Raw genomic sequence first — 72,089 nt, forward strand, 5'->3', positions numbered from 1 at the left:
CGAAACTGTTTTACTTTGTGCGCTAGACTGCTTGGGCAAACCATTCCAAGGGGCTAATAATGAACTTCTAAGTGTTAACCAGTGGTTCGCGTCAAATAAGCCAACTCTGAATACCAAGAAAACTAAATATATTCTCATTACTTCTTCGTGGAAAGCAACTCAAAGAGAATGTATTTCGCTTTGTTTAAACCACAGTATACTTTAGCGGGTTGGATCCATTGAATACATGGGTGTCACACTAGATGAGCATTTTCTTTGGAAGCATCACATTACATTGCTGTGTAAAAAGTTAAGCAAAGCTTGTTTTATGCTCTCCAAGTGCCGTTATTACTTCGACACTGCGACTCTGAGAGTAATATATTTTAGCATATTCCATAGCCATCTATCCTACGGTATTGCATCCTGGGGTAACACGTACGTTTCATATGCAGAACCTGTTGTACTTCTTCAGAAAAGGGCCTTACGATTTATGACTTTTTCGGATCACAATTCTAAATCAATGCAGTTTCAAAGTTTAAACTTATTGACTTTTCATTTACTACAGAATTTTAAAGCTACATTGAGTACTCAGAATAGCATAACCCCAACTGCCCTTCGAGTATATCAAATTTTTTATATTGCGGAAGCAATACACGCAGCGCACTTAAGGGAAATTATCACCTGCAAAAAATGCATATGGAAAGAGGAGGCCAAACAGCACTGGAGGACTCCTATCGAACACCTTGTCATCGGAAGTCAAACAAGGCAATTTTTTTTTCAATGTAATTGAAATCCCATCATCACTACTATTATCTGCATAAGGTTTTCATCTCGCTCGTGTACATATGTTCTTTTATTTTTCACTTGTAGTATGTACTTACTGAATACAATTTTTTTTCTGTAGGTTTCTCGTAGCTATTACACGTTCCCTTCCTTCTGTTTATAAATGAATATTTATGCATATATGGTTTACTTATGCTTTGTCGTATTTTTGTGATGATTGTCAGTAATAACTAGCATGGGTCCCAACTAGCATCAAGCTAGGAATTCAGATGTCCTGCACAATATTTCCTGTGTACTTTTTCCTATTTTGAATAAACTTCAACTTCAACTTCAAGTACTTCTCGTCGATGGGCCTGAAGTTTCGCAACTGGCAAATAGAAGTTGACGAGAGAGACCGCGAAAAGGCAGTCTTCATCACGCCAGGCGGGCTCTTTGAGTTCAAGGTTATGCCATTTCGATTGTGCTAGGCGTCTGCTCGTGATGAATCCGGTGTTCACAGGACTGATGCGGCAGACCTGTCTTCTTGACTTGGATAACGTGGGCGTCTTCGCCGGATATTTGCGACAGTACTAGAGGCCATCAAGTCAGCGGGGCTCACTCGAAGCCTTGGCCACGCCATCAGCAAATCTGCAGTCTGTCCCGATCCGAAGAAGACAGCTGCCATTGCAAAGTTCCCGCAGCCCATAGTCAAGACGGCAGTGCGTAGATTCCTTGGTATGTGTACGTACTACAGGCGCTTCGTCAAGGCCTTTTCACGCATCACTGAGCCGCTTACACAACGAACTAAATGTGATGTCGAGTTCCAGTGGGAAACACAGCACGCCGACGCATTTCAAGAACTCAAACAACGCATGTAGTCCCCACTGGTACTTACTGACTTCGACGAGGGCGCCGATACCGAAATCCGCACTGACGCCAGCACCCTAGGCATCGTTGCCATTCAAGTCCAGAGGAAAGACGGACTTGAACGGGTGATTGCTTACGCTAGCCGGTCGCTATCAAAAACAGCAGGCAATTTTTCTACCATCGAAAAGGAATGGCTCGCCATCACTTGGGCTACAGCACACCTCCGTCCTTAACTAATTGGCAGGCCGTTCAATGTCGTGAGCGATCATTAAGCGTAGTGTTGGCTGACAAATTTAAAGGAACCTTCAGGACACCTGGCGCGGTGAAGCCTCAGACTGCAAGATTGTGACATCACGGTAACCTACAACTCCAGACGAATTGACTCTGATTCCGACTGCCTATCACACGCCCCCATTGACCCTCCGCCACAAGACAACGAGGGCACGACACCTTCCTTGGAATAATCACCGCGGAAGGTTTCGCTGAACAGCAACCAGCATACGATGAGCTAACAAGCCTCGTCGAGTATTTCGAAGGGAACACCGGCGTTGTTCCTAGAGTATTTAAGCAGGTATTGTCATCGTTCGCGCTTCAAAACAACCTACTCGTAAAGAAGAACTTCTCGCCTGTGCGCACCAACTTCCTTCATCTTTTTCCCTCAGCGCTGCGTCCAGAAGTATACTGCACGCCTTACATGACGATCCGACCGCTGGCCATCTCGTATTCTCCCGGACACTTTCGAGGATACAACAAAGGTATTACTGCCAGCGCCTGACTGCCGACGTCACCCGTTACGTCAAGACATGCCGAGAGTGTCAGCGACGCAAGACGCCACCGACAAGGCCAGCAGCATTACTGCAGCCGATCAAGCCTCTGCCGACATTTTCTGCAGATCGGGATGGACTTGATGGGACCCTTTCTGACGTCAAATCTAGAAATATGTGGATCCTCGTGGTGACGGACTACCTCACCCGCTTCGCTGAAACGAAAGCTCTGCCGAAAGGTAGTGCAGCTGAAGTGGCGAAATTCATTGTCGAGGACCTCCTGCTGCGACATCGTGCCCCAAGAGTCCTCATCACCGACCGAGGAACGGCCTTTACAGCGGAGCTCACCCAAATCATTCTGCAATACTACCAGGCAAGCCACAGTAGGACAACTGCCAACCACCAACAGATGAATGGTCTTACGGAACGCCTGAATAAGACCCTCGCCAAGATGCTAGCAATGCACACGTAAATTCGATTTATATGGGTCGCACACAGCTGTCGTAAAGTTAAGAACAGTGTAAAAGCATTTGTCGAAGAAATTCAAGCACTATACATCAGAATAGGAAGTCAGTATAACACCGTATATACCTCTAAAAATTGCAAGAACTCTTTACCAAACCACCACTGCGATGTGTGCAAAAATAATAAAATATGGACGGAACAGTAGCACAAGCACCTATTATGTACATCGAAGGCAGTGTTTTTTTTCTCATCAGAGCTGGAAAATACGAATGAGCAAAGTACGACGTAATGACTAGTAAGACGAACAAAGAGGAATTACAATAATGATGAAGTGCGTGTATAGAAAAAGTAAGCCATTTTCGCAATTATTCACACGCACAATGTTTATGGAGAAGAAAATTGCTGCAGGAGTACCGTATGAAAACCGAGGAGTTATCATAATGACAACGGCAAAGGCAACCCTCACCGACCGTTGGTGAGCAATTGTCTTGCCATCTTCACTCTGGACAAGCAGTGTTTGTGCTATATTTGCAGAGCTTATCATTGTAACAATATAAAACGTTCTAGAAGTACCACGAAGCAATCGCAATGTCCCCTTAATACGTAGTTGCTTGTCAGAGAAAAAACAGAAAAAAGCATTGTGTAGAGCGCCATTTGATACTCCTTACACTAGGGCATTACGCAAATGGATTACATACAAAATCTACCATCCTTTCAATTTACTTCAACTACCACATGGACCATATAGAAATACAGAGCTGAAAAGCGGCAGAAATGTTCACCTGGCTGAAAATCTTTGCAGCACTCCACACTCTCTTCCAGGCCAAACTTGACATGAAGGAGATCTTGCAGTGTCTCATTCGACATTGGGTTTCTCAAATAATTCATTGTCAACGAAACCTGGCTGAACACGCGACGCGTTGGACGAGTGCATTCGAAACAGGCAGCGCAAGCAGGGATAAAGCCAGCTCAGACCCTATCTTTAAGGGGCCAAAAAAAACAACACGCAGCACACATGACAGGACAACCAGGACAGAGCACCACTCACAACTACATTATTTTTACAAAAGACACGCCAGTCAATCAGTCAGCGCCTGCTCAACAGTACGCAGTATATAGCATTGGTTGATTCCAGTTAGATAAGAGTTCGAGGAAATACCCACTCTTTCGCGTTAACGAACGGAGGAAGAAATCGCGCAAGAGGATACGAGTGATGTAGTCTCTATTGATTCTAGAGGGGTTACTGGTCGCTAGAACCTGCCAGTATTCATTGAAACAAATGACGAACAAAACTTTCCAATGGTTCTTCCCATATTCCAACATTTCAATAATATCTGTAAGCCATAAAAAATTATTAAATCGTGGCTGGGTAAGTCAGCCGTCGAATTTCGGAGAAGAGCCATCAAAGCTGTCAATGAGTAGTTTAGGCTGGTTTTAACAAACGAGTGGCAGTGTACAACAATTATAGCTGCACTGCCGGTACAATTTGACTAGTGAATCAGACGGATGGCACTTGTCAGTTTGTTCAAACACAATGAAATTCATTCAGCCTACACTGGTTTCTACAGCGGAGCTGCCTTAGACTGGTTTCCAGCGTTTCGTGATGTGGGTAAGACAAAAACTATGCCCATGTGCGCCGCTCCTGGCGATAGAGCAGAAGGTGTGCCCTCAAAGACCTGTAACTCATCCTTCAAATACCCTCGTCACACCTTGTAACCAAGGATGTCCCAAGGAAGACTTACGGTCGAAACGTGAGAGCCTCATCGCGGTATGTGCCGACGCCTGCGCCTTAGTCACTGAATACGCAATCATTGTCGCCACTGCATACATCCATCCCGTAACGTCAAAGAGCGGGCTTGGAGATTTTATGATCAACACTCCTGCGCGGACCCTCCCGGTGGACCCCATATCCCATCTTCTTTGTTGGTGACATCAGCGTCGATGTGTCTCGTCCAGACGGAAAGTGCTTCGCGGCGCCTCTATTGCAAAGGTTCGACTTTGAATGTCACAGCCGGACCAATGCCTCCCAGACGCATCATCTGTAATGCACATACCTAAGGTTCGCTAAGAACACCTCGGGAGTCATGAAATGGCCCATGGCCATCTATTAAAGCGATCATAAAGTCATAAGTGCGGCACTGACGAGTTAACATAAATACAAATGAATATCACAACGTGCATATTTGTGCGATATTCTTTTGTTTTATATTATTGATACGTATATGCAGCGGCACTGGAGATCCACCATCCCAGATTGGAATGGGAATGAAATTTATTAACATCACAAGGGGCATATCTGAGCTAAATTTTTGTTTTATTTTGTTTTATTTTTAGATATATGCAGCTGCGCTGGTATTCCGCCCATGCGGGATTTTAATGGCTCTCAATCTTTTTGGCGCTTGTTAAGTTAAGGTAGCTCAACAATAAATCCCAGAAAAGCAATATAATTCCATCACTTAATATCTAAATATTTGCCTAGAATGCAGCACTTGATAATTCCTGTTTGATGAGAGTAGGAAGAAAAGCCCGATCTTTCGCGCTAACAAACAGGAGCCTGAGATTGCGCATGCGAATACCACTCATGTTGACTTTTCTTTTTCATTCTCGAGAGCTGGTTGTTCCCTTGAACCTACAGATATTAAGTGAAACAAATGACACGCAAAACATTCCAGTTCTTTTTCATATATGTCAAGCTTCTGGGTGATTGAGCGGATTTGGCTAAACCTATAATTTGTAGGCACCAGGCACCAGCGTCTGTCTGGTTTCTCTTCACCCGGAAATTTGTGACTCCTGACTTCGCGTCATCGCTATAAGCTCCGAGTGCCTTAGCCCCTTCGCTGGGTCGACCACCGCGAGGAAGACGAACCCCGCTGCCTTTGCAATCAGCCTTCTATCCAGTCAGTCATGACCTCCGCCTCTCGCGATCAAGTACTGCCGTCAATGCCACAACCCCGCGATGCCGAGGTCTCCGCTCTCAAACTACCGAAGTTCGTGTCGTCGGACTGGGAACTTTGGTTTGTTACCATGGGATCCTTGTTCCGTCGCCACCGCTTCTGTTCGCAATTGACCACGTTCGGCCACGTGGTTGGAACACTTTCACCCGTTACTGCTAAGATTGTTCGCCACGTTATATGCTCAACGCCCATCGACTGCACCTATGAAGCCCATAAAGCGACGCTCATCCAGCACACCACTTAAACGGAGCAGCATCGATTACAGCAACTTCTCTTAATGGAGGGATTTGGCGACTTCAAACCTACCGACCTATTGGTTCCCATGCAAGCCTTAGTTGGAGACCTGACACCGTCAACTAACAGCGTACTTCTCTGCCAACATTTCCTGCAGCACCGTTTTACGTAGATGCGCATGCTCCTAACAGTGTCCTCATTCTCGACGTCGGAATTTATGACAAGATTGTGAATGTCGGTTTTTGTTCCGTTGCCATAGTTCATAGCTCCCGACCCACACACATCACACGGCGTAGCCGCTGGCAAAAGTTATGCGTGTCTCCTCAACGCTAACGAGGAGCTCACACGCCAAGTAGCCCGATTGACAGCTGAGGTAGCTGCCATCCGAACACACCGCTCGCGTTCTTCATCGTGACTTCGTCGCCTAAGCACCGCTCTCACTGAATGCCGTTCTTCTCCTGTTACGCTTTGCTGGTACCACCGTCGCCATGGCACTCTCACAAACCAGTGCCGCTAGCCCTGCGCCTTACACGGGAAACGATTGGGCTGAATTCTGACAGCAACCGTAATGACTGGCGGCAGATATAGTCACCTTTTCCATGACGCCGACCGCGTCACCAAAATGGGCTATCTCTTCGAGACTGATACCGCGATTTGCGTCCTTCCTCCTATGTAGGCTGAGCGCCGCCATTTTCCCGATTCGAATCCTATCACCGCGGTCAACAGACCGACAATCCGGATATATGGCCTAAAGTCGGTGGCTCCTGACATCGGCCTTAGAGGTACATCGTTGCCGTGCGCCAGGCCATCATCGGAGCCGACATTCTTTGGGTTTACAAGCTCGTCGTCGACGAGCGGCCCAATCGAATCGCGAACTCCAAGACCAGTTTAACCGTCCAAGGCGTTTCCAGTCACGCTCCGCCACCCCATTCTTCAGGCGCACAAAGCCGTTCCGGACCCTTGATCAGCCGTCCTTGCCGAGATTCCGGACGTCTTCTGACCCCACTCCTTTGAGTCATCTGCCACTCACAGCGTGATGCATCATATTGTCACGACTGGCCCTTCCGTGTTTGCTCGGGCTCGTCGCCTAGCGCAAAATCGTTTTTGCTGTCGAGAAAGAGTTTTTGCACATGCTTGACCTTTACTGGCTTCATTCGTCCCTTCTCAAGTCCTTGAGCTTCACCACTTCATATGGTGCCGAAGAAGACCGGTGACTAGAGCCGCTGCAGCGATTGCCGCACCCTCAACAAGGATTGTGTCCCGGACTGGTGCCCGATACCTCATAACCAGAACTTTACGTCGGCCATACACAGCTGCACAATTTTAAGCAAGGTCGACCTAGCGAAAGCCTACCATCAGATTCTTGGGGAACCCTCAGATAGTCGAAACACCGCCGCTATAGAGCGCTTCGGTCTATTAAAATATCTGCGCATGCCTTTGGTTTCGTAATACGGCCCAGACCATTCAGCGCTTCGCTGACCGCGTGTTATGTGGCAGGACGTGCTGCTTTGCCTATTTTGACAACCTGCTCATCTACAGCACCACCCACGATGCTCATAAGCTCTATCCATCTACGTCAAGTGCTCGCAAGACTGCGGTCTTGTCGTTAATGGTCCGAAGAGCGAGCTCGGCGTTACGGAGCTGGATTTTCTCGGTCATTGCGCCAGCGCAAACGGCATTCGTCCACTCCCGTTCCGATCACAGTCATTTGTGATTATCCCCAACCATCCTCCACCAAGCAAATGCGCCAATTTATCTTCCTCGCCAACTATTACTTTCACTTCATTCATCGCTGCGCCAATACACTGCAGCCTCTGCACGACCTTCTCTCGTGCCTCAAGACACCGAATACTTCCGTGGCCTGGAACTACAGCATTGACGGCGCGTTTAGAGACAATAAAGAAGTCAGTGCTGGCGCGACGCTTCTGGTTCATAATAATGGCTGACGTATCGGACACCGCTGCAGGTACAGTCTTGCAGCAGTTCGTTGCTGTTGCTTGGCTGCCCATCACATTATTTTCAAAGCAGCTTGCAACTCCTCAGCGCCGCTAGAGCACGTTCAGCCGAGAGCTGCTAGCCATCTATTGGGTTGTGAAGCACTTGCGAAATTTTCTCGAAGGATGCTCTTTCCGTGTCCTCACCGACAACAAACCACTCACTTCCGTCCTAGCGTCCACGAGCACCGCCTACGTGCCCCCGAAAATCAGACAACTGGCCTACATTTCTGAACTCACTAGCGAAATTCGACACGACAGCAGAAAATCCGACGTCGTTGCCGACGCACTTTATCGCGCCGCGATTCATCCAATGGACCACGGCCGATTGGTCATCGACTGCACGGCCAGGGCTACCACCCAGAGTGCTGACACCGAGCACCAGCTGCTTCGCACGATTGCAATATTTCCGGTATTTTAAAATATCTTGCTTGCTCGCTGCGACGTGCCCATCGTTTGTGATTCGTCAACAACACTTCCTCGCCCTTAGCGGCCTCGCCCATACAGCCAGGCTGCCTGTGAAGCTCTACATTCTTTTGCGCATGCTGGCCTTCGCATAACACAGCGACTCGTCACTTCTCTTTATGTTGGACCCAGTATCAAGGTAGACACTCGTCGCTGGTCATGCGCCTGGCTCAATTACGAGCAGTCTAAATTGCATCATCACACTGCAAATCCTCTGGCACATTCCCGTCCCCGGACGCCCGCTTCAGCCATCAATACGTCGATTTCTTTTACCTGCTTAACCTCCGTGCGGTGACCATGGCTACCTGTTAACCTTCATCGACAGGTTCATTAGATGGCCGAGGTGGCCACCAGAGGAAGGGTTCACCAGACAGCGCGCCCTGTAATTGTGCCTTCATACACAAAACATTCACACAATCCACGTAATGTTAAGGTACTGGACAAGAGTAAAAGATCGATACACATAATCAAAACGGAAATAAAGTGGAGTAAAGTGCAAACGGAATAAAATGCAAACGAGCAGGGTGCCTGAAATGTTGAAAAGCGCGTGGCGACACCACTGGTGAAGTTAACATACAGATTTTCATCACGTCAGAACGGTCATATTTGCGTCCATTCCTTTCGTCCACATTTGCACGTATCCATTCAGGGTATTTCGCTTTGTGTTCCCAGGAAATGTATTGCGAGCGCGGCGGAAAGAAGGTCGTCAGTTGCTTCCACGCCCGAAGTGCACAAGTCATGTCTGACTCATCGCAAATGACATTTCTGTAGCTCAAAGGGTGCATAGCATTCCTGGCTTCCTAGCGTATGGGTCTGAAGCGCTTCCGGTAAGCTAAGGGGCCCGTTCCTCCATTTAATCTCATTAGCTCTGGTATAAGATATATGCAAACATGTGGAAAGGTCGATGACACCTTTACGCTGTCGACGTAGTCCGCTCTACGCGCGGCTCAGAACCATATTGCTCTGGCGGCCCGTCTAGCCACTCTGAGTATTTGCTCGGGAGCGAAAGTTTCCGTACATATGCAGACGACGGCCAGCGGCAAGCACACCCGACATTAAGAGGACGGGTGCAACTCCGCGTATGCGCGACTAGGGGCTCCTCGGTAAGTGCTGAAACATTTTTCCTTTTTAGTGATGTTCAAATTCGCCGAAAATATATCGTGTACTTAGGCGCGTTCATGGCCGTATGCGTGCCTGAGATTCCGGGACCACGATATTGGGACAACTGAGAATTGACACTATATTGACATTGTATGGCGGATAAATTGAGGGGTTTCTTAGGCATGTAAGACCCTCTGAGCTGAACTTCGCGATGAGGTAGCCTCGCCACCTACAGAATTGTCTGACTGAGCTATGTCGGATGCTCCGTTGCCATAGTCGGGAGTTTGAATCCTCGTATGGACAGTGTTTTTTTAAATAATCTGAACACGGTTATCTCGGATTTCACTACCTCCAGTGCACTACATGTCTAGGCTTGTAATGGCGCCTGACAACCGCATAACATGCCGAGAGCGAGTGGAGCTGTACTAAACCAGGTACGACCAAATTAGGAAGGCCCACTCAGCTTCAACAAAGGCACTCCCTCACCAGAACAGGAATTAGCTTCCGTGGTGCAGCATTCAACCACTGCCTCCCTCATGATTCCTACAATTAACCCATGGCCCTCAGTCCCTAGCAGCTGCGGAGCCCATGACCACGATGGTGGTCAGACCTGTAACGCAGCAGAGGGTGCTAAGAATCTAGGTATCCGGAGGCGCCGCCAATGGAAACTGACCTTGTCAACCTTTAACACCCGAACTCTGTCGAGTGAGGCTAGATTAGCAGGACTCTGTGAGGAACTATAAGAAATTGGTTTGGGATATCATCGGCCTTTGTAAGATTAGAAGAACTGGAGAGGCCTATACCGTGGCGTGCTGATGGCCATGTCCTATGCTATAGAGGACTCCTAGATAAGAAGCAATACAGGGTTGGTTTCTTTATCCATACGGACATAAGGGGGAAAATTAGAGAATTCTACAGAATTAGTGGGAGGGTAGCAGTAGTCGTAATCAACCTTAATAATAGATGCAGATTAAAGGTAGTGCGAGGTTACGATCCAAAATCCAGTCAAGATGATGATGAAGTAGATCAGTATTATGAAGATGTCGAATTAGCGATAAGAAAAGTGTATGCATTGTGTAAGATGCATTTGAGGTGGGAAGTAAGGCTGAACTGCTCCATTCTACGAGAACTTGGTAGCCTGGAACTCAATGACACATTTTATTTTACCCGTCATAAAGAGATATGTCGGGTGTTCACACCAAGAACAAATTATTTAAGGGAAAAGCTGTCATACACAATGTCAATGCTTCTACATAAATATAATAATCTATGCGTTGATGTCACGCAAATAACGCCCCAACAACTGAGAGACTTGTATGTGCAGGATTTCTAAATTACTGCTTAAGTGTACATCCTCTCGGTTAGTGTGTATATAAAGTTTATATATGTGCTTCACCCGTATATGTATATACGGGTGAATGAATGCATGTATATATATATATATATATATATATATATATATATATATATATATATATATATATATATATATATATATATATATATATATATATATATATATATATATATATACAATATCCAGCGGCGTTTCCTTTTTCATTTGTATTCTCCAGGAGAACCACACAAGCTACCCTAAATATTTTTGATCTGGTCACCAGTGGTTCTTTGTGTATATACATGTATAATGCGTATGTGTTTGCATGTATGTTGTTGCCGAATATTTTTTAGGGGGGGCTGCGGGCCTCGTCAAGCGGCCTCTACTAGAGCAGCTTTTACTTGCAGCCTACTCCACCAAGTTCTCGAAATAAAGTTATTCTTTTCTAAACTCAGTTTACTGTAGTAATGAGCGACTTCAATGCCCAAATGGGCAAAATGCAGGCTGATGCACAAGCAATTCACAAATACGGCGTCGATGCTACCAACTCTAGAGGAGAGATGCTGGTAGACTTCACAGAAAGGAATAAGCCGGGAATAATCAACATTTTATTCAGGAACTGTAGCGAGATAAAGGGGAATTGCAAAAGCCCTAATGTTGAAACAAGAAATGAAATTGATTTCATATTTTCTGCCGATCCCAGAAAGTGCAGGATGTAGAAGTGTTAGGTAGGGTAAAGTGCAAAGACCACGGATTAGTCAGGGCTAGGATTCACCTGAATTTGAAGAGAGAAGGAATAACATTTGTCAAGAAGAAACAGGCCAACATAGATGCAGTAAGGGTATGAGCAGACAAATTCAGGCTGGTACTTGCACACAACTATGCAGCCTTAGAACAGAGAAATGAAGGTGACATAGAGGTAATGAATGAAACCGTCCCTACGGTGGCTTCAGAGGCAGCAATTGAAGTCGGAGCCAAGGCACCAAGGCAACCAGTAGGCAATCTCTCTCAAGTAACAAAGCACGTTACAAAGAAACGACGAAGAATGAAAGTGTCCAGCTCAATAGATAAGACAGAATTCCTAGAACTGTCGCAACTGATAAACAAGGTGGACAATAAGGGATATACGAAATTATGACGTGAGAAAGTCTGAGGAAGCCGTAAAAAATGGACGCAGCATCAAATCAGTGAGAAAGAAACTTGGCATAGGACAAACCAATATATGTACTCTGAAAGATAAGCAGGGAAATATCATCAGTAATCTGGAAGGTGTAGTAAAATCAGCGGAAGAATTCTCTACTGACCTGTACAGTACCCGGAAGAGCTACGATACCTCCATTCGTAGCAGTAATGAACAGGCTGCAGAGACTCCTCCTAAAACTAGCGACGAGGTCAGAAGGGCCTTGCAAGACATGAAACGGAGAAAAGTGGCAGGATAAGTTGCAACAAAAGTCGATTTAATCAAAGATGGAGGAGACATAATCATTCAGAAACTGGTGGCTCTCTATACGAAGTCTCTCGCGACTTCGACGGTCCCAGAAAACTGGAAAAAGAATGCGAACATTATACTAATGCACAAAAATCGAGACGCTAAATAATTGAAAAATTATCAGCCCATTGGCTTACTACAAGTTTTGTATAAAATATTCACCAAGATAATTTGCAATAAAATAAGGTCAAGACTGGACTTTACTCAACCAAAGGAACAGGCTGGCTTCAGGAAGGGATACTCTAAATAGATCACATCCATGTCATCAATCAGGTAATCGAGAAATCCGCAGAGTAGAATCAGCCTCTCTATATGGCTTTCGTAGATTACGGAAAGGCATTTGTATCAGTAGAAATACCAGTAGTCATAGAGGCATTACGTAATCAAGTAGTACAGGCCACTTACGTAAATATCGTGGAAAATATCTACAGATTCCACAGCTATCTAAATTCTATGCAAGAAAAGTAGGAAGATACCTATAAAAAAGAGGTCAGACAAGGAGACATACTGACTCCAATGCTATTCACTGCGTACTTGGAAAAAGTATTCAAGATACTATACTGGGAAGGCTTAGGAGTAAGGATCGACTGCGAATATATCAGCTACCCTCAGTTTGCAGATGACATTGCTTTCTTCAGCAGCACTGGAGACGAGTTGCAACAAATGGGTGAGTTCCTTAACAGAGCGAGTGTCAGATTGGGGTTGAAGACTAATACGCAGAAGTCAAAGATAATCATGCAAAGTCGCGCAAGGGAACAAGAGTTCAGGATCGCTAGTCGGCCTCTAGAGCCTGTGAATCAGTAGGTTTACCAATTCAATTGTCAATTAATCACAGGGAACCCTGACCATGAGAAGGAAACTGATAGAAGAATAAAAAGGGGTTGGAGTGAATGCGGCAGACATTGTCAGCACCCTTCTATAACCTAACCATTACCATTGAAAGGGAAGGTGTATTCAGTGCGTTTTACCAGTGCTAACACATGGGGCAGAAACTTGGAGACTGAAAAGGTAGCTTGAGAACAAATAAAGGAACGCGCAAAGAGCGATGGAACGAAGAACGCTAGGCAAAACGTTAAGGGACACAAAGACAGCGGTTTGGATCAGAGAGCAAATGGGTACAGCCGATATTCTAATTGACATTAAGAGAAAAGAATGGAGTTGGGCACGTCATATAGTGCGCGGATTAGATAACTGGTAGACGATTAGGATTACAAAATTTGTGCCAAGAGAAGGGAAGTGCAGTCGCGGACGGCAGAAGACTAGGTGGGGCGATGCAATTGTCGGAATCGGTTGGTGCAGGACCGGGGCGATTGGAGGGCCGGGGAGAGTCCTCCGTCCTGCAGTGTACATAAAGTAGGCCGTTGTTGTTGTTGTTATTGATTTTGTTCTTGTTGTTGTTGTTTTTGTTGATGATGATGGCGATAATGATGATGATGATGAGGAGGAGGAGGAGGAGGAAAACGTGACGTTTTTCGTAATCATTTCCATGACTGTACAGAAGGCACGAACTGCCCGCTTTCAGAACTCATGCTCTGAACGAAGAAACATGTTTACGAAAAAAGGGCTCCTTAAAGAAACACTAAAGTAAAAACTCATTTCTTCTGCATCAGTAAATTACCGTTCTACAACACCAAAAACACCACTCTTACAACGATAAGATGTTTGGTAAGCCATAAAAAGCGCAAGAACGAAATACGGGTGGCGACGCCTACTTAGGTTCCCGCACCTGGGGGCTGTGACGTCTTGAATTTTGATGGCATCTTGTAGGGCCTACTGATTATATATAGCGGTACAGATTGACTGCATTGCGTTCTAAAGGAACCATACATTAAACATGGCAAGTTTCGGGAACCTTTATTCAGCCAACGCGGCCCAAATGTGAAAACATACTTTGGAATCCCTGACGTCACGCCAACGTACCGGCGCCGGGGTTCCGGCGCGAAATTGAAATACTGATACTTGGAGCTTCATTTTCTCATCTAATAATCAAACTGTATTTTTTTTTAAATGACTGCCTGCAGGGTTCTGAAACAATTATTCATTAGTCTAAATTGATTTATTGTTTCGCTTAGTGTCCCTTTAATGGCCATACCGATGTATTTATTCGCAATTTATTTATTTATTTTTATTTACAGATACTGCAGCCCAGAATGGCTATTGCAGGAGTGGGTGAATACAATATGTGGAAAATATAAATCACGATACAAAAGATGCATACGTAAGTGACATGGCTCAAGGGAGCACTCAATAGCATCCCCAAATTCTTTATGTGGTGAACAACGGATGGAACCGCGCCGGTCATACCACAGTTCTATAGTCGTAGGAGAAAAAGCTCTATTTAAAGGTGTTGGTGGAAACAAAAAAGACCGATAAATTTAAGTGATTGCTGTTTCTCGTGATTAGGCACATTGCACGGGTCAGATATGTGTTAGAGGAAGCACAATGTGGAGAGTAAAATAGAGAGTGTAGAAGTTTCAGAGAATTCATGTGATGACGGTGGGAAAGCGGGGTTAAACCGAGCATATGCAAATGAGATGACGGTGAAAACATTCTGTTATAGCGGTGGTATATGAAATGAACCGCCTTTTTCTGAGCAGACTCAATTTTGTGGATGTCAGAAATTTTGTAAGGGTTCCATATGGCAGCCACGTATTCAAGAATAGGTCTTACAAGTGTTTTGTATGTAATTAGTTTAGTTTCTTTCGGGGCAGCACGTAGGGTTCCGGACAGGTAACCAAGTTTTTTAGTGCTTTGTTGCAAGTTGTTAGAATATGTTCTGGCCAGGATCACCTTGGAGTGAAAAGGAGGCCTAAATACCTATATTCATATGCGCGCGGCAGAAAAGTGGATTTATAGGAGTAATTGAAATATGATCAATTAGCATGCTTGAGAAAGGACATGATGACTGCTTTTTAAAAGTTAATGTTCGTTTGTCAGAGTTTGCACCTTTCTCAAAAACGTATAAAAGATTGACTCCGAGCGTTATGAATTACAACTGGTTCTGCCGATACGTCGATGAGCGGCACTCTAGGGCCTGTGTTCAGTATTATGACCAAACAATAATTTCAATGTTGTCAGCAGCCTATACTTAAAATAAATAAACTGAAGTGAGAGCCACATCAACTGGAATATATCAAAAATTGCAAGAAAGAAAACTGGAACTATAGTTCATAATAATCGCAAACGTAACTTTGATACATGGGATTAATTCAATTTGTTATCTTTCAAAGGTACGAACATACTCGCTAGAAGATAGCACACAAGTTAGTTTTGCAAGCATTCATCAGAGGATTTTCCTGCAACTTGTGTTCCGTATGGTCATGCGCATTCTCTTTCCAACGATACAGGGTGCTTCACTTACCTTGAGCGAAACTTTAATTGTATCAAAATGCTACGTCGCTGGACAGAACGAAGGGAATGTTGTTTGCCGTCTCTTGAGTAGAGATAATTTTTTTGACGGCCGCCTATTTAGACAATAAGTAATAATTAAATAACCATCTTCTCAATCAATACAATCGGAATAGAAGCGTCAGTCAGAAAATTGTAGAGCGACATTAAAAACTGCCAATACAGCTTTCTGTTGCTCTAAGCGTGCTACATAAAAGTGTTTTCCCTAGCGTGAAAGAAATCCTGATAATAGACGCAGAGTGCGTCAAGCGGCCAGTCGCCCAGCAATTTTGCGTGTACTCGCTGGCTTTGCGCACACGGCCAGCGCGGTCATGATTCAGACGGTAGTACCTAGGTGCAATCAACAATGTGTAAGAGAGATCGGCTTATACAGCCACTTTATTTTCGAGAGATTACAACCTAGAAACTTAACCCACAATGGATCTTTATGCACAGTGCCCTTCTTTAACTGCCTCAAAGAGTCCTAGTACGTCCTTTTAATATTAGACTTAACCATTTACCTGGCAGCTCAGCAATATTGTAGACCTTAGAAGAATATCTGAAAACAGTATAGAAAACCAAATATTAGTCTGTGCCTTTCAATTTGCTCTCATTTGTGTATCTCCTTAACAGTCGTAATCACCAAATGTCGACTGTGAGCAGCAACAGATGTTTCGGTAACAAAAGTAAAACACCTCGTGGGTATCGTCTTAGCGGACGTGGTTGTCATATTATCCCTAAAGCGAAATTTTCTTCCTTTGCTTACTACTACTTTTTAATAGCTAGTACTTTTTTTCTATGTTGAGGTGCATCTCAAGAACGCACATTTACTTCGCCGAACCAAGTTTCAAACAAAAGTTTTGGCCCATACATTTGCCTCTAACCAGCTAGTCAACAATATTTTCGACCCACTGTATCTCACTTAGTTTTCAGAGAAAATCTTTCATATTTCATTCGTTAGGTATTTGATCAATATCAAGGAGAAATAAAGCAATAAAACCATTCGAGGTCACGTGTTTCTTATCTTGCCAGGTAAAGTGTAAAACTTTATCGCAGATGCTCTCCTATATATTTCACATAGCTCACATATGTTTTACATATCTTTCACAAGGTGTTCTGTTTTTTCCGCCGTGACTTCATAAAGTAATACGCTGCGGTCGAGATGGAGGTGTTGCGATTTTAACGAAGCAAAGTATCCAGTTAAAAAGCCTTCATGCTATACCGCAGCATGAAAGTCGTTGGCGTGAAATTAAAGGTGAAAAAATGTAAGGCCTTCTCGCCACATTTACTGACCACCGAACTCGCCTTTAATTCGAAGCAACAATCCAAACGTATCTAGGTAATGATAATAAGCGGAGCAATCGGCCCAACCTTACTGGCGACTTCAATTTACCGGCCTTCAAGTGGCAATCTTTTGAAACTGAGACGCGGCAACAAGCTCACTTTGATTCACTTATCGACATTATACTTAGTCACGACCTCACACAAGTGGTACTGTATAACACATGTGCCTCCAAAGAACTGCAGTCTACCTTAGATCTTGTGTTTCTTGACGGACTTTTTCAGCACTATCCCGGCCACGGAGGACGCATTTCGATGGGGGCGAAATGCGAAAACACCCGTGTGCTTAGATTTAGGTGCACGTTAAAGAACCCCAGGTGGTCAAAATTTCCGGAGTCCTCCACTACGGCGTGCCTCATAATCAGAAAGTGGCTTTGGCACGTAAAACCCCAAATATAATTATTATTTTTTTTCAGCACTATGAGGTATCCGTTGATAAGAAGATATCGGATCATGAACTCGTTTTTGTTCAAATAGCACACGACGAACTAAACAGAAAATCAAAGAAAACATTCCTTACGTCCCGAACTTCAAAAAAGCGGATGACACGGGTGTCATTGACTACTTCACGTTCGCGCTGGACAAGTTAGAGTCCACCCGTGAAGTGAACACGATATGCGAATCCTTTAGTCATTGCCTTTCATTGCATCGGTACATTAACACTGCTTCAAAAACCCAATCCACTGAATCATTCCACTGAATCATAAAATAAATCGCCAGAATTTAGGTGACAGTGGGCTAGGTGACAGCAGTACCGGCAAGATGTCCACCGGATTATTTTTCTTCATGTAGCTTCTCGATTGCCTGGCTGTTCCCGTTGAGAGCTGTGCTGCTCCCTTTGGCTGCAACATTTATTCGCGTCCAGCTGGCCTCTGCTCTCAAGGTCGGCACATGCAGTGCACTGACAATGCGCATCTGAACTGCCCTATCACCTTGTGTGATAGCCCTGGCCCGTTCATCGGCGTATCTGGCGACCCCCTGCACGCCTTTGCCTACGCCTCGCTGGATCAGCCGGCTATCAGCGGTCTCCGCGCTGCTACTACGTCATCTACCGAGGATATAAAAGCGTTGCCATCAGCGCCCTTCTTCAGTGGGCTAGGTGACAGCAGTACCGGCAAGATGCTCACCAGAATATTTTTCTTCTCGCAGGTTATGTTATCGCAAAGGCGCTCATTGTATTAGAACCGACGATCGGTTTCTACTGCTGTTCCTATGCCCACATGATGTTTCCTGTTCTTCACAAATGATGTATTGCTTGAGTCGCCTTCTGTTGAGCGGTGACGTGGAAGTGAACCCTGGCCCTCCAAAGAAAATCCTGGTCTTCACCCTTCCCCCAAAATTCACATGGCTTCGAGTAGCCTTACGAGAACAGCGGCAGCCGCCGCTTCCAATTCACACGCCGACGCTACGGCCGTTGATGCTAATGACGCTGTGATTGCCAAAATGCTGTCTGAACTGTTAGATGGGCAGAAGCGATTAGCTCGTGACATAGCCGACATAAAGTCATTCTAGAAAACTGTCGACCAGCGTTTCGAACGTCTCGATTCTCGTGTGACTGCGCTTGAGTCTTCACCACCGCAAAACTACGACGTCTTACGTGCTCGACTTGATTCCTTGACTGTTGCTGTGGCGCAGCTGAGTAAGAAAAATGATGACCTCGAAAATAGATCTCGTCGCAATAACTTAATCTTGTGTGGCATCCCCGAAGACCCAAATGAAAATGGGGACGACTTGTTAAACAAGGTATCAAACATCATCTCAGAGAAATTGTCGATCCAATGTCCAAGAATCGAACGCTGTCATGGGCTTGGTAGGGTACGCGAGGACCGTCCACGTCCTGTTATTCTGAGAATATTGGACTACTCCGAGAAAATAGCCATACTAAAGAACGTGCACAAATTTAAAGACACTGACTACTATGCAACCGAAGACTTCTCCTTTGAAATTCGTGCACTCCGAAAAAAAACTTTGGGAAGCGTCCCAGGTATATCGCAACAATGGCTCTGAAGTGAAGCTTCGCTTCCATTACATTCTCATTGATAAATCTCGGCACGTCTCGAACACTGATAAGGATGCCCTTGAGAAAGAACACAGGCTGTCCCTCAAACGCACAGCCCGACATTCTACTACGCCTTCTGTTTGACGTCCTAAGCCCAGTCATGAGCAGCTCTCGATTGTGAATATTAACGCTAGAAACATTATAAACAACTTTCCTGACTTCTTGTCTCTTGTGTTTTCGCACTCCCCACATACCGTCGGCATTACGGAAACGTGGCTTCACATTGGCGTCCATGATTCAGAATTCACTCCCCCAGGCTATGTGGCGATACGAGCGGATCAACAGAATAGCAAAGGCGGAGGGGTCGCTCTTATCGTTCCATATGACATTAAGTTCTCCGTTATGAAGGCGCCAGCAGAAACTGAATCTGTCTGGTGCAAATTTTTCTTAATGAACAGTCCATTGTAATCGGCATTCTTTATCGACCGCCAGGTTCATCTGTCGATGTATTGCGCATCCTAATGATTATTTGAACATAAAAACATTCAAACTGTCATATCTTATTTTGATGGGCGATTTCAACGCACCAGGTATCCATTGGCCATCATTCACGTTTTCTGGTCGGAATACTTCCATCTGCCAAGAATTGCGGAACATGTCTTTGTTCTTCAATTTAAAGCAAATTGTTAACAAAGCAACAAGAGGTGACTCGCTGCTTGACTTGGTCTTTCTCGGTTCAAATATTTATCAGTGTGGTTTTGAATGCGATATTGTTGATGGAATTTCGGACCACAAGGCTGTGGTAGTTGCTATTAACTGCCTTGTTTTCGCGCCGCTATCGACTTTCACCACATTTCCTGATTGGGCTAGCGCTGACGATATTGCTATCACTGATTTTTTTGCTTCTTCTTTCGATGCATTTCACACGATTAGTCACATGGGTGACATCAACGAACTAGTCAGCAAATTTGAAAGTATTGTCAGCCACTGCATGCAACGTTTTGTTCCGCTAAAAACAAAGAAAAAGAACCTCAAAGTAACCTGGATGACCCGTGAGATCCTTCACGTTTCACGCCGCGTTGGACGCCTCAGGCACGTGCAGCCTTTATCAGACCCTGATAGTGCCATCAGGTTTCGTAGGGCAAAAGAAGTACTGCGAGTAATTACAAAATCGGCAAAAGATCGTTTTTTCAATGTCCAGTTAGGAAATCTTCTAAAAACTAATCCTCGGAAATTTTGGCGCTCTCTCTTGCCAACAGAGTCTACATCGGCATCTATAATCGTCAATGATGAAACAAATAATGACCTGTTAATAATTGCTGATGCTATTAATGCCTACTTTAAATCTGTGTTTTCATCAGATATCCACGAAGTTCCATCCTTTGACCCTCCTAAAGTGACAACTCCGATTACTGATATCATGATGAATGAGCATGGCGTACTAAACCTAATACTACAGTTAGACACTAAATAATCAACCGGTCCTGATGGTATACCCAATTCATTTCTCGTTCGTTATTCATTGTGGTCTGCTCGCTACCTAACCATCATCTTTCAAAAGTCCCTCAATACCGGCATTGTTCCATCCTGATGGAAGCTGGCCAAAGTACATCCATTATTCAAACCTGGTAATAAGCAGCTCTTATCTAATTATAGACCTATTTCATTAACATCATATTCATGTAAGATGCTGGAGCACATAACTCACAAAACATATAGTGGAATTTCTGGAATCTAATAACATGTTTTCTAACATTCAGCATGGTTTTAGGAAAGGTTTCAGCACCTTAACACAACTAGTAGAATTCTCACACGGCATCCTCTGCGCCCTTGATATCGGCACCCAGATCGACACTATATTTATAGATTTTTCCAAAGCTTTCGATACTGTACTGCATTCTAATCTCTTAATAAAGCTTAACATGATCTTGAAAAATTCTCACATGGTTAGTTGGATTGCCAGTTTCCTTTCTCATCAGTCACAATTCGTATGTTATAATTGAACTAATTCTTCTGTTGACGTGTCATCTGGTGTACCCCAAGGGTCGGTTCTTGGTCATTTACTATTTCTACTATACATTAATGACTTACTTCGAAACGTCACTTCACACATACGCCTTTATGTGGACGACTGTGTTTTGTATCACGTGATTAACACACCAGAAGATCATCTTGCACTGAATTCCTGATTTTTCAGCTTCTGTACCTGGTGCAACACTTGGCAGATGAAAATAAATTATACTAAAACTGTCATAATGTCATATTCTAATAGTGCCTCTCCTTCATTGACCAATTACACTTCCAACGACTTATCCTTGCACAGGGTCTCAGAATACAAGTATCTTGGTGTCATGTTTACAACTAATATGTCCTGGTCCAAACACATTAATTTCATTTGCACTAAAGCACTCCGGAAGCTCGGGTATTTGAGGCGCAATTTTAACAATTCTCCAATGGAAACTAAGTTACTAATAAATAAAACTTTGATTCGCCCAATCCTAGATTATGCTTCTCCTGTCTGGAACCCTCATAAGCAATGCGACATTAACTCCATTGAGAGCATACAACGAAAATCTATTCGGTTCATATATCGTCGCTATGATCACTATTTTTCACCCTCTCGTGCCTTGTCTTCTTTGAACCTAACCCCTTTATCCGTACGCCGTCCCATTGAGTCATTCAAGCTTCTGCATGGCATCGTCAATTTTTCTCATCGTGTCTGACATCCCATATATATTCCTTCAGACATTCCTCGGTCAAATAGGAGCCACCATAACCTTAATATTAAGCCTTACTTTGCTCGATCTAATAAGCTTAAATACACCTTTTTCCCACGTACAATTGAATTATGGAACTTAATTCCCGGAACAATTAGGTCACTACCATTAAACGATTTCCTGTTAAAAGTTAACCACACCTGATTTTATGTATTTTTCTTGTTATTACAGTGTATTGGCTCATTCTCATTTTTGTACTGACTCTTATTGTGGCTGTTATTTTGAGTTTCATTTGTGTCATCTGCCTTATTCTTGTGTATCTTTAATATGTTATAGTTTACGGGTTTTTTTTATGACTTATTTTTGTCTAACACACTCCTGCAATAGCCCCATAAAGGGGCTGCAGTATGTATACATAAAATAAAAATAAAAATAAAACAGAAAGCCAGAAAAGATCCAGCAAAGATATCCAGCCTGTCTGCACAGTTAAGAACAAAAATCATCAGCATCATCATCAGCCTATAATATGTCACTGCATCCTTGTGCTCCGCAATTACCGCTCTACTGCGTCAACCGATTCCACCTAGCGCCTGCGAGTTATCTAATTTCATCGCCCCACCTAGCCTACTGCCGTCCTCCAATGCGCTTCAATTCTCTAGGTGCCTATTCTGTAATCCTGATGGTGCAATGGTTACCTTACCGGCGTATTACATGAGCTGGCAAGGCCAATATTTTTCTCCTAATGTCAATTAGAATGTCGGCTATATCCGTTTGCCCTCTGATCAACACCGCTCTCTTCCTCTTTCTTAATGTTATACCTAGCGTACTTCGTTCCATGGCTGTTTTCACGGTCCTTAACTTCTCAAGCTTCTTTGTCAGTCTCCAAGTCTCTGGCCCATATGTTAGCGCTGCTAAAATTAACTGATTCTGCACTTTCCTTTTCAATGGTAATGGTAAGCTTCCAGTCGGGAGCTGACAATGTCTACCGTATGCATTCCAACCCATCTTTATTCTCCTATGAATTTCCTTCTCATGATCAGGGTTCCCTGTGATTAATTGGCCTAGGGAAACGAACTCCTTCACAGACTCCAAGGGCTCACCGGCGATCCTGAACTCTTGTTCCCTTGGCAGGCTAATGAGCATTATCTTGGTCTTCTGCATATTAATATTCCAGCCCAATCTTACACTCTCCCTGGTATGGTCCTCATCCATTTGTTGTAACTCGTCAGCATGGTTGCTGAATAGAACAATGTCAACGACAAACCGAAGGTTGCTGAGATATTCGCCGTTGATGATTACTCCTAAGCCTTCCCAGTTCAATAGCTTGAATACTTCTTCCAAACACGCAATGAATAGCTTTGGAGAGATCGTGTCTCCTTGCCTGACTTATTTCTTTGTAGGCATCTTCTTCCTTTCCTTGTGTAGAATTAAGGTAGCTGTCCAGCCTCTGAAGATATTTTCAAAGGTATTTACGTAAGCATTCTGTACTACTAGATTCCGCAATGCCTCTATGACTGCTGGTATCTTGACTGAATCAAATCCATTACGTAATTTATGAAAGCTATATAGAGAGGCTTATCTACGGATTTCACGATAACCTGAAAAATGAAATGGTTGTGATCCATTGTAGAGTGTCCCTTCCTGAAGACAGCCTATCCTCTTGGTTGACTAAAGTCGAGTGTTCTGTTTATATTCTATTGGAGACTATTGTGGTAAATATTTTATATATTACTGGGAGTAAGCTAATGGGACTATAATTTTTCAGTTCATTACCCTTTCCCTACTCATGGATTAGTATGTTTGCATTCTTCCAGTTTTCTGGCACCCTTGCAACCAATAGACACTTCGTCTAAAGTGCCGCCAGTTTCTCAAGCATTATGTCTCCTCCAACTTTGATTAAATCGACTGGTATTCCACCTTTTCCTGCCACTCTTCATGGTTTCATGTTTTGCAAGGCATTCCGGACCTCATCGCTAGTTATAGGAGTTGTTTCTTTTTCCTCTTTAGAACTATTTCTAGTGGAGGTATCCTGGCTCCTCTGGGTATTGTACAGGTCAGTATAGAATTCTTCCGCTTCTTTTACTATATCTTCAAGACGGCTGATGATATTGTTACGGAAGTATGGAAGAAGACAGAGGACGAAGAATATCAGAGACGCCTCTTGCTTCGTGTTGTTGGTGGTCAGCCATCTTAACTAGTCTGACTCAGCCTGTATATATATTGCTAATATAGTCTTTCTATACTCGCAACATCCCCTTAGCATATTAGTGGGAGGTGCGGGGTACCACAGCTGGATACGGAGCTCTGCGTTGGACGTCGCATCACCGTCCGCACCATTAATGATGGTGAGCACGCGGGATCAATGTCGTTGCCGCCTCCAGCATCACCGTCGCCAGCTACATCGCTGTGACCTTCGGTTGTTGTTGTGCAAGCCAAGGATCCTGCACCTTTCTGCGGGACCAATGGGACTAACATCGAAGAGTGGGTGGCTATGTACGAACGTGTGAGTGGAATCAACAGATTGGACCGAATGCTAATGTTAGCTAACATCTTGTTCTACCTAAGAGCTACGGCAAAAGTGTGGTACGAAAACCACGACGAGAAGCAAACCAGCTTGGACCAACGCAAACAGATGTTGCCAGAGTTGTTTGGCAAACCAGCGGGCCCTAACATTGCCGCAAAGGCGGAACTAGCCTCCTGTGCCCAAACCCCCACGGAGTCATATGCCTCATACATCCAGGACGTGCTCGCACTTTGTGGTAAAGCCGATCCCGACGTGGCAGAAGCTGAGACGGTAGGGCATGTGCTTAAGGGCATTGCTGACGAACATTGAACATGCTCTCAAGAACGGAGGAAGCCTAAAATTAGTGAAGAAGAAACTAGGAATTGGCAAGAATAAGATATATGCGTTAAGAGACAAATCCGGCAATGTCATTACTAATATGGATAAAATAGTTCAAGTGGCTGAGGAGTTCTATAGAGATTTATACAGTACCAGTGGCACCCACGACGATAATGGAAGAGAGAATAGTCTAGAGGAATTCGAAATCCGGCAAGTAACGCCGGAAGAAGTAAAGAAACCTTGAGAGCTATGCAAAGGAGGAAGGCAGCTGGGGAGAATCCGGTAACAGCAGATTTGTTGAAGGATGGAGGGCGGATTGCTCTAGAGAAACTGGCCACCCTATATAGGCAATGCCTCATGACCTAGAGCGTACCGGAATCTTGGAAGAACGCGCACATAATCCTAATCCATAAGAAAGGGGACGCCTAAGACTTGAAAACTATAGACCGATCAGCTTACTGTCAGTTGCCTACAAACTATTTACTAAGGTAATCGCAAATAGAATCAGGAACTACTTAGACTTCTGTCAAGCAAAGGACCAGGCAGGATTCCGTAAAGGCTACTAAACAATAGATCATATTCACAATATCAATCAGGTGATAGAGAAATGTGCCGAATATAACCGACCCTTATATATAGCTTTCATTGATTACGAGAAAGCGTTTGATTCAGTCCAAACCTCAGCAGTCATGAAGGCATTACGGAATCAGGCTGTAGACGACCCTATTGAAAAAATATGTATGAGAATTTTACGAGAACTTCTCTACGCTATTATTGCTCCGTAGACTCAACGATGTCGTATGTCACATGTGTACGAGAGGACATCGTCACTGAACGAGATCGTTCTCGAATGGGTACATTAAACGAGATTATTCTCGCATAGCTATGCTTTACGAGATAGTTCTCGCACGTCTATGCTCAACGATATCGTTCTCGTTTGTGTATGCTACGTGAAAATTTTGTCGTTCAGCTATGCAAAATGACACTATTCTTGTTTAGCTGCATTCTACAAGTGTTCTCATTTGTGTTGAATGAGTTCTTCTGTTCATGCAATATTTTTGGTGAAGTTCCACACAGTAACGTCTACTGCCAACATTACAGCGAGTTTCTATCACGTGAGTCAGCCGATGTGCCAGGTCGGAGACAAAGAGGACACTTTTTAGGGCACACAATTAACACAAACCATCTTTATTTTGCATCCCGAAGCATGGTGGCCAGGTGCTTGTTCAGGTCATTCAGCCTCCTTGCCTCTGTATCCACAGTGCTCGGCGTTTTTGACACAAAGTGCTCGTATGCCTCTGCAAAAAAATGTAAACAAAGCAGCCGGCCCTGCTAAATTCTAACAAGCCATTGGAACTGACATGCACAATAGGTGGCTCCACTGCATAACTGAATGGGCTGGTTCTTGCATGATATTGTGTGTAAAGCGTGAAAATCTCACAGAGAAACAGGAAAAAGAGAACACGGAGGCTTATGAGTTTTCTACCTACGTAAATTGATATTTCAACATTAACCACAGCAGTTGAAAGCAAGTGCTCGTCCTCGCATTGTCTTGTTCCTGTCTCTGTTAAATGTTCGTGTTTTACAAACAATATAAATGCCTGCAGAATTGCAATACAAGACCACAGAAATAGTCTAATACTTTTCCACAAGTATTTTACATTAACTGAACAAGTATAACAAGCTCATGCAAATGAATGCACAGATAGCACAGCTCTTTGCTACCGCACTGCGGAGTATGCAGACGGAAAACACTGCTTAGATGCCAGTGCAGAATTGTTTATAGGATAGATTAATGCACCTTTAATACCACTATAGAAACTAAATGATAGTTTTTGTTAGCGAGCTAGAGCACAGCACTAAATATACGCATACAGCTATGCATGCCCCTGATGTGTAGATGTAAACTGTGTCGGCCCATATGAGAGATCACCTCAATACAACCCGATCTTACCGACAGCCCATTATATTTGTGCAGAAAAAGCACTGTGTGATAGGCATTACTCCTTTAACTTCGAAACACTTTGCAATCCTTATGAAAACATGAGCTAGCAGGACAGGGTCTATTTACTTAGATATGCACCAAGTTTTTGTGGTGTCAACACTGGCTTGGCCTCACCACCTTCCTTTAGCTTTCGCATACATATTTTGCACGTAACACTCCTGTGGATTAATTCATGTGCCTGCCACAAGCATCGGGCAATCTCCCTGGCAAACGTGCTGTCCGTTTTGGCTTTGTTTACCCACATCCACTTACTAGCACAAATAAATAACCCATTTCGATTGTGCATCTGCGAAAGATGAAAATTGCGAGATTAGTTGCTCAAATACAAAAATAGCATATGTGCTCTCAGAAAAAGCATCTTTTCCTGAAATAACGGATAAAAAAGGTAACAGTTATTAAGGAAAACTAGGTTGCCAGACACAGTGATGGCACTCAAGGATAAAACTAAGATATATGCAAAATGTTCAAAGTTTACGTCCTGGCTGTAGGAAAGCCCTAGTCAATGAAGCTTCTAATAATGGGCCAGGGACAATTCTAGCTCAGAGGATTTACCACATTTATTTCCACAGTCAGCGACAAGCACCTTTTGTACGGTAATAATAGATTTTCTTTAGATTTGAGAAAAAGTTTAGGGAAGCAGATGGGAACAGTAGAAAACCACAGTAAAACTTCTTGCGTCCTTAAGGAGCTGCTTTGTCCGAGCTAGAAATCTTACCCTTGAGGCTGAAAAAAGTTCTTGCAGTAACCCAGTGAGCTCAAATTACACATGCGGTGAAAGAAGGGGTGTATACAGTAAAAGCTCATTCATTGAAATTTCCCAGGACTGGAACAAAATTCTGAATTAACGGAATGTTCAATTATTAAGGGTATGAAAATAGAGAACAAGCGTTCACACAGACACACTTTTATACTGAATTAATCCAGAAATCCTGTTTCTATTTCATACATAAGCAGTATGGGAGCTGCAAATGTCAATTCGCGACTGATTATACTGCTCGAAGTGGCAAGGGCCTTGAGAAAGTACTCCTTTGCAGTGCAGTCATAGCACAAACTTGGTCGCATCTTTATCAGAGACATGCTATTCACTACCACGGGTCTATCCCGATAATTTTTTCACCATTCAGCTGGCTGTAACAGATTGTTCTACAATCTAAGTAACTGGCTGATTGGATGTAACAGCAACACAATTGTTATATGCCGCCTCTTCAAAAATGCCTAATTTATTGTACGGGCAGAAACAGCTTCGCTAACCGCAGCACTACTCAATTTTCATTAAAAATATTATCTTACTCTTGAGTAGTGCAACGACTACAGCTACCAAACTGGTTGTTTGCTGGTGTAAAATTTGAAGTAGCTTACCGGCTAATGTAAAAACTACAATATTTTTATTGTCATATTTGGGGCATGATCGGAGATATTTTGTTCGATACGCGTTCTGTTCAGTTGCTGCAACGTCACAAAGTTTCAGTATGCAAAATTTGTGGCAGCGGGGCGGAGAGAGCTGCCAATCAGGAAGCGGTGACCTCCCCGGAAGTTTACTTCCGTCGTTCGTCGTCTGCTTGCAGACAGTATACTACAAAATGAAATGTTTCTCGTGTTCCAAATTAATTAAATCTTTATCTAAAAAAATGTTTTTCTTCTCAAGCCCAAACATGCTTTCAAAAAGTAGTACGTGCGACTACTGCAATTTATAAATATTAGTTTCTTTGCGTCGTCTCTACGTAGTGTCGTGCACACCGAGAAGAAAAAAAAAACAGACGACGGGAACAGACGCAGCGACAACATTCCTGTGGCTCACTGGCACCGATGACGGGGTCGATTTCTTTGTACAACCAACGAATTATTTGTTTCGAAAAACAAAAACGACGCCGGAATTTACTTTCTGCCATTTCTTCAAATGCGTTTTGCACCGCCACCCACTCTCCTCCTTCCTCCTGAAACACCAGCGCAACAGCCTAAGTTCCCAACGGAAGCGCCATTTTCTCGAATTAAACTATGGATTGAATTCAAACGTGCCATGCCGCAGCCGCCTGTTGGATCCAATTTAATACACCAGACGCGCCATGCGAGGCCGTATGATCGCTCCAAGGTCCGGCGCCTAGCAGACGAAATGCTCAGTGGGAGGATCACAGGAGCGTGTCGTCATTTTGACGTCACCAAAAACATGGCCGCGCCCCGCGGCTGCAGACGTCGGCGCGGAGTGTGTCAATCGTGCGCGCTGGTAACCAAACGAACGCGCCGAACAACCATCTCCGATCGCACCCCAGCATTCATAGTAGCCATGCCATGTGTCGCATTCGCAGTTGTGCGAGCAACATGCATTGCCGATTTATCTGTTCTTGCCCTTTCACTTCTCACTTGATACTGCTGGGCAAGCAGTCAAACTGGATAGTTGTTAGAAAGGCGGTCACCTCCTTACCTTCCTTATGAATTGTGCGTTAAAATAGGCTTCTTTCTTAGTGAAAGCGTTCTAGTTTAACGCCTAAACAAGCTCCATGGCAGTTTGCATTTAAGGAGCGTAAGCATCCTCTGAAAACATGTACATGAGCAACACTGCAGAAAGAGCACTTTAAAAAAAGAACACGAGTGTATTTATCACCAAGGCCAAGCCTTGTGTCTCCTTAAATATTTATCAAAAGTCAAACTCAAAACTGATACTGAGGTGCAAGATGTCCATATCATATTACCTTGTGAAAGCACCGTGGTGCCTGGATGTTGTGGGACCAACTCGGACGTGGAGATCAGCACTGATCAGCAACACTGCAGTCTGCTTACAGCTTTTCTACAGGCCCAGCCACACCTGCATTAAAACAAGTGAGCTTGGTGTCACAAGAGTACTGTATTTACTCGCATCATGATCGCACTTTTTTGTTAAAAAATGGTCGCAAATTCAGATGTGTGATCATTACGCTGATTAAATTTCCCCCCAAAAAGAATTTTTTTATCCCGCGTTTGCTGCGGGATGGCAACACGTCAACAAATAGGTGGCTGCCACTGAGTGTAGTGCGGGACACCAAAACAAAAAATGGCGGCCGGCACAGCAAGCTGAACACACCAAATGCGCCGAACGCGATTTTTTTCTTCTCGTGAGTACATTACATGAATTTAAACAGTTTCTTCCGTATCTGGAATGAATAATATCAGTCAGTTTGTGGCAATAACGTAGCCATGTCCACTATGAGGGGGCTGAAACAGATGGGCGCACTTAGCTGCCAGTGACATAGAAAGACACGGCGGGCATGCTGCGGAAACTGCGCCATTTGTCTCACTACTATCCTAATACAGCACGTTTCCGCTAAGGGTGGGCGAATATCTTAGCTGTGTTACAAGTGTTACAAGATTTGTTGCGTGCCCGCGAGTGCAGATGAGAAGAATTGAAAGGTGTCTTTTTTGTTCTTGACCACAACCATTACAAAGCCTACACATAATAAAGGCAATTTTGGTTGTTGCTTTTTTGTCATGGAAGTGCGGAAAGTGATGAAAGGAATGAAATGGGGCATCTGCTTAAGAATGTTTGGTACGCGCAGACTGTTTGGTTTGTCTTGAAGAGTTGTTCGCGTAGCATCCGACAGATGGTAAGCGCGATCATTAATACCTAGACTTGGCACATGACAGATCGCTGCGGCAAGTTCAGAGTGCGATCAACACAGGAAATAAAAAAAAAATCTAATTTGGACGACAAAATTCAGGGCTGCGATCATTATGTTAGTAAATACGGTAAATATAAAAAGTGACACTGTGAACAAAGCAATACTTATTAGGAATAAATAAGAATGATATGCTGATATTCGCCCATAGAAAGCTTTAAGTAAAAAAGCCTGCAAGATAAGAAAAATGCAATGTATGGGCCATCTGTACAAGAACATTAATCGAAGGTCCCTTCATTTTTTTAGTCCCTTCTCCTCCTCATGCATAGATGGCAGTCGGGTTAAGTAAACTGGGCCAGATTACCACATAGTGTAAGCAAAGGCGGTCACTTTGTGGGCCAATTATGATACCATAGCACGACATGCATCCCTACAGTCGTTTTAATGTGTTCTGTAATGCTAGCCATCTTGTAGGCCCTACAGTGTCAAAGCATCCATAACCCTAACAGCGTTACCCAGTAGGGATAACCAATAAGTGTCCACAGCAGTACAACTCAGCATATCTATCAGGAGGCTTTCGTGACACTTTTACAACTCTCCTCCTATGGCTTCATCCCAATTTTTGTCAATACAAGCTTGAAGCATCTGCACAAGCTGAATGCACCAGGGCACCATAAGAAATACCACATCTTTCTACCCAATACCATGTTTAATACAAGACTGGCAAGTTCACTATCATGTGTAGAACAAACCAAATTGTTCTGAAATCAAGTAATCTTCCACTACCTGTGAAAAAAAAGCATGCAAGAAAGAGTACGTAGAGCACAGGGGTGTTGATGGATATTAAATACCACCGTCGTGCAGTAGACACTACGTCGGCAAAACTGGCCAATGTATAAATGACAGGATTTGCAACCATGTTAACTGGATGCTCAGGTCATTTGGTGGTCACTTGGTAGCGCAAAGCTCACTTGCATTATTTTGTGTGAAAACTGTGCAACTGTGGCAATGTGTAACGAGCATAGGGCTGGCAAGATTTGCTAGCCTTTCCTTATATGTGCGACAGAGAATCTGCGAGTTGGCTCCCCCTCCAGTGGATTATCATATAGCAAGACTGCTTATTTATCAATGTAAAACAAGTGTCATAGTAGCCATGCCATGTGTCCTTTTCGCAGTTGTGTGAGCAACATGCATTGTCGATTTATCTGTTCTTGCCCTTTCACCTCTCGCTTTATATTCCTGTGCGAGCAGTAAAATCGGATGGTTGTTAGACTGTTATGTCCTGTCACCTCCTCACCTTTCTTATGAATTGTGCGTTAAATAAGGCTATTTTCTTGGTGAAAGAGTGCTACTTTAAGGCATAAACAAGTTCCATGGCAGTTTGCATTTAAGCATCCTCTGAAAACATGTACATGAGGAACATTGCAAGAAGAACGCTTAAAAACAAGAACACGAGTGTATTTATCACCAAGGCCAACCCTTGTGTCTTGTCATATTTCTCAAAACTGATACTGAGGTGCAAGGTGTCTATATCATATTACCTTGTCAATGAAGCAAAGCACAGTGGTGCCTGGATGTTGTGGGGCCAACTCAGACGTAGAGATCAGCACTGATCAGCAACACCAGTAGTCTGCTTAGACTCTTTCTGCAGGCCCAGCCACACCTGCATTAAAACAAGTGAGCTTAGTCTCACAAGAGTATAATATAAAAAGTGACACTGTGAACAAAGTAATTCCTATTAGGTATAAATAGGAATAAAACGCTGATATTCGCCCATAGAAAGCTTTGAGTTAACAAAGCCTGCAAGATTAGAAAAGTGCAATGTATGAGCCATAAGTGCAAAAACATAAAAGGTCCCTTTTTTTCGCTTCTGTCCTCCTCCTCGTGCATAGATGGCAGACAGGTTAAGTAAACTGGACCAGACTGCCACATAGTGTATGCAAAAGTGGTCACTTCTTTGGGGTGCAACCTATAGGCTGCTCCTTGAAAGAGTATTAGAAAATGCGAATAATGCGTATATGCATTATTCACAAGAGGCCATGCATGCATGGCTTTGAGGGTACCACAAACTACTGAAATTCACATCAGCCAAGTTCAGCAGACAACACCATAATCAAGCCTCTAGAAGTTGTGCATATTATTGCAAGTTGACCGAATAATGAGGAAGAGAAGGTGAGGGAGATGGTGCCACTATAGCATAGTTCAAACTCTATCCCACATCATGTGCAGAAGGGCAAAGAATGCCCAGCTTTCGGTTACTCTCACCTGTGACCACTGCAGCAGGTTGACTGACATGCGTAACAAGCAGTTTGTGATACCACGTTATTACATCCTGCAACTGATGTGAAATCAGAGATCAGCGTCAAGCTTGTCGCTAAGCTATACTAGGGACACATAATGAACTGGCTACATTAAAATCTAAAGCAAAAGTGTTGAACATTGTTTGCCAAACCTGCCAGCCTGTGCATTTCATATTTTGCAAAAATTCTAGACAGAAATCCTGTGTTGGAAAGAGAGCACGCACTTTCCTGAAGCTTTCTCTCAGCACCCACTTTTCTATGCATACATTACTAACCATTATTTACCTTGACACGCTGTACACAAGCAGCACACTTGGAAAAGCAGAAACTAACATCAGCGAGTTTTCCTCAGTGCTTTTGTTGCTGCAAATTTAGTCTGCCTCTGGAACGTATCTTAATAAACTTACCTAAAGCAAGTGCCCCTTGCTGTGACCGTTTTGTATGTACCTAGTCGAAGCAGGCAGATCAGATACATTGTCGTGCTGTTCAGGCTGCATAGTGCTGCAGACTCCTATGTTGTGCAGAGATGCCTCCGTCTCAGGAAATTGTGACATCCCTAAACAATAAATGTTCAGCTTATTGTAATCACTGCTGAAACTGCAAACTTGTGATTTAACAACATCGCGTCAAATTGTGGAAAGCTCTCGTACAGCCAGCTACATGAAGCTGCATCCGCTTAGACAAATTAAATATTTCATTCTTACATCACAGGCGGTTATTCAACGTGTCAAAGGCACGAAAATAAACAGAACACTAAACACAAGAAATACAGGTTGCCTTGGCGACAATCTATAAGCATCAAAGTTTGCATACAAGCTAAAATCTTCTCACGAGTCAGATCATTTGGATGCCGTCGCGCGTTGACGTTAGCAGTGAAAACATTTGCACAACACATCAACGTACTTCTAGAATTCTCTATACGATTTCTTGCTGAGAAATTACGTACAGAAGCAGTGACATTCCCTGCTTGAATTTTTGTGCCCGTTCAGACCAAGAGATGCTCCGGCGCTAGCATACTTCATAACAAAAAGAAAATAAACAATAGATGAAGCGCTTAGCAACATCAATCTCGGGGTAATTTTCGTAAAACTTTTTGCTAAATGTGCACTACGACAACGAACGAACATTAGGAAATCACTTGTTTTTGTAGCTGTACTAATCATCTTCTGCTGCGCATGACAAGGTACTCTACATGAACCATAAGAATGCGCTATGCGCCGGACTTACCTTCTGAGGCGAGCGCTCCTTCGTGTCCGTACACGCCGCATCGACTGCACCAACAGTCCGTCCAGCGTAGCGTTGAATTGCGGTGAACTACAGCCCGCGATAGCACAACTAGCAACACATTCTTCCGTGCACTGTGACCCGATGCGGGAGCGGCGAGTGTACAACAGCTTCTCATGAGCCGGGACAAAGAAAGCGGGGAATGGACTGCACTACGATAATCAACAACGGCGCACCGCAAGAAACATACAGCGAGCTAATAGCGTTGCACAGGCCCCAAGGCTTAGTCATCGTTAATTCACACAAAAAAGGAGCACATGTTCTCTAAGCACCCCGTAAATATGATCAAACGATCAGTATCACATCGGCCGCCCAGGCCGTAGCAAAAACGTTTATAGATGCTCTTCAAGTACCCCAACTCCTCGCCTATGCGCACCATGCAGCCCGCTGCCGTTCCCGCCACCGCAGCGCTGCCATCGACCTCCACGCCAAGCGTCCGAGCGTCGTCTGCTATAGCCTGGTACGCTTATGGTTGTTTGTCGCGGCACCCGGCATTTACATGGTGCTCGTTGAATAAAGCAGCCGTTATTTCTTTCTGTTGTTTAAGCTGAAGTATATTATTCTACAGACACCATACCTGGGGGTGCACGTCCGAAGAAAGGAATGAGATGAAAAAAAAGTGGGCCTACAAACCAAAGTGCGCACGCAATGTTAACGCTCGGTGACCCACACGTCGCCGGCACTGGCGTCTCCGTGAGCGCAGAACTTGGACCGGACGCAAAAAACCTCGACCGTCAGCCACGCGCACGAGGACAGTGACAAGGCACACGCAGTGAGAAAATAAAATCGGCTACAGCACAAGAAGTGCAAACACATGCAACTAACGTGCACATGTCAGCAGCAGCACCGCTCACTTGGTGCAGAGCTCGACCGCAGCGCTCTCACAGTCCCAGGAACAAGTCGCGCATTGCTCGAAAGGAAGAGTCGTGCAACTGAGAAAGTAACTATAAGTCTCGGTCCGAAATGAGGGGAAATGACGTCTTTTGTTTACTTCGCCGTCTGTGGTTCCGGTAACCGTGATCGCATTGGTAGCGTGGGTAATACAGGCGTATTATTTCAATGTTCTTGCGTGTTTTAGGGGACCTTTTTCAACAACTTTGCTGACATTGCTTTCAACAGCGAGGGCAGCCTGTGGAGCAGCACTATCAACCGGACAGGGCCGTAAAATCTGTTTGAAGTTCGCAGCATATCGTCGTTTGGTTTGTGAATGTTAGAAGGTGTTCGTGTTTCTCAGCGGCCTAATCGACGACAGATTTGGCGTCGAGTGGTGTACACTTTGTTCAGGCTTGTTGTGCGCCGTTCTACGGATGTGTACTGTTAATGAGTGGTGTTGTTTGTGCTTCGGGAAATGGTGCCACGCCGGCGGGATTTGCTTTCTTGTAAAAACATCCGTACCGTCTTTGGCGAGTGCTTTCGGAAACTGCTCGCCTTGTGCGTGTGTGTGTGTGTGCGTGTGCGCGCACGCGCATGCGTCGAACGCGTAGGAACGTCCGTACAGTCTTTCGTGAGTGCTTTCGGAAACTGCTCGCATTCTGTCTGTGAGCGCGCGCGGGACATTCGTCGTTATTGCGATTTGTAAAGGTGTTTTTCATTTCGTGACTGCGTCCGGGAACCCCAGGATGTGATACACGTTCTTCATTTAAAGACCCTCCTTCAGTGTAGGGTCACTTACATTTTGGTTGCCTGGAGGTCAGCTTTCAACACATGGCAAGGCATTGCAGTGCGCTTAACCATCATTGGCACACGAACTGCTTTGTCATTTCTCCTTTAAATTCAAATTCAGTTTTGTGTAGTATGTAGGGAGATAATGGTCACCAAGATGCGACGCTCATCTCGTTTTTTGCCACTGCTGTGCACATATGAGGATTTTTTACTAGGTCAAGCTCTCTTAGCAAGTTGTGAAACAGTTAGTGCAAATAATTTTTCACAGCAGTAACTGTGATCATGACCACAATTGATCACATTACATTTTTAGGGATTGTTATTACAATATTTTTTTATTTATTTGTGACAAAGTGCGATGGATTTTGACTGCTATTTTGCCTATATGTTCACCAACCTATTACACAGTTTAGTGGTTGTGCTTTTTATTTTTATATCTGGGCATGCATGGCCAATCTCATGCCTACCGTCTACAATTTGACATAAACAGGCACTAACATGCTCTTAGCAGATTTGTATTTGACAGTATTGTGGTTGACGCACTTGGCTATTTGGAAAATATGCAGGTTCAAGTTCGCCCATTACTACCTCTGACTGATATCTCTGATGCAAAGCAATATTATTAGGATGTGACAAAGTGCATGCATAATTTGTCACTGATCAAACTGCCTGCAATAAACTTTGCCAACTCGTTCTTGTTTGAAGTGTTTCCAATGTGCTATAATCACATTGCCAGATTATTTTATTGCGTGCACAAACATATAGCATTTTATTATGAAACTTTGATGGTACCTGACTCCTATATTGCGATAAAATATTAGGCAGATCTACTCTGAACAAAGGATTCATTCTCTGATGATAGCTTTCGACAATATCATGGTGCTATCCAGTGCCTATTGGCTGGTCGAGGAATGCGTGATGCAAAGGCAGTAGTATCGCCATAAGTGTTCATCCGAGAATATGTCCCCAAGTGAAAATCATTGCATCAAAAGTACCGACACCAGCTTTGATGGGGACGTATATGTGTTCGTTGCATGAAATTCCAGAAGTTGAACTCTGAACATCTTATTTGCTCTGTAGTTTATGCTGGTATATATGTGTCACAATGGTTCAATGTCATCATACAGCACATTGATCACACTCTTGCGTGTACTACAAACAACTCATCATAAATCTCACTGTCATTAATGAGCTTTTGTATGCAACTCATAGTCATCCTCAAAGATCAAGTTGCTCATACGACTACAGTGCGTACACATCACACGCCACCTCACACACGCCATACATAATCTCGTCAGGTCTACACAACTCATTGCACACATGTCGTACAAGCTCTACGCATTCTTATCGCACATCGCATAAATCTCGTGCACTTCGTAAAAGTCTGCGTAGCACATCATACAGATCTCGCTCGTTTTCTATGAGAGTTCGTTCAATATGCATTTCATATCGTTCATTTCTCGTCAAATCTGTGCGACATGCATACATCTCGTTCAATTTCTCGTCAAATCTATACGACATGCATACATCTCGTTGAATTTCTCATACAATTTTTCAATAGGGGAGCCATATGTAAAAATACTGAAAGATATCTATAGCGGCTCCACAGCGACCGTAGTCCTCCATAAAGAAAGCAACAAAATCCCAATAAATAAGACGTCAGGCAGGAAGATACGATCTCTCCAGTGCTATTCACAGCGTGTTCTCAGGAGGTATTCAGAGACCTGGATTGGGAAGAATTGGGGATAAAAGTTAATGAAGAATACCTTAGTAACTTGCGATTTGCTGATGATATTGCCTTGCTTAGTAACTCAGGGGACTAATTGCAATGCATGCTCACTGACCTGGAGAGGCAAAGCAGAAGAGTGGGTCTAAAAATTAATCTCCAGAAAAACTAAAGCAATGTTTAACTGTCTTGGAACAGAACCGCAATTTATAATAGGTAGCGAGGCACTGGAAGAGGTAAGGGAACACATCCACTTAGGGCAGGTAGTGATGGCGGATCCGAATCATGAGACGGAAATAATCAGAAGAATAAGAACGTGCTGGGGCGCGTTTGGCCGGCATTCTCAGATCATGAACAGCAGGTTGCCATTATCCCTCAAGAGAAAAGTGTATAATAGCTGTGTCTTACCAGCACTCACCTACGGGGCAGAAACATGGAGGCTTACGAAAAGGGTTCTACCTAACGAGCTATGGAAAGAAGAATTATGGATGTAACGTTAAGGGATAAGAAAAGAGCAGATTGGGTGAGGGAACAAACGCGAGTTGATGACATGTTAGTTGAAATCAAGAAAAAAAGAAATGGGCAGCGGCAGGACATGTAATGAGGAGGGAAGATAACCGATGGTCATTAAGGGTTACGGATCGGAAAGCGCGACATTCTCACACAATGTCTCTCTACGAGGTCAGTTCCCTCACCCCGACCCCCATTCCCTCCTTCTCATTAGCTCTAGTATAATCACTATCCAAAGGTGTAGAAAGGATGAAGACACCACTGAGAGCCATCAAGGTTGCCTGCTTTGTGCGAATCTCAGCGCGGTAGGGAGACGTAGACGGTGGTGCGACTGAACATTCTGAATAGCCACCCGGGAACGCGAGTTTCCGGAAAGGAGACAAGCAGATGCCACCAGCGGATCATACGACACTCTGAGCCTCTCGGTAAGCCCAAAAAAAACTTTTCTCTTTTTATTTTTAAGCACAAGTGTTAAGCGCTGTTCAATCGCCATAACCATTTCATCGGGATGATGGTGTGTCGTTGTTATGTTGTCGAGATAGTCTCTTCGGCGTCTTCGTCAGCGGCGGAGGGTCTTCGTCAGTTCGACGAACAGCAACCGCACCTCCATCGGTAGCTGCTTTTAGTATTCCGAATATGGGCTCGCACAGCGGCCCTGGGCTGGGCCAGTGTACGGACGGTGCTCCAACAGCACCTCCACCAGACGTTACGCGGTTGCGACGTATAAAGAACACAGTAGTAATACTGCGAAATACGAAACTAATTTTTATTCGGCGAACCTGTGCGGACAAGAACAGCATATACCTAAAGAACGGCGACATTGGCGCACACAGTCAGCGATAGTGAAAATCTGGTCAGCTGGTCAAGCGCACGGCCTTCATACATCAGTCGTCGAATATTGCAGACTAATCGCTGGGACCCGCGTGTCTTCCACCAAGTTCTACACCATTCGTGTCACGCGATGAAATCAGATAACGTAAGGTTCGGTAAAAACAGCCAGTGGATAGAGCCGTCGATAAATTTCCAGAAACTTCCGATACATGCGGGCGCGTCCTGCGCTGTAGGATAACACTTGTTAGGCGGTGAAACCTGGTCGCCGGATAGAGATATACAAGTACCCGTGTCAATATAACTGAAGACAAACAGAAGTGGACAGAAACACTCCAGCGTAGCATGTAGAAAGCCGCCAAAAACGTTCCCGAATGGGTAGGCGTGGTGGAAATGGGCAGCAAACCCCGACACATTTAGGAGGCCAAACTGAGCTTGCAAATGCGCTGCGCAGGTGAAAAGTACAACCGGAACCTAAGAAAGAGAATAGTCGCCCTCAACAGAGAAAAAGAAGACCACGAAAATCGGCTAGCTCAGCAGTGGTGGGTGACCACGTGCACTCTAAGGGGCAGACAGTTCGGAATGTCCAAAACATGGAACATACTCTTAGGCCTCCTCGACCTAGAAGTCAGGACAACACAAGTACAAAACCTGAAACGGGTACTACACAGCTATGCAGGTACAGAGGCAGGAACTACTATGAGAACTACTCCAAACATACGTAGGACATGCAACAAAGACACAATTATCAAGTAGCAAGGGAAGGATAACGTCAAGCTCGACGTCCCCATAACAGAGGCAGACATTTGATATTAACTCAGATGACTTCATTGGAAGTGCTTGGGTCCTGGCAGTGTAACAAATAAAACACTTCGCAACCTTGACGACGAATCCGTCACCGCTCTCACAAAATACATAAACAAGTGTTGGCGGAAGGGAACCACACCCTAGCAATGCAAAACCGTCGAAATCATAGTAACTCCAAACCTGGGAAAATGCAAGACATAGGAAATCACGGCCTATCTAATTGACATCCTGCATCGGAAAGATAATGACAAATATAGTTCCAACGCTTCTTGGGCCAGACACATGAAAGAAAACGGGCTATACCTATACACCATAATCGGCTTTCGACCAAAACTCTCGACACCGGACGTCATGCTGTAACTAAAGAGCCAAATCTACGACGCTGAAATAAAGCACCCTCGATACAAAAGCCATCCTGTGTCTCGACTTACGGAAGGCATTTGATAACGTCACCCACGAGGCCATATTGCACAACTTGCAAAGCCTCCACTTCGGCCAAAGACATTCCGCTGTCGCTTCCGATATGTGCCTACTGAAATGCCCCCCTTTTTGTCTACTCCTGCGGAGATCGACCATATATCCGGTACTGGTAAATTGCATGTAATGCAAGTTCGGCGTCAAACGGGACGTCAATAGGTTTCCGGCGCGAAGTGTACAATGTCTAACTGATCGCTGGCAGAAGCTTACTCTGTAGCTTAAAGGTGGAGTCGTATAAGCGCTTTCCCACCATAGAACGAGGCCGCTTCTAAGGCCGCCTACTTTACGCGTGGCCCAGAACTATTGTTTGGCGGCCGGTCTCGCCACTTAGAATTTGCCTTTGAGCGAAAGTCTCAGTCAATCCACCCTCCTTACACCCGACGTCTCATCCTTGCGTGGCCTATCAGTTCCAGTGCCGTCTCGTTCGGAAAGATTTTTCCAATGCATGAGACAGGCAGTTTCTTAGCCTTGTAGGGCCCTCTGGGCTGTACTTATCGGCGATAAGGTAGACGCACCACCTACGCGATTATGTGACTCAGATGTGTCGAAAGCTTCAACAAGACACTCCCGGACCAGAAAATTCCGGAATACTCCACTACGGCGTGCCTCATAATCAGAAAGTGGTTTTGACACGTAAAACCCTATAATTCAATTTTTTCCCGCACCAGAACAAGAATTGGCCTCCCTGGTGCAGCATTCGGCCGCTCTCTCCTAAATGACTCACTCAATTACCCAATTGTACTCAGTCCCTAGCAGCTGCGGAGCACCTGACCAAGGCGGCGGTCAGACCTGTAACGCAGCAGAGGGTGCTAAGAATCTCTAGGTCCTGAGAGGCCACCAGTGGAAGCTGCTCACCCTTGTGACACGTGTACTTGTTTGACATTATTGGGCTACACATTTCACCGTCTAACAAGTAATATCGCACAGCGTAGGACGCGCCTGCATGCATGGGAATTTTCTGGAATGTTATCGATGTTTCTATCTGCTGTCTGTGACCGAACCTTGTGTAATCTGATTTTATGTGTGCGCGACGCGAATAATGTAGAACTTTGTGGAAGGCAAGCGGGTCTCAGCGATAACTCTGGAACGTTCGAGGACTGATGTATAAAAGCCGACGCGCTTGACCCGCTGATCAGATTTTCGACGATCGCCGACTGTGTTCGCCGTTTTCGTTGAGCATTTGGTGTAGCCTGTTTTTCTGGGCACTGGTTCACCCAATAAAGTTAGTTTTGCCATTCACAATTTTCTTGCTGTGTCCTCAATCGTCACTACCACGTGACATCTGGTGGAGGTGCTTTGCGTTCATGTACCGGACGCCTCCGCCCCCCCCCCCCCCCCAATGCCATGACGCAAGCCCGAACGCGGAAGACAACACCAACGTCGCCAAGAACCAGCGAGGTGGGCGCAGGCTGCAAGGACTCACCCCGGAGCACGGACGTTTGCCTGAGACGACTACGAAAATCGTTGCCCAGTCAACCCCAATGGCAGCCCCCGCGTCCCCCATCGCGCGGTAGTAGCCCAGGGAGCCTCCGACGTTCCCCGGTTCAACATTCGAGGAGCCGGAAAACCGGCTTGAGACGTACGAGAGGGGAGCTGCATTTATCAGCTGGAACAGCGACGACAAACTTCGACATGTCTTTTTACCATTGGAATGAGACCACCGTGATTTTACAGAATAAATGAGCCGCCTATACCGCCACGCCGACCAGGAAATGTCCGAGGAGGAGACAGTCCGCCTTCTGATGCATGGTGTAAAGGAGGAGCTCTTCGCCGGAATGGTACCGAGCCCACTGAAGACAGCCGACAAGTTTCTTCGCGAGGCCGCCAGCATCGAGAAGACACTGGAAATTCGGAACCGGCAATTCAACTGCCCCACGAACTTGACAGACTACGCCGGAGTTCAGTCACTTGCCACCGACGATCCGCGCGAGACTAACCGAGCGGTCGTGCGGGAGGAGCTACAGAGGCTGCTCCCTTCATCACAGCCTCAAGTGGCTTCAGGTGCCGATGCCGTCCGTGAGTAGCTCCAGCAAGAACTCGGAGTAGCCCCTGAATCGCCGCAGCCTCAGCCGCAAGCGATGACATACGCCACTGTAGCCCGCCGTCACGTTCCCCCTCCGCGCCCATGACAGAGCCCAGTGAAGGCACAGTTGTCATAATATATGGTACGCGGGAGTGCGAAACATAAACATACGAAGACAGTGCGCCGTGCGGGGGCGAAGCGGACAGCGAATCTTGGCAAATACCCGCAAGATGGTCATCATCATCATCGACGCCTTCTTGGGAGCGTCGGCAGTGGCGCCTCAAAAAGCGTGGCGCGAGAGTGTGGCCCGTGGCCCGTGGCGTGAGCAGTGCGCGAGGTTCGGCGGTCAACGGAGAACAGCTTCCTCGCTGGGCGTCTGGCCCATAGGAGCTATCGCCGCCCGCGCCAATACGCCACACCGGAGGCAACGCTGTCGCCCGCTGTGGTACTACCTCGCCCCGCTCTTCCGCTGGGCACTGGTCCAGGAGGGCTGGCGGTCCTGAACCGCGCGGTCGAGCGTTCGGGTGAGCGGCCACAGGGCTACCCCGCCAGCTGTGGACGCGACCCGGTGACTGCGGCCGGCTACCTGAGCCCCGCGAGGCGGTCCGACCCGTCCGTCCAACCCGGCTGTCCGACCCAGCCGACCGTCCCGGCCGTCTGACCCGGCCGTCCAACCCGGCCGTCCTACACGGCTGTCCGATCCGCCGGCCGACATTGCTGTCCGACCCCGCTGGCCAGCATCGGGTTCAACGAGGTCTCAGACACGGCGACACACGCTTCCGCCGGAACTGTAGGCCAATCATAATACCCCGATCCATAGATATAGTGCATGTCGTCTGTGAGACATTTTGGGAAACTGTCACGTGTGTGTGCCGTTATCTGTGTTGTGTACGTCAATACAAGTCTGATGTGTGTTTGTGCTTTCGCGTGCTGCTTCTCCCTTTTTCTGGAGTGATCCGGCCCCAATAACATCACAAACTGGCGAGCTTGCCAGGATTCACTCGTAAATACAGTGAAAGGGGGCAGTTTCGCTTGAGCGCAGACACACATTAGTAGACGGCACCATGGATTTAGAGAAAATCACGGCTATAGGACTCCAAATAGGATTGTCAGGCGCAGAACTTCGCAGATGGATTGAGGCCGAACAGGCAAAACAAAGGGAGGAGAGAGCTGCGGAGCGAGAGGCAGCGAAGGAAGCTGCTGAAGTAGCACGCTTAGCTGACGAGAGGCAGCGAGAGGCAGCGAAGGAAGCTGCTGAAGTAGCACGCTTAGCTGACGAGAGGCAGCGTGAGATCCTCCAGCTAAAGCTAAAGCTTCAGGAAGGAGCTCGGAATGCGCCGGCAGCGGCTTCTGAAATTTTGACTGCGCCCAGCACCTCTTCGTCATCCCTCAATCCACAGAAGTTGCTCCCTTTGTTCGACGAGAAACGCGATGACTTACACGCGTATTTACAGCGATTTGAGCGCATAGCAACAGGGCAAGAGTGGCCACAACAAAAATGGGCTCTTGCTGTGAGCATGTGTCTCACTGGTGAAGCGTTAACTGTGATCGGTCGAATGACTGCCGCCGATTCATTAGATTACCCGAAGGTAAAGAAAGCGTTGCTACAGAGGTTTCAATTCACGGCTCAAGGCTACCAAGGGAAGTTTCGGAAGGCACGAGCAGTAGAGGGCGAAACTGGAAGACAGTTAGCAACAAGAATTTCAGCCTATTTTGACCATTGGATTGAGATGGCTAATGTGCCTAAAACCTATGAAGGTCTACGAGACCACATGATCTCCGAACAGTTTCTGCGCTGTTGTGAGCCAAAGCTAGTCATTTTCTTGAAGGAGCGAGAGTGCAAATCCCTTGACGAACTTGCTAGCTTGACAGATCGCTTTCTTGAAGCGCAGAACTGGACAAACCTAGGAAAAGGTACCGATAATACGAAGGATTCTGGCGGGAAAAACATTGAAGCTCCCAGGAAACCACAACTTATGTGCACCCACTGTCACCGGTTTGGACATTTGGCTCCTGACTGCCGTAACCCACCTAAGCGGATGCTGAAGTGTGAGTTGTGCGACAGAACGGGACATACAGCTGAAAATTGCCGAACTCAGTACGGGGACAACAAACCAAGTTCTGCGTGTGCATTCATCGAATCTCAACCAGTCCGGACTCGTCCAGTGAAAGAATCAAAGCGTCCAGGAAAGAAGACTCGCCGATCAAGTGACAGCGACGACAAGAACCCTGGGACTGCTGTAACTTTCCTCATCGACGGGATGCCAGTGGTTGAAGGCCGACTGCTGGGAAGAAGTGTTCGTGTATTACGAGACACCGGTTGTAATACCGCAATTGTCAAACGAGAACTCGTTCCAGAGATGTATATGACGGGAAGAAAGAGGAACGTTGTTCTTCTGGACGGCTCAACAAGCTACCTGCCTGAAGCTGTCGTGCAAGTGAACACGCCGTATTTTACAGGCAAGTTACCAGTGACATGTATGGACGAGCCCCTCTACGACCTTGTTCTGGGAAATCTTCCAGGCGTCAGAGGACCATATGATCCAGACTCTGACTGGAAACCCCCCGATGCTCCCAACGAGGAGTCGTCGTCGATAGGGATGAAGCGTAATAAGGCGCCTAGGAAGCCTCACCATTTATCGAGCGTGGCTGAAGTAAAAATTGAAGAACAAGAACAAGACAAGATTCGTCCCTTGTGCGTTCCACCAATTGTTTTACGTGACGTAACAAAAGACCAACTCATTGAAGAACAGCGCAAAGACCCGACGCTGAAATATAGTTTCGCCAAAGTGAGCAAGTGGTTTAACTCTGGAAAGGGGCACAGCTACGAATTCGTCGAGGAAAACGGATTGCTATATCGCCTTTACCACCGGGCCACTGGCAGAACCTTTAAGCAGGTGGTCATACCAAAAGCATTTAGATCTGGCATATTAGAAGGGGCACATGAAAACATCATAGAAGGACATAAAGGTATCAGGAGAACAACCAATCGTATCCTACAAGAATATTATTGGCCAGATGTACACAGAGACGTAAAACGCTTTGTGAAGTCGTGCGACAAGTGCCAAAGGACAACAGCTAAAGGGAAAGTACAGGCCGCTGCACTTCCTCGTCAGTGTGTGCTTGTGTGTGCGTGCAAGAATGCGACAAGTTCGTTTGGTCCAGAAGTTTTAAAAACGCCGACACAAAGGCCTCCGAAGTTGACAAAGCACCGGAGACCAGGCCAGCGAAACCAAGCCCACGGAGGAGCACGCCAAGAACGTCAGCAGCAGAGTGTTGCGTTGGAGTCTCCTTTTGGCAGGAGTATTATTTTACTGTTAACTACACAAAATGTTGTGACAAGGTCGGAGTTGACTACTTGAGTCGATTCGTGCATAATCACCTGCTCATATATCAAACTACGATAAGACAATGCGACCACTCAAGTGCTTAGTGTTTATTAGAAACGGGCCCGACTTGTGCGTTAGTACGTTAACTGGGCGCAATGGAGTGTGAACAATGTGTCATGTGCTTACATGAACAATCGGCAAAACTTCCACGACAATTTCCCTTTCTTTTCCTTTTTTTTTTTATCCCGCGTCCATGTGTTAGAATAGTTGTAAACAACTTTCTCGAAAAGGGGGGTATTGTCATAATATATGGTACGCGGGAGTGCGAAACATAAACATACGAAGACAGTGCGCCGTGCGGGGGCGAAGCGGACAGCGAATCTTGGCAAATACCCGCAAATTGGTCATCATCATCATCGACGCCTTCTTGGGAGCGTCGGCAGTGGCGCCTCAAAAAGCGCGGCGCGAGAGTGTGGCCCGTGGCCCGTGGCGTGAGCAGTGCGCGAGGTTCGGCGGTCAACGGAGAACAGCTTCCTCGCTGGGCGTCTGGCCCATAGGAGCTATCGCCGCCCGCGCCAATACGCCACACCGGAGGCAACGCTGTCGCCCGCTGTGGTACTACCTCGCCCCGCTCTTCCGCTGGGCACTGGTCCAGGAGGGCTGGCGGTCCTGAACCGCGCGGTCGAGCGTTCGGGTGAGCGGCCACAGGGCTACCCCGCCAGCTGTGGACGCGACCCGGTGACTGCGGCCGGCTACCTGAGCCCCGCGAGGCGGTCCGACCCGTCCGTCCAACCCGGCTGTCCGACCCAGCCGACCGTCCCGGCCGTCTGACCCGGCCGTCCAACCCGGCCGTCCTACACGGCTGTCCGATCCGCCGGCCGACATTGCTGTCCGACCCCGCTGGCCAGCATCGGGTTCAACGAGGTCTCAGACACGGCGACACACGCTTCCGCCGGAACTGTAGGCCAATCATAATACCCCGATCCATAGATATAGTGCATGTCGTCTGTGAGACATTTTGGGAAACTGTCACGTGTGTGTGCCGTTATCTGTGTTGTGTACGTCAATACAAGTCTGATGTGTGTTTGTGCTTTCGCGTGCTGCTTCTCCCTTTTTCTGGAGTGATCCGGCCCCAATAACATCACAACAGTTACGTCGTCCGCCACCGCCCCCACCTCCAGCACGCCAGCCCGTCACCCCACGCAGCATTCCAAGGAAGACTTTTGCGCGCCCCCCACCACCGTCCGCGTTGCTATCATTGCGGAGAAGCCGGGCACATCTACCGTCGATGCCCATACTGGGAGATGGGAATCCGAGGGTTCGCCGTTAACGCGCCGAGATCGCAGCTTGGCGAGCTACCTCGCGATATCGCCGACTACCTCGCCGCCACTCGATGGAGCTCTCGACGACCGTCACATTCGCCATCACCAGGCCGCTGCCTGTCGCCGCAGCGCCTACCATACACTGGCTCAGCCCGAGGCTGCTCTGCCAGCCCATATCCGGAAAACTAAAAGCAGCAACCGATGGAGGTGCGGTTGCTGTTCATCGAACTCACCAAGCTCCTCGGCCGCCGACGAAGACACCGAAGACGCTACCTCAACGACGTAACAACGACACGCCGCCATCCCGACGAAGTACGGAAGCAAAGAATACGCCGACGAAAGGCAACTTGACCAATTCACGTACCAGCCACAGGTCAACGCGACGCAGCCGTGATCCGACGCCAAGACCTAATTGTAACGCAAGACAAGGAACCGCCCACCTCGACGTGCTTCTCGACGACCACTCATCACCGCCTTAGTGGGCATAGGGGCCAATTACTCCGTAATGAGCCGACACATCGCCGCCCAGTTGAAGAACGTTAAGACTGCATGGGAAGGCCCTCTAATTCAGACCGCTAGCGGACACCTCATCAGGCCTACTGGATTCTGCACGGAAAGAATTACCGTTCATGGCCGGACTTACCCTGCCACTTTCGTTATCCTCCAACAATGTTGGAGGATAACCTAAACCAACACAGCGCAGTCATCGACCTGAAGTCGAAGTCAATAATCCTGTCGGAAGATCACGCGATACCGCCGGAGAGCTCTCGTAGCCACCCCCCTTGAGCGTGCTCGAAAGTCAAGTCAGCATGCCGCCCCACTCCAACACACCTGCTGACGTAGAAAGCCTCATCGAGGGTGACCAACGACTACTGTTAGACCATAAAATTTGCGTCGCAAGAAGGATCGCTCGACTGGACGGAGGAAAAACGAAAGTGTTGCTGACAAACTTCAGCCAGGAGTTCGAGCACATCAACAAGAGCACGACGATCGCGTACGTCGAGAAACTTCTGGAAACCAGCCATGCGTTTGTCCTCTCGAATTCTGCCGCATCTACCCCGACGACCATATTTCCAGAACCAGACTTCGACGTAAATCTAGGTCTCGCCATGAGTAAGCAGCAACAGCTCAGAAGTCTTCTCCGATGATACAAAGACTGCTTGTCGACGTCATCGAGGATTGGACAAACACCAGTTGCAAAGCATCGCATAATAACCAAAGAGTGCGCTCGACCACTCCGCAAGACCCTTACCGAGTTTCCACGTGAGAACGTGAAGCTATTAGGCATCAATTCGACGAATTGCTGCGCGACGACATTGTCCAGCCGTCGAAAAGTCCGTGGGTATCTCCTGTAGTCCTGGTGAAGAAAAAGGACGGAACCCTACGTTACCGCGTCGATTATCGCCGACTGAACAAGATACTAAGAAGGACGTATACCCCCTACCACGGGTAGACGACGCATCGGATCGGCTCTGCAACGCTAAATACTTCTCGTCGATGGACATCAAGTCATGCTACTGGCAAATAGAAGTCGACGAGAGAGATCGCGAAAAGGCCGCCTTCATCATGCCAGACAGCCTCTACGAGTTCAACGTTATGTCATTCGGACTATGCTCGGCGCCTGCAACGTTTCAGCGCGTCACGGACAAGTTGTTAGCAGGTTTGAAGTGGCGGACGTGTCTTTTTTACTTGCATGACGTCGTTGTCTTCGCCGGAAACTTCGACGACCACCTTAGGCGGCTTGCGACAGTATTAGAGGCCATCAAGTCATCAGGGCTCACTCTGAAGCCGGAAAAGTGCCACTTCGCTTACGATGACCTTCTGTTGCTGAGCCATGTCATCAGCAGATCTGGAGTACGCCCCGACCCGCAGAAGACAGCTGCCTTCACAAAGTTCCCGCAGCCCACAGACAACAAGGCAGTGCGTGGATTCCTTGGCATGTGCGCCTACTACAGGCGCTTTGTCAAGGACCTTTCCCGCCTCGCTGAGCCGCTAACACTTCAAACCAAATGTGATGTCAAGTTCAAGCGGAAAAGGTCACAGGCTGACGCATTTCATGAAATCAAACGACGCATGCCGTCGCCACCGGTACTTGCACACTTCGACGAAGACGCCGATATTGAAATCCACACTGAGACCAGTAGCCTAGGCCTCGGTGCCGTCCTAGTCCAGAGGAAAGACGGACTTGAACAGGTGATATGTTATGCTAGCCGCTCGCAGTCAAAAACAGAAGGCAATCATTTTAAGACTGAAGAGTAATGCCTCGCCATCATTTGGGCTACAGCAAAATTCCACCCTTACCTATGTGACAGGCCATTCAAAGTCGTCAGCGTCCATCACGCGTTGTGCTGGCTAGCTAACTTATAGGACCCTTCAGGACGGCTAGCGCGCTGGAGCCTCAGACTGCAACAATATGACGTCACGGTAATCTACAAGTCCTGGCGAAAGCACTCTGACGCCTTCTGCTTATCACGCGCCCCCATCAATCTCCCGCCGCAGGATGACGAGGACGACGACGCCTTCCTCGGAATAGTAAGCGCGGAAGCCTTGACTAAGCCGCAAATCGTCACTACCACGTGACATCTGGTGGAGGTGCTTTGCGTTCATGTACCGGACGCCTCACCCCCCCCCCCCCCCCCCAATGCCATGACCCAAGCCCGAACGCGGCAGACAACACCAACGTTGCCAAGAACCAGCTAGGTAGGCGCAGGCGGCAAGGACTGACCCCGGAGCACGGACTTTTGCCTGGGACGACCAGGAAAATCATTGCCCAGTCGACCCAAATGGAGGCCCCCGCGTCCCCCATCGTGCGGTAGCAGCCCAGGGAGCCTCCGACGGGCATACCCGGAGCTAAAAGGCCTGGTCGAGTATTTGAAAGGGAACACTGACGTTGTGCCTAGGGCATTTAAGCGCGGATTGTCTTCGTTAACGCTAAAGAATAACCTGCTTGCGAAGAACTTTTCGCCAGTCCGCGCCAGCTACCATCTTGTTGTTCCATCAGCACTGCGTCCAGAAGTACTCCACGCCCTACAATACGATCCAACCACTGGGCACTTCGGGTTCTCCCGGACTCTGTCGAGGATAGAGGAAAGCTATTACTGGCCGTGTCTGACCGCCGACGTCACCCGTTACGCCAAGACATGCCGACACTGTCAGCGACGCAAGACACCACCGTCAAAGCCAGCAGGATTAATACAGCCGATCGAACCTCCTTGCCGACCATTTCAGCAGATCGGGATGGATTTGTTGGGACCGTTTCTGACGTCAACATCCGGAAATAAGTGTATCGTCTTGGCGACGGACTATTGCCCCGTTTCGCTAATCCTAAAGCTCCACCGAAACGCAGTGCAGCCGAAGTGGCAAAATTTTTCGTCGCGAACATCCTGCTGCGACATGGTGCCCCAGAAGTCCCCATCACCGACAGAGGAATGGCCTTTCCTGCAAAGCTCACCCAAGCTATTCTGCAATACAGCCAGACAAACCACAGAAGGAGAACTGCCTACCACCTGCAGAGGAATGGTCTCACGGAGCGCCTGAAGACCCTCGCCGACATGCTAGCAATGTACAGTCGCGGTCAAAAATACGCGGCCCACGGCTCCAGTCGGCGGAGCGGCCGCGAGCCGCACCGCGGCGCTCGCGTCGGCGCTGCGAGAGTTTGCGCTCTGACGACAGGTATCTCCCTCGCTCTCGGGCGGATACGTAACGGACGATACGTAACGGGCGGATACGTAACGGATACGGACGATACGTAGGGAGATACCTGTCGTCAGAGCGCAAACTCTCGCAGCGCCGACGCGAGCGCCGCGGTGCGGCTCGCGGCCGCTCCGCCGACTGGAGCCGTGGGCCGCGTATTTTTGACCGCGACTGTACGTCGACGTCGAACACAAGACGTGGGATGCCGTCCTGCCATACGTAACATTCGCTTGCAACACGGAGGTGCAAGAAACAATATAGATCATGTCGTTTGACAGCGATCACCGTTGACGACATTCGACACCATGCTGCCGCACGCCACTCACGAAGAGAATCTTGACGTCACTACCTATCTCCAGCGCGTTGAAGAAGCCCGACAACTCGCCTGCTTACGGATCAAGAACCAGCAGCGTACCGACAGCCGACACTACAACCTCCGGGACGCTTCGTCGAGCACCAGCCTGGTAACCGTGTTTGGGTTTGGACCCCCATACGCAGACGAGGACGAGGACCCTAGAAGGTCATTCGACATATTGGCGCCCTGGACTATGAGATCGTGCCAGTTGGCATTTCGCATTCACAGCGGCGCTGCGCACGATCTGATGTGGTCCACGTGGTGCGCCTTAAACCATTTTACGGACGCTGGCGAACTTCGTTATTTTGTTGTTTTCTTTACTACGGGTGGTTTACGTTATGACTATCGTTTCCAGCATCGGGTCGACGCTTTGAGAGGGGGGTATTACGTGTACTTTGTCTTTATCGGGCGACACGTTTCACCATCTAACAAATGTAATCGCACAGCGTAGGATGCGCTTGCATGCATTGGAAATTTCTGGAATGTTATCGATGCGTCCATCCACTGTCTGTGACCGAACCTAGTGTAATGTGATTTCATGGAACGCTGGTCCCAGTGATAACTCTGGAACATTCAACGACTGATGTATAAAAGCCGACGCACTTGACCCGCTGATCAGATTTTCGACGATCGCCGACTGTGTTCGCTGTTTTCGTTGAGCATTGAGTGTAGCCGGTTTTTCCGGGCCTTGGTTCGCCCAACAAAGTTAGTTTTGCCGTTCACAGTCTTCTTGCTGTGTCCTCAACCGTCAATACCGCGTCACACTTGCAACGTTTAACATCCGAACCCTCTCGAATGAGGCTAACTTGAGTCTTTGATGAATTAGACATTGTTTGGGATATCGTCGGCCTTATTAAGATTAGAACTGGTGAGGCTTATATATTGCTGAATAACGACATGTCCTCCACTATAGAGGTAGCCTAGGTAAGAAGCAATACGGGGCAGGATTGCTAATCCATAAGGACACAGCGGGCAACATTGATGAATTCTACAGCATTAATGAGAGGGCAGCTGTAGTCGTAATCAAACTTAATAAGAGGTATAGATTAAAGTTTGTAAAAGCCTGCGCTTCAACATCCGGTCACGATGATGAAGTAGATCAACTTTATGAAGATGTTGAATTAGTGATGAGAAAAGTGCGCACTCAGTTTCCTGTGGTAATGGATGACTTCAATGCACAAATGGGCAAAATGCAGGCTGAACAAGCAGTTCGCAACTACGGTGTAGATTCTAGCAACGCTAGAGAACAGATGCTGGTAGATTTCGCAGAAAGGAATGAGCTGCGAATTATCAAGGTTTTCTTTAAGCAGCGTAGAGACAGAAAGGGGAGCTGGTAAAGCCCTAATGGTGAAACAAGAAATGAAATTGATTTCATACTTTCTGTTTTCCATCATAGTACAGGATGTAGAAGTGTTAGGTATCGTAAAGTGCAGTGAACATAAGTTAGTGAGGACTAGAATTCACCTCAATTTAAACAGAGAAGGAGAAAAACTGGCCAAGAATAGATCAACCTTGAGGCAGTAAGGATAAACGCAGACAAATTCAGGCTGGTGCTCGCAAACAAATGCAGCCTTAGAGCAGAGAGATGATGACATCGAGCTAATGAATGAAACCGTAACTAGGCTGGCTTGAGAGGCAGCAAATGAAGTGGGAGGCAAGGCACCGAGGCATCCAGTAGGCAATCTCTCCCAAGCAACAAAGGACCTAATAAAGGATTCGACAAAGAAGGAAAGGGTCCAACTGAAAGGAGAAGATAGAATTCGCGGAACTGTCAAAACTGACGAACAAGGCGAAAATAAGTGATATTCGGAAGTATAACGTGAGAAAGACTGAAGAAGCCGTAAAAAATGGACGCAGCCTGAAAGCAGATAGAAGAAAACTGGGCATAGGACAAACCAAGATGTATGTGCTGAGAGGTAAGCAGGGTAACAGAAATCATCAGAAATCTCGAAGATATAGCAAAAGCAGCGGAAGAATTTTATACGTACCTGTACAATACCCAGAGGACTATGGATACCTCCATTAGAAACAGTTGTGAACAGGATACAGAAACAACTCCTCTAACTAGTGATGAGGTCAGAAGGGCCCTGCAGGACATAAAACCAGAAAGAGCGGCAGGAGAAAATGGAATAACAGTCCATTTAATCAAAAATGGACAAGACATATAGCATGAAAAACGGGCGGCTCTTTATACGAAGTGTTTATCGACTACAAGGGTCCCAGAAAACTGGGACAATGCAAACATACTAATTCACAAAAAGGGAGACGTTAAAGAAATGAAAAATCATACGCCCATTCGCTTACTCCTAGTATAACACAAAATAATTACCAAAATAATCTCCAATAGAATAAGGGCAGCACTCCACTTTAGTTAACCAAGGGAACAGGCTGGCTTCAGGAAGGGGTACTCTACAATGGATCACATCCATGACATTAATCAGGTTATCGAAAAATCCCCAGAGTACAATAAGCTTCCCTATATGGCTTTCATAGATTACGAAAAGGCATTTCATTCAGTAGAGATACCATCAGTTATAGAGGCATTACGTTGCCAAGGAGTACATAATGGTTACGTAAATTCCTTAGAAAATATCTACAGAGGTTCTACAGCTGGAAGATACCTATAAAGGAAGGGGTCAGACAGGCAGACACAACCTCTCCACTGCCATTCAATGTGTCTTTGAAAGAAGCATTCAAGCTATTGAACTGGGAAGGCTTAGGAGTAATGATCGACGGAGAATATCTCAGGAACCTTCGGTCTGCTGGTGACATTCTTCTGTTCACCAACAATGCCGACGAGTTACAACAAATGATTGATGACCTTAACAGAGATAGTGTAAGAGTGGGGTTGAAGGTTAATATGGCAGAAGGCAAAGATAATGATAAATAGTCGGGCCAAGGAACAACAGGTTAGGTTTGCCAGTCGGCCTCTAAAATGAGTTCACGAGGGTTGCAATGTGGGCTTGTTGGTAATGTATCTTCAAGGGGAGTACGTGTGTGTGCTGTGTGTGTCCCTATGTGTCTTCTTTTGTCCAGTCTTTTAATCACGCTACCGTACTCCTCTTCTAGAATAAGTAAAGGAGTTCATTTACCTAGGTGAATTAATCACAGGGAGCCCTGATCATGAAAAGGCAATTCACAGAAGAATAAAAATGTGTTGGATTGCCAACGGAAGACATTGTCAGCTTCTGACTGGAAGCTTACCGTTAACATTGAAAATGAATGTGTACAAAGAGTGCATTTTAACAGTGCTGACAAATGGGGCAGAGACTTGGAGACTGGCAAAGAAGCTTGAGAACACCTTAAGGACTACGCAAAGAGCGATGGAGCGAAGATTGCTCGGCATAACGTTAATTGACAAAGAGAACGGTTTGAGTCACAGAGCAAACGGGTATAGACGATATACTAATTTACATCAAGATAAAAAATGGAGCTTGGCTGGTCATTTGATGCGCCGCTTAGATAACAGTTGGGCCATTAGGGTTACACAATGGGTCTCAACAGAAGGAAAAAGCAGTCGAGGACGGCGGAAGACTAGACGGAGCATTGGAATTAGGAAATTCGCGGCCACTAGTTGGAATCGGTTGGCGAAGGATAGAGGTAATTGGAAATGGCGAGGCCTTTGTCCTGCAGTGGGCATAAAACAGGCTGATGATAATGACGATGATCATGAGGCCAAAGAGCATACGACAACGTGAAAGATTTGCTCACTAACCGTGAAGCCATACTGTCGGCAGGGGACGCGAAATCCGAACAAATGGAAGTAGCCAACAAGGAAACACCACAAGGTTCGGTGTTTTCCCGCTTCCTGTTTAACGTGACGATGCTCGGCCTGCCCGCAGAACTCGAACGCATCGAAGGACTTCAGCATAGTATGTATGCGGACATTACGCTATGGGCGACGGGCTGAAGTGACAGCGAGATCGAAGAAGTTTCACAGCAAGAAGTCAATACTGCAGAGAGGTACGTCGAGAACAATTGCCTAAAATGCTCTCCCCCAAAATCGGAACAACTGCTCTACAGACCTACAAGAAGAAGGTGCAAGCGCAATTAAAAACGACCCGGCATCACAATCTCGGCAGGGGGTCACCCAATTCTCGAGGTTAACACCTAAGAGTACTTGGGCTCCCAATATCTGAGAACGGACATGATGGCGAAGCAATAAGAATGCTGGCTAACAGCACGCAGCAAACCACTAGGTTGATTCGAAGAATCGCCAGCAGGAACTGCGGCATGAATGACCACAACCTAGTATTTTTCATCCAAGCCTTCATTGTCAGCCGCATAGTGTATGTGACCTCATTCTTCAAGTTACAAGTGACGGAAGAGCAAATGATAGACTGCATCGTGAAAAAGGCACATTGTCGCGTGTACGCTGCTGGAGTAGACACGCTGAATGAAGGTACATGCGGTTGCTCTTTACGAAAAGGTAAGCGGCGACGCGCGATGCCGAGACGAACCACGTTCTCCTCTTCTTCAGTCCCTTACTGTGCCACACCATTGTGCATTACCCCCTCTTCAAAAAAAAAGAACAGAAGGAAAACATACATAGGCTTGACCTGAGAGCGCCGAGATGGTCTAGGACGAACACATAGGCTATAGTCACAATCACTGAGGTGTGCGATATAGTCACAAGGCACTGAGGGACCAGCAACAACAAAAACTAGCCGAAGCGGCTGAAAACGTCGAATATTAGGGCCAATATTACGGTTTCAATTGCACAACGTGCGCAATTTCAGATTGTGGTTGTCGACGTCGGGGAGGCTGGCTTCCGTCAGGAAGGACTTCGTAATTCACGTCACCCGTTCTCTGCGACACTGTGTAAGGTCCGAAGTAGCGACTGAAAAGCTTCTTGTATAGTCCTTTTCGGCGCACGGGAGTCCAGACCAAAACTTGATCACCAGGTTGGAACTCGACATGTCGATGGCGGAGAATGTAACAGTGCGCATCGATGCTCTGTTGTTTCTTTATGTTCACTGGGGCAAGCTGACGGGCTTCTTCCGCGCGTTGCACGAAAAGTTCGGCATCTCGGGTGAGGTCGAGATGATCGATGTTGTCGCATGGCAGCATTGCATCTAACACAGTCTGCACTTCACGGCCATAAACGAGGTAAAACCACGTGAAGCGTGTTGTTTCTTGCGTACCAGTGTTGTAGGCAAACGCTACGTAAGGACGTATCTCGTCCCACGTCTTCTGCTGTGCGTCTACGTACATAGGCAGCATGTGAGTTATCGTTTTGTTCAGTCGTTCGGTCAAGCCGCTTGTCTGCGGATGGTAGACACTTGTCCTTCGATGGGTCGTGCATCTGAGTATAAAACTGTCTTCAATGAGCTTTACTGTAAAGGCTTTGCCTCGGTCTGTGATTACGTGCGATACGGCGCCATGCCGTAGGACGATGCTCTGTATGAAAAACTGGGCAACCTCGGAAGCCATGCCTCGAGGCAGTGTCTCTGTCTCAGCATACCGCGTTAAATATTCCGTGGCGATTATTCACCTGTTGCCAGAAGAGAAGCAGCGGTGGCGTAGAGGTAGAACACCCGCCTCGCGTGCAAGAGGTCCGTGGTTCGAATCCCGGTGCCGCGCAATTTTCCACCGGATAAAAAAAAAATCCGCGTGTTGATAAAATTGCATGAACAGGTTTGGAGTGTGGCCTGATCCCGGTGACCAGAACCGGTAACGCACTCCCTCACCAGAGCAGGATTGGCCACCCTGGTGCAGTACTTGGCCACAACCTCCTATATGAACACCACAATCAAACCCCGGCCCTCAGTCCCCAGCAGCTGCGAAGCAACTGACCACGGCGGCGGTCAGACCTGCGACGCTGCAGAGGGTGCTAAGAATCCCTGGCTCCGGACAGGCCGCCATTGGAATATGAACCTTGCAACGTTTAACGCTAGAACGTTATCTAGTGAGGCGAGTCTAGCAGTCCTATTGGAGGAATTAGAGGGCAGTAAATGGGATATAATAGGGCTTAGTGAAGTTAGGAGGACAAAAGAAGCATATACAGTGCTAAAAAGCAGGCACGTCCTGTGCTACCGGGGCTTAGCGGAGAGACGAGAACTAGGTGTCGGATTCCTGATTAATAAGAACATAGCTGGTAACATACAGGAATTCTATAGCATTAACGAGAGGGTGGCAAGTCTTGTTGTGAAACTTAATAAGAGGTACAAAATGAAGGTTGTACAGGTTTACGCCCCTACAGCCAGTCATGATGACCAGGAAATCGAAAGCTTCTATGAAGACGTGGAATCGGCGATGGGTAAAGTCAAAACAAAATACACTATACTGATGGGCGACTTCAATGCCAAGGTAGGCAAGAAACAGGTTGGAGACAAGGCAGTGGGGGAATATGGTATAGGCACTAGGAATAGCAGGGGAGAGTTATTAGTAGAGTTTGCGGAACAGAGTAATATGCGGATAATGAATACATTCTTCCGCAAGCGGGATAGCCGGAAATGGACGTGGAGGAGCCCGAACGGCGAGACTAGAAATGAAATAGACTTCATACTCTGCGCTAACGCTGGCATCGTACAAGATGTGGACGTGCTCAGCAAGGTGCGCCGCAGTGACCATAGAATGGTAAGAACTCGAATTAGCCTAGACCTGAGGAGGGAACGGAAGAAACTAGTACACAAGAAGCCGATCAATGAGTTAGCGGTAAGAGGGAAAATAGAGGAATTCCAGATCAAGCTACAGAACAGGTATTCGGCTTTAACTCAGGAAGAGGACCTTAGTGTTGAAGCAATGAACGACGATCTTGTGGGCATGATTAAGGAGTGTGCAATAGAAGTCGGTGGTAACTCCGTTAGACAGGATACCAGTAAGCTATCGCAGGAGACGAAAGATCTGATTAAGAAACGCCAATGCATGAAAGACTCTAACCCTACAGCTAGAATTGAACTGGCAGAACTTTCTAAATTAATCAACAAACGTAAGACAGCTGACATAAGGAAGTATAATATGGATAGAATTGAACATGCTCTCAGGAACGGAGGAAGCCTAAAAGCAGTGAAGAAGAAACTAGGAATTGGCAAGAATCAGATGTATGCGCTAAGAGACAAAGCCGGCAATATCATTTCTAATATGGATGAGATAGTTCAAGTGGCTGAGGAGTTCTATAGAGATTTATACAGTACCAGTGACACCCACGATGATATTGTAAGAGAGAATAGTCCAGAGGAATTCGAAATCCCACAGGTAACGCCGGAAGAAGTAAAGAACGCCTTGGGAGATATGCAAAGGGGGAAGGCAGCTGAGGAGGATCAGGTAACAGCAGATTTGTTGAAGGATGGTGGGCAGATTGTTCTAGAGAAACTGGCCACCCTGTATACGCAATGCCTCATGACTTCGAGCGTACCGGAATCTTGGAAAAACGCTAACCTAATCCTAATCCATAAGAAAGGGGACGCCAAGGACTTGAAAAATTATAGACCGATCAGCTTACTGTCCGTTGCCTACAAAGTATTTACTAAGGTAATTGCAAATAGAATCAGGAACACCCTAGACTTCCGTCAACCAAAGGACCAGGCTGGATTCCGTAAAGGCTACTCAACGATAGACCATATTCACACTATCAATCAGGTGATAGAAAAATGTGCGGAATATAACCAACCTTTATATATAGCTTTCATTGATTACGAGAAAGCGTTTGATTCAGTCGAAACCTCAGCAGTCATGGAGGCATTGCGGAATCAGGGTGTAGACGAGCCGTATGTAAAAATACTGAAAAATATCTACAGCCACTCCACAGCCACTGTAGTCCACCATAAAGAAAGCAATAAAATCCCAATAAAGAAAGGCGTCAGGCAGGGAGATACGATCTCTCCAATGCTATTCACAGCGTGTTTACAGGAGGTATTCAGAGACCTGGATTGGGAAGAATTGGGAATAAAAGTTAATGGAGAATACCTTAGTAACTTGCGATTCGCTGATGATATTGCCTTGCTTAGTAACTCAGGGGACCAACTGCAATGCATGCTCACTGACCTGGAGAGGCAAAGCCGAAGGGTGGGTCTAAAAATTAATCTGCAGAAAACTAAAGTAATGTTTAACAGTCTCGGAAGAGAACAGCAGTTTACGATAGGTAGTGAGGCACTGGAAGTGGTAAGGGAATACATCTACTTAGGACAGGTAGTGACTGCGGATCTGGATCATGAGACTGAAATAATCAGAAGAATAAGAATGGGCTGGGGTGCGTTTGGCAGGCATTCTCAGATCATGAACAGCAGGTTGCCATTATCCCTCAAGAGAAAAGTTTATAAAAGCTGTGTCTTACCAGTACTCACGTACGGGGCAGAAACCTGGAGGCTTACGAAGAGGGTTCTACTTAAATTGAGGACGACGCAACGAGCTATGGAAAGAAGAATGTTAGGTGTAACGTTAAGGGATAAGAAAAGAGCAGATTGGGTGAGGGAACAAACGCGAGTTAATGATATCTTAGTTGAAATCAAGAAAAAGAAATGGGCATGGGCAGGACACGTAATGAGGAGGGAAGATAACCGATGGTCATTAAGAGTTACAGAATGGATTTCAAGGGAAGGGAAGCGTAGCAGAGGGCGGCAGAAAGTTAGGTGGGCGGATGAGATTAAGAAGTTCGCAGGGACAACATGGCCACAACTAGCACATGACCGGGGTAGTTGGAGAAGTATGGGACAGGCCTTTGCCCTGCAGTGGGCGTAACCAGGCTGATGATGATGATGATGCCAGAAGATGACAGTGAAAACGGGCCCAGAAGATCCATGCCGACCTGGTCGAAAGGTTTGGCAGGTGGGTCAATCGGATTCAGCAATCCCGCTGGCTTCACAGCTGGCGACTTTCGGCGCTGGCATTCATGGCACGCTTGGACGTACCGCTTAACACACTCAGCAAGTTTCGACAGGTAGTAGGATTTGCGCACTCTATCAAATGTTCGCGTAAAACCGAAATGGCCAGACGAAGGCTCGTCATGACAGGCCAACAAAACTTCGGCATGGAGGTCTGCTGGAATGACCAAAATTAAGTCTTCTTGGTGGCAGCGGAGTTCTTGTACAAGACGCCATGTCGTAAATAAAAAGACGACAATCCTCGAGCGATATGCAGGGGTATTGATGAATTTTGTCCTTCCAAATGTTCGAATATAGGCCGTAGTGCGTCGTCTGCGCGCTGCCGTGTGGACAAATCAGTAACGCTTACGGTCCCAAGGAAAGCGCCGTCGCCCTCAATGTCGTGGTCGGTAGTGTCGATAGGGGCGCGCGAGAATGCTTCAGCGTCTTAGTGTATGTGGCCCGACTTTTACACGATGGTCACGTCGTACTCCTGCAAACGTAGACTCCACCGTGCCAGTCGCCCAGAAGGGTCCCGGAGATTTGCAAGCCAGTATAACGAGTGATGTTCGGTTACAACTTGGAATGCGTGGCCGTAAAGGTAAAATCGAAATTAGGCCAGCGCTCATACGATGGCAAGACACTCTTTCTCCGTGGTGGTGTAGTTGGTCTCTGCACGCGATAGTGTGCGACTTGCGTAGGCGATCACTCTTTAAATACCTTCCTGCTGTTGTACAAGCACCGCACCAAGACCAAGGTTACTGGCGTCTGTATGAACTTCCGTGTCCGCCTCCTCGTCAAAGTGGGCCAAAATTGGTGCTGACACCAGACACAGTCGAAGCTCGGGGAAGGCAGTCTCTTGCTCTGAGGACCAGACGAACGATACATCGTGCCTCGCGAGGCGTGTCAGCGGCTCGGCCGTCTTCGAAAAACTTCCGGTGAAACGCCGGTAGTATGCGCAAAGGCCCACGAAGCGTCGGACACCTTTCTTGTCGGTCGGTGTTGGAAACGAGGCTACAGCTGCAGTTACCGCGGGATCGGGCCTAACTCCTTCCGCGCTGACCACATGTCCCAGAAACATCAGCTTCTTGTAGCCCAAATGACACTTCAGAGGCTTAAGGTTGAAGTTAGCCGATCGGATGGCTTCGAGAACTCACCACAGTCGTTTCAGGTTGTCGTCAAATGTCGCCGAAAAAACAACTACGTTGTCGAGGTAGACCAGGCAGCTTTGCCACTTCAGACCAGAGAGAATGGTGTCCATCATCGCTGGAAAGTTGCTGATGCTGAACAGAGACCGAAAGAAAGTACTCTTAACCCATAAAGGCCATCTGGAGTAACGAAAACAGCTTTTTCTCGGTCTCGTTCATCTACCTCAATTAGCCAGTAACCGCTCTTTAGGACGAGAGACGAAAAATACTTAGCTCGCCGCAACCTGTCTAAAGAGTCATCGATACGTGGTAGGGGGTACACGTCCTTCTTGGTAACATCGTTGAGGCGTCGATAATCAACACAGAAACGAAGTGTTCCGTCTTTTTCTTGACTAGAACGACCGGGGAGGACCACGGACTGTGCGAAGGCTGAATGACACCAACATCTAGCATCTCCTTGACTTGGGCTTGAATTGCCTCACGTTCTTTCGGCGAGACACGATAAGGCTGTTGTTTGATGGGACGTGCGTTGGCGGATGTCGTTATTTGGTGCTTCGTGATTGGCGTTTGGCCCACCTTGGTAGTCCAAGCGAAGCACGCGCGGTGTTCGTTCAAGAGTTCCTGCAGTGCGCTCTTTTGGTCGTCCGTAAGCTTGGAGTTTAAATGGATGTCTCTGAGTGAACCGTCGTCTGTGTCCCCTTCAGAAGCAAAGCACTCGACGATGTCCATTCATGGTTCGGCGTAGGCGATGGCAGTTCCACGAATAATGTGCGATGCTCAAAAGAAAACTTGGTAACGAGGACCGTTGTCTGGCTATCACAAGGTTCCACAAGGCTTCGCGCTGCACAAATGCCTTGGGTCAGCAACATAGAAATGTTGCCTTCTACAATGGCTTCACCGTCTTGTACCTCGTCTGACTTGGCCGGAACCACAACACTCGGACACGGCGGTATCGTGATGCTCTCGTCCGAAACGCGAAGTGCGGATCTGTGTCCAATGGCGTCGGTCTGCTTGCCCTTTGTGTCGAGAAAGTGACGCAGTGCTCGCGGAGGTCAATAATGGCGTCATACGCCCGGACAAAGTTCATCCCAACAATTAAATCGCGGGAACACTCGCGTAGAATCATACAAGTGGCGAGAAAAGCAACACCCCAAATTTCTACTCTGGCCGTGCATAGGCCAAGCAGTGTGACGACGTGGCCACCTCCCGTACGGACTGCTGCCCCATTCCAGGGCAACGTAATTTTTTTCAGAACACTCACCAGTTTGTCACTAAGAATAGAGTAATCGGCCCCGGCATCCGCAAGTGCACTTATTTTTCTGCCGTCGATCAACACAAGTAGTCCAGTGAAACCTTCTTCGCGGGAACTGGTTCTGGCGTCATCGTGTTTTCGTTGTTAAATAAATTGTGGGGTTTTACGTGCCAAAAGCACCTCCTGATTATGAGGCGCGCTGTAGTGGGGAACTCCGGAAATTTCGACCACCTGGGATTCTTTAACGTGCACCTAAATTTAAGTACACGGGTGTTTTCGCATTTCGCCCCCATCGAAATGCGGCCGCCGTGGCCGGGATTCGATCCCGCTACCTCGTGCTCAGCAGCCAAACACCATAGTCACTAAGCAACCACGGCGGGTTGTTTTCGTTGGTCTGTGGTCGGCACGATAGGAGGTCTTGAGCGCGTCGACTATCAGCGGCCCCACCTCGGAAGGTCGCTGACATCAGTTTTCACGGCGTGGACTTGGGGATCGCCCTTGCATCATCCTCGAGGTGGTATAACGAGCAGGGAAATATCGCCGCGGTGAGGGTAAGCGTGACTGCCGTTGCGATGGGCCCGGCCTGCGCTGCTGTTCGAGGAATTTTCCGATGTCGGGTGGCCTTTGGCCGAACCTAGGTCAATGTGAATCGATAGAAAAGCCCCGCAGTCCGAGTCGTCGGTAGGGGCACTCCCGATACACATGACCAGCTTCGCCGCAGTGGTAGCACAGCGGTCGTCGATCGGGTGCTCGCCAGACCTCTGATTTCCTCGCGGGTGTTCTGCGATCGTCGAAATACGATAGCGGAGCTGTCGGAGCGGCGTGCATCGATTGCAGCGCGACTGTCGGTGCCAAATAAATAGGTGCGAAAGCTTGGACGGGGCTCAGTAATGTTTCTGCGTACGTCTTGCGCCGTGATTCGCTTGGCAGAGGTGGTGCTTGACTGCTGGAAATAGATGCCTGGAGTGCCTGCTGTACTTCGTTGCGTGCGACGCTGCCGAGGCAGCTGACTCGAGGTGGCGACGTGCCGTGGTGCTTCTGCAGCTCGTCGCGAACCACTGAGCGAATCAGCTCGCAAAGCGAGGCGATGTTGCACCCGAAGCCTACCGGCCTATCCGGAGTGCAGGCGGCATTTACTTGTCGGTTGTACATGTTCGACCATTGCTGAAGGGTCTTCTCCATAGCGGTGGCTTCGGTGAGGAACTCTGCAACAGTCTTGGGCGTATTCCGAACCAGACCACCAAAGAGCTGTTCCTTTACGCCTCTCATCAGATGAAGCATCTTCTTCTCTTCCGACATGCTCGGATCGGCATGGTGAAAGAGACGCGTCATGTTCTCCACGTACATCGTGACAGTCTCGTAGGGCTTTCGAACGCGTGACTTAAGGGCCCGCTCCACTTTTTCCCAGCGATCGGGGCTGGAGTAAGTCTCCAGTAGCTTGCGCTGGAACTCAGGCCAGGATGACAGGGCACTTTTGCGGTTCATAAGCCACGTGCGAGCACAATCCTGGAGGCTGAAGTAGACGTTCCTGAGTTTGGCGTTGTTGTCCCACTCGTTAAACGCATGTACGCGCTCGAACTCCGCCAGACAATCTTCCACGTCTTCAAATGTGTCGCCATGAAAAGCCGTCGTCACTTGCGGGTTCAGCAGCGTAAGGTAAGTCGGTGTGACCTGTTCCGTGGAAGTCGCAGTGGTCGCAGTCATCACTTTTCCTGGAGGTTTCCAAAATCTCGGGTGACGCCTCGGATTCGCCGAACCGAGGTTCTCCTCTTCTTCAGTCCCTTACTGCGCCACAACATGTAGCAATATAAACAAGCCCTCGGCCTACCAATCACCACGTCTATCGAGAAGTTTGAAGAGTTAGGAATGCACAAAGCGCTTGACGAACTCATCGCGGCACATACAAGAACACAGTACGAAAGACTCACGCAAAGCAGCATGAGGAGCCACATCCTGCACAAGCTCGGTATCAGGTACGCTGAACAAAGCCGGCATAAATACATCTCAATAGAAACCAGAGAGCGCAGCTTGATAATCCGGTTAGCTAGAAGCATACACCCTCAACATCACCGAGAGCGGAGGAATGAAAGAGCAAAAACTCTACACAATAAGTTTCAAAACGATGCTGATGTGATCTGTGTAGACGCGGAGAAATATGCATACGGTCGATACATGGAAGTGGTCACCTCAAATCAAGCGAGCCGCCAGCTTGCAAGCGGCATCATTAAAACAGGAAATTCGTAAATCGCGGAGGAAGCTGCGATAGCGTTGGCGCTCGCCTCCACAACGGCCCGCGTACTAATCAGTGACTTTAAAATGACGCTTAATAACTTCGATAAGGGAAGGGTCTTGAAAAAGGCGCTAAGGACCCTGGCTAGCTTTCGCGAGGAGTCTGACGTTCATGTCATATGGACTCCTGGCCACTCCTCCCTCCCGTGCAACGAAACCGCACGCAACATATCTCGAGAGTTCCTGCAGAGCAGAGACAGGAACAACGCGGAGCTCGAATACGGAGAGAGACTGCATGGTCGAATTAAGGAAATCACCGAACACCACAAACTAGGAAGCCAGTATTACCTCGTGCCACACTCCTCATTAACTAAACGGCAGTAAAAAGCACGATGCCTACTACAAACAAACACTTCCTCAAGCCCAGTCGCTTATAATCATTGTCACCCAGAACTCTATTCCGATCGATGTAAAGTCTGTAATGAGCGGGTAGACCTCAGACGCATAATCTGGGCATGTCCGAAGATAGTGCATGGGCCGAACAACACATATACGAACGCGGAACAGTGGAAGACCTCGCTGGTCATTTCAGACAGCGAAATACAACTGCAAGTCATCTACAAGCCGAAGATACCGCAGGATCAAACTACAAGCCAAAGATACCGCACGATCAAAAGGGTTCTAGCCGCCATCTAAGGGAGGGGAGATAAACTCCTCTGACGCTTGCCGTTTTCGATAAAAGTTGCATCGTTATCGTCCTGTGGGAAAGCGCTGCCAACGACAACGCGCACAGGAACCATATTTCCGGTGCATCACACTTGCGCAAAAATATGCGCTAGCTACCCCAGGTAAGGCTATAAGTGAATACTTACAAAAAAGCCGTTTTATGCGTACACACAACGAATAGGAGTCATATGGGCATGGGTCATGTCATGCAACATACGATTGTAAATGCCTGTAACGTCTTAAATGATGACTTGACGATAGTGTCACGTGGTCGTGACGTCAAAGAACACAGTAGCAGTACTGTGAAAGACAAAACTAGCTTTTATTGGGCGAACCTGTGCCCACAAAACAGGCTACACTTAAAGCACAACGATAGCGGTGAACACAGTCGGTGATCGTCGTAAATCTGATCAGCGGGTCAAGCGCGTCGGCTTTTATAGAGCAGTCTTCGAATGTTCCAGATTAATCGTTCGGACCCGCGTGCCTTCCACAAAGTTCTACACCATTCGCGTTACGCGATGAAATCAGATAACACAAGGTTCGGCGACAACAGACAGCCGGGTAGAAGCATCGATTACTTTCCAGAAACGTCAGATACATGCAGGCGCGCACCGCGCTGTGCGATAACATTTGATAAGCGGCAAAACTTGTCGCCCGATAAAGACAAGTACTCGTGTCAATACCCCCCTCTTAAAAAGCATCGACCTGATGCTCCAAACAAACGAAAGTAATAAATAAGCACTGATAGCAACGAAGAAAAAACAAAAACAAAATAAGGAAAGTTCGTTAGCGTCCGTAAAATGGTTTAAGACGCACCACGTGGACCACTTCAGGTCGTGCGCGACATCGCTGTGAATGCGAAATGCCGTCTGGCACGACCTCATAGTCCAGTGCGCCAATACGTCGGATGACCTTGTAGGGCCCGAAATAGCGTCGCAATAGTTTCTCACTCAGTCCTCGTCGGCGTATCGGGGTCCATACCCAAACCCGGTCGCCGGGCTGGTACTCGACGAAGCGTCGTCGGAGGTTGTAGTGTCGGCTGTCGGTCCTCTGCTGGTTCTTGATTCGCAGGCGGGCGAGCTGTCGGGCTTCTTCGGTGCGCTGGAGATAGGTAGCGACGTCAAGGTTCTCTTCGTCAGTTACGTGCGGCAGCATGGCGTCGAGCGTCGTCGTCGGGTTTCTGCCGTAAACCAACTTGAACGGCGTGATCTGTGTTGTTTCTTGCACCACCGTGTTGTAAGCGAATGTTACGTACGGCAGGATGGCATCCCAGGTCTTGTGTTCGACGTCGACGTACATCGCTAGCATGTCGGCGAGGGTCTTATTCAGCCGCTCCGTAAGACCATTCGTCTGCGGGTGGTAGGCCATTGTCCTCCTGTGCCTTGTCTGACTGTAGTTCAGAATGGCTTGAGTGAGCTCCGCTGTAAAGGCCGTTCCTCTGTCGCTGATGAGGACTTCTGGGGTGCCATGTCGCAGCAGGATGTTTTCGACAAAGAATTTCGCTACTTCGGTGGCGCTACCTTTCGGCAGTGCTTTAGTTTCAGCGAAGCGTGTGAGGAAGTCCGTCGCCACGACGATCCACTTATTTCCGGTTGTTGACGTCGGAAAGGGTCCCAACAAGTCCATCCCGATCTGCTGGAATGGTCGGCAAGGAGGCTCGATTGGCTGTAGTAATCCGGCTGGTCTTGTCGGTGGTGTCTTGCGTCGCTGACAGTCTCGGTATGTTCTGACATTACGGCCGACGTCGGCGGTCAGGCGCGGCCAATAATACCTTTCCTGTATCCTCGACAGCGTCCGGGAGAATCCGAGGTGCCCAGCGGTTAGATCGTCGCGTAGGGCATGCAATACTTCTGGACGCAGTCCTGACGGGACAACAAGAAGGTAGTTGGTGCGCACTGGTGAGAAGTTCTTCTTTACGAGTAGGTGGTTTTGAAGCGAGAACGAAGTTAATCCTCGCTTAAATGCCCTAGGGACAACGTCGGTGTGCCCTTCCAAATACTCGATGAGGTTTTTCAATTCCGGGTCTGCTCGCTGCTGTTCAGCGAAGTCTTCTGCGCTTAAAATGCCGAGGAAGGCGTCGTCATCTTCGTCATCTTGCGGCGGCGAGTCAATGGGGGCGCGTGATAGGCAATCGGCGTCAGAGTGTTTTCGTCCGGACTTATAGGTTACAGTGATATCATATTCTTGCAGTCTTAGGCTCCACCGCGCCAGCCGTCCTGAAGGATCCTTTAAATTCGCTAGCCAACACAAAGCGTGATGGTCGCTGACGACTTTGCATGGCCTGCCATATTGGTACGGGCGAAATTTCGCTGTAGCCCAAACGATGGCGAGGCATTCCATTTCGGTTGTAGAATAATTGCCTTCCGCTTTTGACAACGACCGGCTAGCGTAAGCTATCACGTGTTCATGACCATCTTTTCTCTGGACTAGCACCGTACCGAGGCCTAGGCTACTGGCGTCAGTGTGTATTTCCGTATCGGCGTGCTCGTCGAAGTGCGCAAGTACGGGCGGCGACTGCATGCGTCGTTTGAGTTCTTGAAATGCGTCGGCCTGCGGCGTTTCCCACTTGAACTCGACGTCACATTTAGTTAGCTGTGTCAGCGGCTCAGCGATACGTGAAAAGTCCTTGACAAATCGCCTGTAGTAGGCACACATGCCAAGAAATCTACGTACTGCCTTCTTGTCGATGGGCTGCGGGAACTTTGCAATGGCAGCTGTCTTCTGCGGGTCGGGGCGAACTCCAGACTTGCTGATGACATGGCCTAGGAACAGAAGCTCATCATAAGCGAAGCGGCACTTTTCTGGCTTCAGAGTGAGCCCTGATGACTTGATGGCCTTTAGTACTGTCGCAAGCCGCCTAAGGTGATCGTAGAAATTTTCGGCGACGACGACGACGTCCTCCAAGTAAACAAGACATGTCTGCCACTTCAATCCTGCTAACACCGTGTCCATGACGCGCTGGAATGTTGCAGGCGCCGAGCAGAGTCCGAATGGCATGACCTTGAACTCGTAGAGGCCGTCTGGCGTGATGAAGGCGGTCTTTTCGCGATCTCTCTCATCGACTTCTATTTGCCAGTAGCCAGACTTGAGATCCATCGACGAGAAGTATTTTGCGTTGCAGAGCCGATCTAATGCGTCATCTATCCGTGGTAGGGGGTATACATCCTTCTTTGGGATTTTGTTCAGTCGACGGTAATCGACGCAGAAACGTAAGGTGCCGTCCTTTTCCTTCACCAAGACAACAGGGGATGCCCACGGGCTTTTCGACGGCTGGATGATGTCGTCGCGCAGCATTTCGTCGACTTGTTGTCTTATAGCTTCACGTTCTCGCGGCGAAACTCGGTAAGGGCTCTGGCGGAGTGGTCGAGCGTACTCCTCGGTGATTATGCGATGCTTGGCGACTGGTGTTTGTCGAATCCTCGAAGACGTCGAAAAGCAGCCTTTGTATCGTTGGAGCAGACTTTTGAGCTGCTGTTGCTTAATCATGGGAAGACTTGGATTAATGTCGTAGTCTGGTTCGGGAACCATGGTCGTCGGGGTAGATGCGGCGGAATCCGAGAGTACAAACGCATTACTGGTTTCCGGAATTTCCTCGATGTACGCGATTGTCGTGCCCTTGTTGATGTGCTTGAACTCCTGGCTGAAGTTTGTCAGCAACACTTCAGTTTTCCCTCCATGCAGTCCAGCGATCCCTCTTGCGACACAAATTTCACGGTCTAGCAGTAGACGTTGGTCACCCTCGATGACGCCTTCTACGTCGGCAGGCGTTTTGGTGCCTACTGAAATGACAATGCTTGATCGAGGCGGGATGCTGACTTGACTTTCGAGCACACTTAAGGCACGGTGACTACTAGAGCTCTCCGGTGGTATCGCTCGATCTTCCGACAGCGTTATGGACTTCGACTTCAGGTCAATGATTGCGCCGTGTTGGTTCAGGAAGTCCATGCCGAGAATGACGTCTCGCGAACACTGTTGCAGGATAACGAAGGTGGCAGGGTAACTCCAGTCATGAACGGTAATTCTCGCCGTGCAGATTCCAGTTGGCGTAATGAGGTGTCCTCCAGAAGTCCGAATTTGGGGACCCTCCCATGCAGTCTTAACCTTCTTCAACTGGGCGGCGATGTGTCCACTCATTACGGAGTAATCGGCCCCTGTGTCGACTAAGGCAGTGACTGCGTGGCCGTCGAGAAGCACGTCGAGGTCGGTGGTTCTTTGTCTGGCGTTGCAGTTTGGTCTTGGCGTCGGATCACGGCTGCGTCGTGTTGAACTGAAGCTGGAACGTCTCGTCCTCAAGTCGTCTTTCGTCGGTGTAGTCTTGGCTTCCCGACTTCTTCGGGATGGTGGCGTATCGTCATTAGGTCGTGGAGAAGGTTTCTTCGTCGTCTTCGTCGGCGGCGGAGGATGTTCGTCAGTTCGACGAACAGCAACTGCACCTCCATCGGTTGCTGCTTTTAGTTTTCCGGATATGGACTCGCAGAGCGGCCCCGGGCTCTGCCGGTGTATGGTCGGCACCGCGGCGACAGGTAGCGGCCTGGTGACGGCGAACGGGACGGTCGTCGAGGGCTCCATTGAGAAGCGGCGGGGTAGTCGGTGACGTCACGTGGGCGCTCTCCAAGCTGTGGACGCGGCGCGTTGACGGCGAACCCTCTCAGTCCCAAGTCGCGGTAAGGGCATCGGCGATACACATGGCCGGCTTCTCCACAGTGATAGCAGAGCGGGCGGTGGTCGGGGGCTCGCCAAATGTCTGTCTTTCTCGGGTAGCTGCGCTGGGCGACGGGTGGGCGTGCTGGCGGTGGCGGCGGTGGTCGACGGAATTGCGGCGTTGCAGGGCCCTGGCCTGGTCGCGGAGGGGGACCTTGACGGCGTACGACGGCAGCGTAGGTCATCGCTTCGGGCTCGGGTTGCGGTAAATGGGGTTGCACCTCCAGAACTCCAAGCGACCGCTGAACGTAATCTTTAACGATGTCAGCGAACGAGGCCACTTGAGGCTGCGACGACGGGAAGATCTTCTGAAGCTCCTCTCGTACGACTGCCCTGATAGCCTCGCGCTGGTCGTCGGAAGCCAGTGATTGAAGTCCGGCATAGTTTGCAGAGTTGGTGCGGCGGTCGAATTGCCGGTTTCGCATCTCGGGTGTCTTCTCGATGCTAGTGGCCTCGCGAACAAACTCGTCGACGGTCTTCGGTGGGTTTCGTACCATACCGGCGAAAAGTTCCTCCTTTACACCACGCATTAGTAGCCGGACTTTCTTTTCCTCAGACATTTCCGGGTCGGCGTGGCGGAATAGGTGGCTCATTTCTTCTGTAAAAATCGCGGTGCTCTCGTTAGGCAGCTGCACTCGGGTTTCTAGTAGTGCTTCGGCTCGTTCTCGGCGTACGACGCTTGTGAATGTGTGCAGGAAGCCGCTTCGGAAAAGGTCCCAGGTCGTTAAGGTGGCTTCTCTGTTCTCGAACCACGTCCTGGCGGCATCCTCCAATGCGAAATAAGCATGTCGCAGCTTCTCCTCGTTTGCCCAGCTGTTAAACTTCGCGACCCTCTCATACGCTTCGAGCCAGCTTTCCGGGTCCTCAAATGTGGAACCGCGGAACGTCGGTGGTTCCCTGGGCTGCTGAAGCACGATGGGGGACGCTGGGGCTGCCATAGGAGTTGCCTTGGACACAATCTTCTTGGTCTCAGGTAAAAGTCCGTGCTCCGGGGGCAGCTCTTGAAGACGGCGGCTTGCTCGATGTTCCGGAACGGCACTGGTGTTGTCTTTGCGGTCCGGGCTTGAATTACGGCTTGTCGGGGGCGTCCGGTACATGAACGTAAAGCACCTCCACCAGATGTCACGTGGTCGTGACGTCAAAGAACACAGTAGCAGTACTATGAAAGACAAAACTAGCTTTTATTGGGCGAACCTGTGCCCACAAAACAGGCTACACTTAAAGCACAACGATAGCGGCGAACACAGTCGGCGATCGTCGTAAATCTGATCAGCGGGTCAAGCGCGTCGGCTTTTATAGAGCAGTCTTCGAATGTTCCAGATTAATCGTTCGGACCCGCGTGCCTTCCACAAAGTTCTACACCATTCGCGTTACGCGATGAAATCAGATAACACAAGGTTCGGCGACAACAGACAGCCGGGTAGAAGCATCGATAACTTTCCAGAAACGTCGGATACATGCAGGCGCGTACCGCGCTGTGCGATAACATTTGTTAAGCGGCAAAACTTGTCGCCCGATAAAGACAAGTACACGTGTCAATAGGATCCGAAACTTAGGAAAACTCGGAAGACTTTTGTCGCAAACCAGTAATGTCACTTCCAGTAAGAGAGTGGTGAGAACGCAGGAAGTTGTGCAGGTGATATATACGTTGTACCTTGCGGTGTAAAAGTGGACCTGCCCGATCCTCGGTGACAAGTTTTTTTCACCGGACGACATTATCATTATTTTATATTATTTTTCAGCGGACGAATTTATCAAGCTGGATTTGCTCTTTCAGGATACGGTTAAATTGTTCGACTTGACCATTGGCTTGCGCGTCATAGGTAGACTAGTATCAGTATTGAAGGCCTCTGAGCCATAGCAAAGGCTCAAACAAGACCATTGTCCATGATCGTTGCATTTGGAAAGCTTTCCTTACTAAATAGTGTTGACAAAAGCGCAATGAAAGTTTTTGATGTGACTGCTTGGGCAAAGTAAGCTTCAGACCACTTAGAAGCTGATCTACTACTGTTGCTGCTACTGCTTGTGGACGTGCCCGATCCTCCATGACAACTTTTTACAAGCACACAGTCATAAGGTCCACGTTGAAGTGGACCTATGATATCCATTCCTAGCTTTTCCCTAAGTCTGTCTAGCGAAGTGACAGGCGGAAGTGGCGAAACAAGTGGTCTGGCAGACTTGGCTGCTGCTTGACATAAAATACAGTTACGAACTGCATTGTCAACTTACTTATCGAAGCCGGGCCACTGCTATCTGTCTCTTTAAAAAAACAAATATGGGGTTTTACGTGCCAAAACCACTTTTTAATTATCAGGCTAGCCGTAGTGGAGGACTCCGGGAATTTCGACCAGCTGGGGTTCTTTAACGTGCGCCTAAATCTAATACACGGGTGTTTTCGCATTTCGCCCCCATCGAAATGCGGCCGCCGTTGCCGTATCTTTCTCTTGTACACCATTCAGTTCTGACGATGGAAGGATGGATTTCATGAGCCAGTTGGATGAGCCTCTAACGTAGTGAATCTGGAATGCTGACTCAGTCGGCATAAAGAAGTGTATTGCCTAAAAATTAGTGTTCGTCTCTAAAACAAAATAAGGTTAGTAGCTTAAGCGATACATGTGTGTCCTCTTA

At 47.4% G+C, this 72,089-nt stretch overlaps 1 long non-coding RNA gene across 1 annotated transcript; it reads right to left on the minus strand.

Annotated features, from left to right (window-relative positions):
- Positions 1-25,864: 25,864 nt before the first annotated feature.
- On the minus strand, positions 25,865-31,934 carry LOC126528353 (uncharacterized). Its single transcript, XR_007599001.3, has 3 exons — positions 31,830-31,934; positions 29,389-29,501; positions 25,865-25,994 (listed from the first exon to the last, which is right to left on the minus strand). It is a non-coding gene; the product is annotated as an uncharacterized lncRNA (long non-coding RNA).
- Positions 31,935-72,089: the final 40,155 nt, after the last annotated feature.

This window comes from Dermacentor andersoni, unplaced genomic scaffold (assembly GCF_023375885.2).
Source record: "Dermacentor andersoni unplaced genomic scaffold, qqDerAnde1_hic_scaffold ctg00000039.1, whole genome shotgun sequence".
Lineage (NCBI taxonomy): Eukaryota > Metazoa > Arthropoda > Arachnida > Ixodida > Ixodidae > Dermacentor > Dermacentor andersoni.